This window comes from Pinus tabuliformis, chromosome 6 (genome assembly GCF_031772625.1).
Source record: "Pinus tabuliformis cultivar Carrire ecotype Pingquan chromosome 6, CPIR1, whole genome shotgun sequence".
NCBI lineage: Eukaryota > Viridiplantae > Streptophyta > Pinopsida > Pinales > Pinaceae > Pinus > Pinus tabuliformis.
This window is the reverse complement of record NC_142292.1, coordinates 1976707475-1976779563: the sequence shown is the minus strand read 5'-3', so window position 1 is coordinate 1976779563 and position 72089 is coordinate 1976707475.

Here is a 72089-nt window from a genome sequence, read left to right as displayed (position 1 = left end):
TTTCGAAGGCTTCATCCTTGTGCTTCAAATAGTATATCCATGTCTTTCTTGAAAATTCATCAATGAAGGTGATGTAGTAGAGATGACCACCAATAGAATGCATAGGCAGTAGACCACATATATTAGAATGAATGGATGGAGGATGCCATTTTTCTTGTTCTTACTAGAGTGTAATGGTCCCCTTGTTTTCTTTCCACTTGCAAAAGTTCGACATACTTTGTCATGATGGGCTTGAACAACGAGAATACCAGAGACCAATTTCTTCAATTTTGAGAGGGAATCATAATGTAGATGAGGTAATATTTGGTGCCAAGACTCTCTCAAATGATTGGTATTATGAACCAATGCTAGAAGTGGCCTTCCAGTGAGTCGATAGATTCCTTCAGATCTTGATCCTAATGTGAATTCATCTCTCATAGTGAACGAACGGACCAAGCCATAACTTTTCCTTTGATGAAAGTAACCTTCACCCCTTTGTCTTCCAAATAAGATATAGATACCATATTATTCATTAGTCCTAGTTTATACATAACATCATGCAACAAAAATGATTCCCATGAATTCAAATGAAATTTTACGGACCCAAAATCTTTTACGGGATGAGTAGAGTGTAGTCCACGAATAATCTTCATCTTAGTCTCCCTCTCTACTAGATTAGAGAGAAGTTCCTTATATCTAGAGAATTGATGAGTGGCCCCACTATCGACCAACCAACTATCCCATGAATCCATAGGAGAAGAACTAGTAAGTGCAGAAATAAGAATGTATTCAGATTGATTTACAACATTACTTTCACACCTGGGAAACCTTGAATTCTTTTCAGGGCAACGATATTCTTCACAATCACTAGATGTATCTCTTCTTCCACTTTCATATCTTTTGTTGTGGTCATTTATTCGATAATATTTTATCCTTTGATCATTGGACCTATTGTTTTTGCTTCTAGTGTTGTAACGTGGCCCTTTTTTCTTCTCGAGACAATCTCGTGCATAATGACCCTTGTGACAATTAGAGACTTCCATATGAGACAATTTTCTATGGTCGCTTCCTTCAGGCTATTGTGCATGCGAATGTGGCTTCCCAGTCGATCTTTGGAGCATTGCGAGTGAGCGAATGCAGTCAAATCTATCCTGTGATGAGCGTGCGACTGGAAAATAGAAATCCTAGACAAGTGCGACCCTCAGACTTGTAATTTTAGACCTTGTGCGAAACTTCTTTCATCAGACCTGTGCGAACTAAACAATAGAAGAAGAGAAGATAATTCTTGATGATGGTGTCCAAATGAGCTTGGGGTCTCTTGTATTTATAGGATTCTATGAGGGTCCACTTGATGTTGAGGCTAACTTGTCCAATTGTGAATATGTGTGAGGCCGAACTGTCCCAATGCATATGACAGGGTTCATAAATTGAAAAACCAACTTTTTCCTGTCCAAATGGGGTGATCCTTAGGTCAATTTTTCTCCTTTCGAAAAGAATAATCTAGTGCAATCATCATCTATGACATATGAGCTTTCCAATGTGGAATTTGACCCTACTTTCATAAATTAACAAAATTTTATGAGGAGAAAGCGACGCGGTGCTCTCTTGAGAGGGAGCTTCAGATCCCACCAGAAGAGGAGATTTTGTCTCCAAAGGAGGAACCTCATGAAGTTGTGGAACAACCAAAAATTGAGGAGTAGAGAGTGGAGACATCCACTCAAGTAGAACCATCCAGAGAAAGTATAAAAAGAACCAGGGAAGCTGAAAGACTTGTGTAGGATATGAGGGAGAATGTGGGTGCTCCTTCAAATCAACGCAGACAAAGGTCTCCTGATCGGTACACTGGCTAAATGGCTCTAATGACTGAGAATGTAGAGGCTGAGCCATCCTATTTCGAGGAAGCAATATAGAAACTTGTATGGGTTGATGCAAAGGTGGGGGAATACGAATCCATGCTAAAGACCAATGTTTGAGAAGTTGTCCCAAGACCAACAGATAAATCAGTTATGGCTTCAAGATGGATCTTCAAGGTAAAACATGCAACATACGAAAGCATAGAGAAGTATAAGGCCATATTTGTAGCCAAGGGGTACTCTCAGGTTGAAGGGATTGACTATGAAGATATATTTGCTCCTGTAGCAAGGTACTCATCCATTAGATCACTTCTTGCTCTTGCTGCACAGATGGGGTGGAAGATCCACCAAATTGATGTAAAAACAACATTTATTAATGGAGTTATTTAGGAGGAGCTGTACATCAAGAAAACAGAAGGTTTTGAGACATTCTATCGAGAGTCTCATTTGTGAAGACTCAAGCGATCATTGCACGGTCTCAAACAAGCACCCCATTCTTGGTACACCATGAACTATCTCATCGGTTTGGGCTTCACCAAAAGTGAAGCGGATGCAAACCTCTATGATATATTCGTAGAAGGTAAATTTCTTATTATTGTCTTATATGTTGATGATTTTATTTTAACTAGTGATGAGCAGATGATCAGACCTTGCAAGGAGGACCTTACAAGGGAGTTTAAAATGAAGTACATGGGTCTCATGCATTACTTCCTTAGGTTGGAAGTATGGCAAGGTGATGGGGAACTGTTTGTCTCTCAAGGAAAGTATGCAAATGAGATACTACAGAGGTTCCACATGGAGAGTTACAAATCCATGGAGACACCTCTAGCAATCAACTAGATGAAGAAGGATGCCACTTCAAGTGAAGAAGTGGATGCTACCATTTATCGGCAAGTAGTGGGTTCACTGATGTATCTTGTGAAAACACAACCATATATGTGCTATGCAGTCAACCAACCGATCCAAGCTATGGTTAGGCCAACCAAATTATTTTGGAAGGCAACTAATCATGTTTTACGGTACCCTAGAGGCACTACCCAGTTTGGACTATGGTACAGATGGACAAAGGGAGTGAAGTTGTGTGGCCGCATAGATGTAGATTGGGCAGGGAGTCCATCAGAATGAAATAGTACATTAGATGGAGTTTTCAGTGTTGGGTTCGTAGCTGTTTTCTGGTACAACAAGAGACAAATATATGTGGCGCTCAACTTAGCAGAAGCATAATACATGGCTGCAAGTGAATCAACATGTGAGGTAATTTGGATGAGAGATACTTATTGGATTGTTTGGTAAGATTTGTGAATTATTTTCCACAGAACAATAGAGTAGGTTGTTGTCTTGTGATTTTGATTAAAATTTCATGAGTAGTTGCAAATATACACCATAATTTATACAATTCCATACTTCCCAGATAATTCATTGAAAACATTTGAGGTAAATTCACCTCCTCTATCTAATCCTAGCCATTTGATTCTTTAATCAATTTCATTTTCAACTAAGGCAAAGGCTTTGAATGATTTGAAAGTATCTAATGTTTATGACTTTTTCTTAGGAAATGAAACCCAAACCACTCTAGTATAATAATCAATAAACAACATCAAGTACCTTTCACCTTGTAGGGTTGCTGTTCTTGTTGGTCCGCATAGTTTTGTGTTAATAATATATAGTGGCCTTGATGTTGAGTAATCATTTGAATTGAATTTTACTCTTGTTTGTTTCCCATGTTGGAAATATTCACAGATGATTCTTTTTGGTTTCAATATTTTGAGCATATCTCTCACTACTTGTGTTATGTTGATTTTTACCAACTTTTCAAAGCTCAAGTGTCCCAACCTTTTATGCCATAACCAACCCTTATTTGTTTGTCCAATATAGCATTTTTCTCCTTAAATTTCGTCAATAATATATACATTGCCTAGAGTCCCAATCACTCTTCCCACTCATCTTCCCGAATTAGTCTTCCTTATCGTTGAGAAACCAAGGGCAGCTAGATTACACTGACTTCTCTTATTTTGATAATTTCTTGTGATGTTATTTTTCTTAACTTGATGTAATTGTAATTAACTTATTATTTATCTTGATTATTATTGTGTTATTATAATAAAATAAATACCAAACTATGAAGATCAATGAGACCAGAGGACACAAAAAATATGTTGCTAGTTAGGGCCAAAACCTCTCCTCTTGAGAGGAAACCAACAAGAATTCTTCTCTTCTAATAGAATCTTCAAATGGAAAATTCCAAGACCTAAGACCGTTAACAAAGACCCCTCCAAGACCAAGTCAACCTTATTATTTGATGAGATTTCCCTTCACAAAGTCAACACAAGTCACACTTACTTCAATACTTCAAATTTCGACCTTTACTTTAGAATTTCAATTTCTATTATAGGTCTCTAATATTTGGCCTTCCTGCAACAATTGATTTTCACATGTGTGAGTGGTTTAGGGTAGAAATAGGGGCCTTCTCTCCTTTGCTTAGATTGGTCTCCTTTCCTTAGGTTTTTGACCTGTAAACTTAATCTTGTTGACACCAAAATTTGTCCTCCTAGGTTGACTGCAATGATGCCCTAGTTCTTCACATGTGTGGGAGATGGAGATCCAAAAAAAATCTTCTAAAATTCGGCTTCTCTTCTTTGACCTTCGCTTGCTCCTTTTGACTTCTTTACCCTTGAGATAGAACTTATTTCTTTTGCTTCATCAAAAGGATTTGATGTGTCTTCAAATGAGGTCGAGCACCTCTTATATATAGGCTTCCCTTGGAGTTCAAACTATCATCATCGGTCTGACGTGTCCTCTCTTGTAGGCTAACTTGTTGATGGCTAGGTCGACTTGATCTTGGAGGGTCTATATGACATAAATTGACTTACATAAATTCCTTTGACTTGATACATGATTCCTAATACGATATTTTACATATTACAATGAATCTTTGACTTCTTGACCTTATGACAATACTTAGAAGCACCCAATGGGTGCTTGACCTATAAATAAAATGATCTTAATCATGAAACCCATGCTACAAAATAATAATAATAAATTTTCCTTTTCTCTTTACATCAAATATATAAAATCATGATTACATAAGAAATTATGAAGACCAAACCTAGTTACATATTTGAACACTCCTTCCTAACTAGGGAGGTATTCATAGACACAATAAGTGGGCATTCTCATGCTGAAGAAATATCATAAGAGTCATGTTGGTAAGCCATCTCATAAGATATGTTTTCAACCCATACCTGTTCATCTCATCATATCGACCAACATTGTCACGTAGCAAGGCCTTGACTAACAACTTTATCCGTCCACAAGATTAGGGCACTATGATGGGGAGACAATGATTTATAGAAACCTTCACCATTGTCTCTAAAGGAACATATCCCATCTAGATGTTCACATGATATGTCATTCTAGGACCATTCCTATCTTGGATTTACACATCCTCAAGGAATTTCCTCTTCAAATACTCTTGCTTATTGGATGACCTACCTCATCCTCAAAGAGTATCAAAATTCAGATTCTTACCCAATCCTCCATTCTTTCTTCATAATGAACACAATAATGATATGTCTATCTCTCCCTCTCAACTAGGGAGCATCTAATCATTCCTATAAAAGGAATATACCCAATATCCCTCTTACCGATGAACTTGCCCGAACTGCCTCTTAAATAGGGACTTGTATACCCCAAAAACTATCTACTATTTGGTGGAGATCATGGTACTATCAACTACTTGTAGGCATCCTCCTTTTTGCATCATTATGTCATGGATGAACTTTAACTTCTTCATCATGGAGCCATATTCTTCCAAAACTTCTTCATAGGGAATCAACCATCTTCTCCATCACTCCCCTTCAACTATACATAGCGTTGAACCAATAGTCATGTCATCCTTCTTGTCTTCGGGAAGTGACTTTCATGTAATCATCTAGTTATCCTTTATATGAATACCTATTCCAAGTCATAATTATTTCACGATATTCCATTCGATCTTAGTTATAGATGAACTTATACAACTCTCTTCTGATAGCCATGTTTCAACCCAAGCAGATTCTTTCTTTCAAAAAAAAAAAAGAACATAAAATCAACATTAACTCTTTATGTTTTGCAGGACATTTGATTCTTGAAACATCAACATCCTTTCTCATATTGTATTAATCCATCTCCAAGACATTCATTTCCAAGATTATCCTTCTCAAGATACATATTAGGGTCTTCATATCTTCTCCATGGAGATGACATAGCTAATCCTTCTCATTATCAGATGTTGATCACTTATCTTATCTTACATGATTCGTAAAATCTTCTTTTATCTTCTTCACATATTGCTTTCTCAATATCTTCTATACATAGTTCCTTCATGATGAGAACCATGGTTGCCAACCACCTCATTTTTGTTATGAGGTCATATAATGTTGATTTCATATTGTCAATATGTAGAAGAGTTCAAGGCACATTGTATTCATAACTTGATGCATCATTCATAAGGAAGAGTCCCTTCTTCTTCAATCATGCTCATGATATAAAGCATTCAACCATTCTATCTACAACTATTTTATGGCATGACTTTTTCTATCTATTACCAAATATATACATACCTCTTCCTTCATGTGGTCATCCAACTTCCTTTCCTTGCTTGAATGATGGAGGAGCATTAGAACAAGTTCGTGGTGAAAATGAAGAGGGCTTGACAATGTGGTGGATTTGCCACATATTGAATTAAAAAAGTCAATTTTGTCTCATTTAATGATATTTTGAATAATGTAAATACAAAATTTCAATAAGTTGTAGGGCCTAGGAAATGAAGATTCATTCTTGTTGTGAATTTTCGACTTCCATCAACTAGAGAGAAGGGGAAGAGAATCAGTTGCAAAGGATACACATACAAAAATATTGATTGAGAGGAAAGGCGCTTCTTCTCCTGCCTTGAACATGTACCTATGAAATAAATAAAAGAAAGTGTAGCATATTCAGTCTATTTCTCTCTGTTATTTCTCCATGTTAAAATTGTATCCACATTGGGTTCCATCCTAGAATTAATGTTACCCAAGGCCGGTAGCGTTATGTGTTTTTAGACAATCAATTTCTGTGTTATGGCTGTTAGGCGTGCTTATTAAAGTGACCCCAATTCGTATGTTGTAGCGTATTTATTTTGTAGGAAGTGACACGATTATGTTGTTCCGAGTGTGCACAATAATTCGATAAGGGGATGTTGGATGCAAACAAAGCAGGAGGAGATCATTTTTTGTAGAGGACAACATGAAGAACTTGACAAATTTGGGCACTAGACAAAGCCTTTATTTTGGACACGATCACAATTTTGTTGAGGGCATATGTATAACCATTGGAAAGGGAGGCGACGGAGGCCCCTTCCTCAACTTGGAGGAAATGTTTAGAGGTGGAGATTCAAGTTTGTAGGGAGCGCGAGTTGTTTCACCTGCTGAGAGACAAAACCATAGTTTCTAAGGGCGCTACGAGCCTCTAGCAATGTATTTCTGCACTACGTTGTACCCAGATTGCCTCCTGGTCTGCTTGTTGCCATCAATTTTTGGTATCAAAGTAGGTTTGAAGTAGAGTTACGTGTATGACAGAACCACATTTGATATTGGTGGTTTTTCCTACGATAAAGGTAGATGGAAATGCGAGCAAGAAGAGCGCGAGGTTGTGGACGAAGGCTCGTAGCTAATGCAAAACTCCAAGAGGAGATACAAAGGCTGCAAGCTCATTTAGAGACCATGGAGACCAACAGGAAATGAGACCTTGAGGGATCGATATGACAGTGGATAGGAGGAAGAAGCTATAGTAGAAAGAGCAGCACTTGTGGATGAGGCTCCGAAATTTAAATTTTTGAGGTCGGTGCTAAGCTCAAGTTCGAGACGAAAACCTGAGTTGTCTACCTATGATGGCATTATGTAGTTGAGACTTTGATGGATTAGATTAGCGAACTAGACAAGTATTTTGAGTACGAGGATATTGAAGAAGATAAGTGGGTAATTTTTTTTTGTAACTAGGTTGAAAGGCCACGCTGCATTGTGGTGGGATAATATACAATATGAAAGAAGGAAAAGGGGGAAACCATTGATTAAAATTTGGGACATGATGATAAAAAATATGAAGGGGAAGTTTATGCCAAAATACTATCAACTATCCCTTTATAGATAGGTGCATAACCTCAAGCAAAGGATGCCGACAATTAGAGAGTATACGAAGGAGTTTTACATGGTGAATTTGAGGGCAAGTTATGTAGAAGACACCATGAAAAAGACAACAAGGTATATCAATGGCTTGACACTGGAAATACAAGATGAAATAAGCATGCTTTCTCCCAGGATGATGGAAGAAACATACCAATGTTCCTTAAAGGAAAAATAGAATATAATGAGGAAGAAAAATTCAAGAAGAGGTCATGGTTTTGCTAGAGGAAGAGGGCAGATAGTTGGAAGAGGGAAGACTTCAACTCAAAATAATGATGCAAATAATTCAAAACAATAAGGAAATCAAGAGAAACAAGGTGACTCCAGAGGAGGAAGACCTTATTAGAGAGGTAGAGGTAGAGATATTATCTATCGATGCTATACATGTGGACAGTTGGGGCATATTTCTTTTGAGTGCCTTGAGAACGAGAAAGGAGGACAAAGACATGCATATGTAACTCAACCAAAATTAACAGAAGCACAAAAACCCGTGGAAGAAAATGCACTAGAGATGGGAGAAGATTTAATGTTGAATCAAGTCTTGTCGAAACTGACCAAGGAGACTACTAAAATAGCACAGAGGAAATACTTCTTTAGGAATTTTTGCAAGGCTGGAGGAAAATGCTGCAATATGGTGATTGACAATGGGAGCACTAACAATATAGTTTCCATAGAAATGGTGGAAAAACTTGGATTGAAAAGACTGAAGCATAAAACACCATATAAGGTATCATGGTTGCATAAAGGTCACCAATTGTTGATAAGTGAGCATAGCGAAGTAGAGTTTCAAATAGGATGATATAAGGATAAGGTATTTTGTGACATCATGCCAATGGATGTCTGCCACCTTCTTTTGGGACGACACTGGAAATTTGATAGGAAAGTGGTGCATTATGGAGAGAACAATACCTATAAGTTTGAAAAGGATGGCATCAAGCATACCTTCGTGCCATTGAAGGAATAAAGTACATTTGGTATAAGTAACTCAAAAGCATTTTTGTTGGGAGGAAACAAAATTTTGCAACAAATGGAGGAAGAAGAGGTCATCTATAGTGGTTTGCAAGCCAAAGGTAATACTTTTGCACACTAAAATTACAGATATACCTGTTGAGATTCAAGATATGTTTCATGCGTTTGATGATATCGTGGTAGATGACTTGTGAAGTGAAGTACCACCTAAGATAAGTATCAACCATCACATAGACTTGATACCAGGTGAAATCCTTCTGAACAAAGCTACATACCGAATGACACACATGGAGAATGAAGAGATAAGGAAGTAGGTTCAAGGAATGCTAGACAAAGCGTTAATAAGGGAAAGCTTAAGTCCATGCACAGTCTCTGCAGTATTTAGTCCAAAGAAATATGGAGAATGGAGGATGTGTACAGATTCCAGAGAAATCAACAAAATTACAATTAGGTTCAAATTTCCCTTGCCATAGATGGATGAATTGATGGACTGTTTGAATGGGTCAACCTACTTTTCAAAGGTTGATTTGAAGAGTGGTTACCATTAGATCTAGATCAGTGAAGGAGACGAGTGGAAGATAACTTTCAAGACCAATAGTGGACTATATGAATGGCTGGTCATGCCATTTGGACAGACAAATGCACCAAGAACCTTCATGCAGTTGATGAAAGAGGTCTTTAAGGAGTTTGTCAATAAGTTTTTCATTGTTTATTTAAATGATATTTTAATTTTCAGTTGAACAAAGGAAGAGCACCTTAGGCATGTAAGGTATGCTCTAGAAAGGTTGTAGCAAGAGAAACTATTGATTAACCTGAATAAATGTACTTTCATGAGGTTTGAGTTGGTATACTTAGGTTTTGTCATTTCCAAAGATGGGTTGCAAATGGATTAAGAGAAAATAGAGGCAATTGTGAGTTTGCATTCACCCAAGAAAATTTTTGAAATTATGAGTTTCCATGGTTTAGCTAGCTTCTATCGAAAGTTCATCAATAATTTCATTGGTATTTGTGCACATATCATTGAGATAATCAAGAGGATAAACAACCATTTTGTTGGAAAACAACAATAGAGAAAATTTTCCATCTCTTGAAGAAAAATATCACTCAGAAACTAGTGTTGAAGCTACCTGACTTCAATCAACTTTTCCAATTCAGATGTGATGCTAGTGGTACAACCATTGGAACAATATTGAGTCAATAAGGTAGGCATGTTTCATATTTAAGTGATAAGTTGAATGAATCAAAGTATAAATACTCCTCTTATCATAAGGAATTCTATGCGATGGTTCAAGAATTGGAGGCACTATTTGATGCCCAGGGAGTTTGTTTTGTTCTCTGACAATTCTGCATTACTGTATATAATGCAGAAACATAAGTTGAACCATAAGCATGCCAAATTGGTTAAATTCCTACAAAGTTTCACCTTTTTTCTGAAACATGTGAGTGGACAAGAGAATATGGTAGCCGATTCTTTGAGCAAGAGGATATTAATAATGTAGGAGTGCTATGTGAAAATTTTGGGCTTTGATTATCTGAAGGACTTGTACGAGGATGATGTTGATTTCTAAGAAGCCTTTGAAGCATGCAAGAACCATGTGAGCAAAGATAGCAGCCCATGGAGGGATTTTATGTTGCAGGATGGTTTGCTATTAAAAATTAATCAATTATGTATACCCCTTTGTTTAATGAGGGAGAATCTGATGCATGAAAAGCATAATGGAGGATTGGCAGGGTATTTTGGTGTGAACAAGACACTTGGACAACTGAAATACTTCTACTTCTGGCCAAAGATGAGGCCGAAGATGAGGGATGGTGTAAAAAAATATGTGGGCAGGTGCAAAGTATGTCAAAATGTGAAAGGGAGGAGCCAAAATGTTGGGTTGTATAATCCTCTAACCATTCCAAGTAGACCATGGGACTTGGTGAGTATGGAATTTATTTTGGGTTTGCCGAGGACACAACAAGGTAAGGATTCTATTTTGGGTTATGGATAGATTTATGAAGATGGATCACCTTATCCCATGTTGCAAGACCAATGATGCTACACATGTGGCTCATTTGTCTTTCAATGAGATTGTCTAATTGCATGGCTTGGCAAAGAGTATAATTTCTGACGGGGACACTAGGTTCACAATTTTTTTTTGGAGGAATTTTGCAAGAAGCTTGGAACAAAATTGAACTTCAGCTAAGCCTATCATTCACAATCTAATGGGAAAAGTGAAGTTATGAACAAGAGTCTCGGAAACATATTGAGGAGCCTCGTAGGAGAGCGTCCCAAGCAGTGGGATCCTATGTTTGCTTAAGTTGAGTTTGCATACAATGATTCCCTAAATAGGAGCACTGGGAAGAGTCCGTTTAAGATATTGTATGAAATGAATCCTAGGGAGTTTGTGAGGTGAGAGATTTGGGAAAAATTAAGTAGAGGAGTGCTAATGGGGAGGATTTTGCAACAACAATAAGTGACTTACATGAGGAGGTCAAATAGAAACTACAGGGCAACAACTACAAGTACAAACAAAGGGAAGATTCGATAAGAAGAGAGCTAAATTTTGAAGTAAGGGACATGGTCTTAACACATTTGAGAAACGAAAGGTTTCCAAGAGGGGAGTATAACAAGCTCAAAATGAAGAAAATAGGACCTTGCTGAATGCTCATAAAGTTTTATGCAAATTCTTATGAAATGGTGTTGCCTATGGGCCTAGGTATCTCACCTATCTCCAATGTGCCTGATTTGTATCCCTATCAAGCTGATGATGAAGGTGCCACCATGGAAAGTGAGAGAAACAGGGAAGTCAGTGAACAATGTTGGTTAAAGCATATGGCTACAGTAGAGGATTAAGAGGTTGAAAGGATTTTGGACACCAGAGTTGTAAAGAAAACCAGGGGAAAGGAGTATCTAGAGTTTTTGGTGAAGTGGAAGGATCATCCAATGGAGGATTCTACATGGACGAGTGTTGCAACCCCAAAATAGGCAGATTGTTCTGTAGAGGACCTTATGAGTAGGATCTCTTGAGTTTTTCTTTCATGGGGAGTCTGATGTAGGAGAATTAGACCAAACTCATGGTGAAAATTAAGGGGGCTTGAAAATGTGGTGGATTGGCCACATGTTGAGTTGGAAAAGTTGATTTTGTCTCCTTTAATGAAATTTTGAATAATGTTAATACAAAATTTCAATAATTTGTAGAGTCTAGGTAATGAAGAGTCATTTCTATTGTAACTTTTCAAATTCCCTCAAGTTGAGAGGAGGGGAATGAATTAGTTGCCTAGGATGTTCATAAAAAGCGCATCGATTGAGAGGAAAGAGGCTTCTTCTCCTACCTCAAATCTATACCCGTGAAATAAATAAAAGAAAGTGTAGCATATTCAGTCTATTTCTCCATGTTATTTCTCTATGTTCAAATTGTATCCACATTGGGTTTCCTCCTAGAGTTAATGTTACCCAAGGCCTGTAGCATTTTTTGTTTGTAGACAATCAATTTTTGTGTTGTGACTTTTAGGTAATCTTATTAAGGTGACCCCAATCCCTATGTTGCAACGTATCTGTTTTGCAGGAAGTGACATGGTTATGTTGGTATGAGTGTGCTAAATAATTTGATGAGGGGATGTTGGATGGGAAAAAAGTAGGAGGAGATCATTTTTAGTAGAGGATAGCATGAAGAACCTGAGAAATTTAAGCATTGGAGAGAGCCTTTGTTCTAGACGCGGTCATAGTTTTGTTGAGGGCTTGTGTGTAACCATCAATAAGGGAGATGAGAGAGACCCCTTCCTATGTGTAGAGGACATGTTCAGAGGTGGAGAGTGAATTAAATAGGGAGCACAAGTAATTATTCCTTCCCAGAGATGAAAAAAAAGTTTCTAAGCGCGCTACAAAAATATTTCATAGTGTGCTATGAAAATATTTCATAGCACCTCCAACAATGTATTTTTGCACTGTGTTGTACCTAGATTTACTCTCAGCCTACTTGATTCCGTCATTTAAGATGAAAATACTTCAACCAAATTGACACGATGCACATCTTTTGCCACTATACCTTATCCTTTTAACCTGTAGATTCCACAGTAGGTGGTCTGTAGACTATCTATGAGACACTTGCTTCTCCTAAGTAGAGTTGAACCTTTTAACAAAGATTCCAATGGAGGATATTAATGATCCTCATTCTGCAAATGATTTTTCCCTAATGATGAGCTGTGAATTTTTTTTATCTTCCTCTATGATAGATGGATTTCTCCAACCATATAAACTACTTACTTTGGTTGCCTTTCTATGCTTCCAATGAAGATTACATGAGTTTCTTCCTTTCTAACATGTCCTATGAATGCTTCAACCATGTAGACTTATACTTCGACTATTGTTCCATGCCTCTATGATGATGTCATCTCAGTCTTTGTTATAATTCATCTTATCATACTCGTGATGCTTTCTATCATGACTACTATCTTCTACAAACCGAGAAAAATAAGTATATGATGTTATCTCAATCATAGTAAAGGTATTTCACTTCTTCCTTATTTGACTTGTTCTTTTCAGGTTCTTCTCCTTCTTTGGTGACATGGGCTTCATTTCTTTCTTTTATATTCTTATTGTTCTTCTTGAGTTTAGGAAAATTCCCTTTGAAATTCTCATATTCATTACATTCATAACATTGAATCTTAGACATGTCAATTTTCTTTTGAAATCTTTTTTGCGACTTCCCTTTCTTCCGTACCATAGCTGCATATGCTTGAGTTTGTTCACTTGATCTAATTTCATTCTTTGCCTTCAATATGGTTTCATCATTTTTTCAAAATGACCATACATCGTTGAATGGGGTAGTTTCCTTCTTTCCATAGATATTTGATACAAATTTGTCCCTTTCATCAGGCAGTGCATTGAGCATAATGGTGGTCATCTATCGATCAAACATCACTTCTCCTAGCTCTTGTAGTTGATATCTGATTTGAGATACCCTCATAAGGTATGGGGCTACCCATTCTTACTTTGATACCCTCATCTTATATAGTTCAATTATTAACGATATAATTTATGTTGAAAATGGCAACAAGAAATGATAAAAATAGAAGTGCTAAAAATAGAACTGCTATGAATAGTAGTTTGAGTATCAGTGTTGGATTGGGCAACTGGGATTGAAAAATGGAAGTGCTAAAAATAAAATTCTGTTTTTAGCAGTTCAGTATGTATTCCTATTTTAGTCAGTCCATGGACTAGAAATAGGAAGTAAAATTCGAATTTGAACTTAACAACTTTTTGAAAATAAATAAATTAATTCTCCAGGAATTAATTAGTTGTGAAAAATCAAACATGAAGTCTATGTCAGGACATGCAATAGTTTATCTATTAATTGAGGAATTTATACATCAGTTAAAGAGATAAGGATGAGTTCTAATTTGAGTGGTAATTATTTGGCTTAGTTAACTAAGTCAAATCCAGTTATAATTGATTTAAACAGTTGGTTTAAATTAAGTATGTTCAGTTAGTTAATGCATGCTTGCATATAACTGCTGCACTTCATATAACTGAAGATTCTCTCATGAATAACTCATGCATGTCAGTTTAGACAGAGACCCAGTTGAGATCAGAGAAGGGACACTGTATTATCAGTTGGATGAATATTTTTCTGTTAAAGGAATCTCATCCATAATGAGGATTTATCTCCTTTAGGACTGCGTAGTTGGATCAAAAGTTAGTGAGTGTGTGAAGAAGCCAATTCACACAAGTGGCTGCACTGAACCCCAATCAAAATTGCGCAAAGAAATAGGAGGCTTGGAGGGCAGACCAGAGGTTGGATAGAGGAATTTAACTGTCTGTGAGCAACAGAGGTATTCCAGAGAAAGCATGATAGATTTTGAGATGTTTCTTTTTGTAATATTGGCTATATTTCCACTTGTATGATAATACAGAGTTGGGGTTTTAGGCTGAGGCTTTCCCCTGGTTATATCTTCTGTGTTATGTGTGATTGATTTCTCCATATTAGTTATATGTGTTCTTATTGATGTTGCTCATGTTTGATTAAGCTTCTGCTAAATTGGCTGTAGAAGTCGATCAAGTATTTTTATTTAGTATATTGCATTATCAAGTGATCTACAGTAGGAATTTCTACATGGTATCGGAGCACAGGTGATCAAGGAAGAACAATATACAAGAAGGGAGAATTTTAAGTTTGTCATTCCTGAATATAGAAATCAGGTTCTTATCACATCTCTATTTCACTTATGGCATTCAATGGTTTGAGACTCGAATATTCCGTTGATGGTAGTTCGAATTATATAGCCTAGAAGGATTGCATGTAAGTAGTACTAGAGGATAACGGTCTAAAGGACTTCATTGATCAAGAAGTCCCCAAGCCGACTGGTGCTGTTGAATTGGCTGAATGGAAGAAATGTTTGGCTAGAGAAAGGAGAATCCTTCTGGAGGGAGTTCGAGATCACATAGTCTCGAGTCTCCATGGGAAGGAGACTCCATTTTCATTGTGGAAGACATTGAAAGATCTATATCAGAATAGCAGTGATCAGAGGAATTTGGCACTGAAGGACAAGCTTTGGAAGATCAAGTGTGAAAAGGGCGACACGATCTCTATGTATCTGAACAAGCTCACCTCATGTAGGGATGAGCTTGGAAGTGTAGGAATCATGACAGCTGATGATGACATGGTGAGTCTTGCACTCCTCGGTCTTCATAAGAGATGGCATAGCTACCAAGAATCGGTTAATGGAAGAGAGAAACTGCTAGATTGGGAATGACTTTGGTCTGATTTGATGGAGGAGGAGATAAGAAGAAGCACCAGAGATGGTTCTTCATCCATGCTGGATGAAGAAAACTATGCCTTAGCGACTATGGCGAAGAAGGGGAAGGAGAAGGATTCTCTTTCCAATTCGAGTTCTTCCCATGGTGGGAAGAAGTTTGACAAATCGAAAGTGCGATGCTTTTGTTGTCATGAGGTGGGCCATTTTGCTACAAATTTTCCACTGAGGAAATCCAAGAAGGGATCCGAGGAAGGATCTGAAGGTGAAGCTTTGGACTCACAGTTCGAGTTGGATTTCACACTGTTCGCATGCATGGTTTCATCCATGGTGGGAAGTGGTTGGTTTCTTGACAGTGGAGCTTCTTTCCACATGACCGACGACAAGAGTTTGTTCAGTACTTTGGAGGAGAAATATCTCTAGATACTCATAGCGATAAGTATTGATGAAAAGTATAGTGTCTCAAGTGTAGGCATGTTTATTTTTTAGAGGGAGCATGGGGCTCTAATTACCTTGACGGATGTCAAGTATGTACCAGGACCGAAGAGAAAATTGGTGTCGATCGCAATGCTGGAAGACAAAGGCTATGATGTAGTCTTCAGTAAGGGAAAGGTTTTCCTTAGACACATCATCACTAGACAGGTGAAGCAGATTGGTTCACGGGTCAAGAACCTGTATGCTCTTGAGGTTCAAGGTGCATGCAAAGCCTTGAGGAGCAAGGAAATTGATGGAGACTTGGTGGTTGAGAGGGAGAGTATATTACCTCTCAACATGCAGCGCTAGAAGAAGTCTCAGATGATTATGGAGGAGCCACGATTAGTGAAGTAGCTTCAGGAGGTTGTGGAGCAGCCACAACTAGAGAAGCTAAGAGGAGATCGAGTAGAGACATCTACTCATGTAGATACCTTCAGTAGCGGGAAACTTCGAGCCAGGTGGGAAGATGGATCACATGAAGCCATACCTCCAGGTAGGAGGTGGGGCGATGTGGAGTGATCGTCCCATGGAGGCTAGGGGCAGGATCCTTGAGGTACCCAAACTCTTTGATTTGACTTTTATACACGAGCCCCGATGAGGAGTAGTAGGACTGACTGATTGGGTAGAGACAGATGTTGATGGAGTGACAAAGAGAGCTACAGTGCAGGAGTCCCAGGACTGTGTAGAGCTAGCAAGATGCAGCAATGCGAGAGGCATAGGAGTGTTGCACCAGTGCAGGATGGCAAATAGAGGTGTGAAACGATGTGAGATGCATGGAGTTTTGCAGTAGCTCAAAGGTCAGAGAGGGAGCACTTGTCAGTAGCAGGTAGAGCTTCAGCATCAGAGTATGTTTCTAGCCCAACAGAGAGGTCAGTTGGGAGTTTTTTTGTTCCAAGAGTTGCTGGAGCAACCACACTTGGTAGGAGTGTTGCATACAGAACATTCCAAAGGTACTAGATCGGGTTCTAGTTGAAGCCTTTTTTGTTGAGAGGGAGTGTTGAAAATGGCAACAAGAAATGCTAAAAATAGCATTGCTATAAATAGTAGTTTGAGTACCAGTGCTAGATTGGGCAATAGGGAATGAAAAATGGAAGTGCTAAAAATAGCATTCTATTTTTAGCAGTTTAGTATGGATTCCTATTTTAATCAGTCCCTAGACTAGAGATAGGAAGTAAAATTTGAATTTGAACTTAACAACTGTTTGAAAATAAATTAATTAATTCTCCATGAGTTAATTATTTGTGAAAAATCAAACATGAAGTCTATGTGAGGACATGTAATAGTTTATCTATTAATTGAGGAATTTATCCATCAGTTAAAGAGATACAGATGAATTCTACTTTGAGTAGTAATTAGTTGGCTCAGTTAACTAAGTCAAGTCTAGTTATAATTGATTTAAACTCTTTGTTTAAATTAAGTAAGTCCAGTTAGTTAATGCATGCTTGCATATAACTGCTGCACTTTAGATAACTGAAGATTCTCTCTTGAATAACTCATGCATGTCAGTTCAGACAGAGACACAATTGAGATCAGAAAAGGGACAATGTACTATTAGTTGGATGAATATTTTTCCTATAAAGGAAGCTCATCCATGATGAGGATTTACTCCTTCAGGATTGTGTAGTTGGATCAGAGGTTAGTGAGTGTGTGAAGAGGCAAATTCACACAAGTGGCTGCATTGGACCCCAATCAAAATTGTGCAAAGAAATAAGAGGCTTGGAGGGCAGACCAGAGGTTGGATAGAGGCCTTTGACTATCTATGAGCAACAGAGGTATCGCAGAGAGAGCATGATAGCTTTTAAGCCGATTCTTTTTGTAATACTGGCTATATTTCCACTTGTATGATAATATAGAGTTGGGGTTTTAGGCTGAGGCTTTCCCTTGGTTATATCTTTTGCTTTATGTGTGATTGATTTCTCCATATTAGTTATATGTGTTCGGATTGATGTTGCTCATGTTCGATTAAGATTCCACTAAATTTGTTGTAGAAGTAGATCAAGTATTTTGGTTTAGTATATTGCATTATCATATGATCTACAATGGGAATTTCTACAATTTCTCTTGCAATATTTACAGTAAACAATTCCACTAATTTTTCATATATCTCTTTTGATATCTTCAATGTTTTTACATAGGGAATGAGGGAACCATTGATTGAATCAATAAGGATCCTTTGAGCCCTTATTTTTCCTTGCATATATTTCGATAGAGCTTGATATTTCTCTTGATAAGGTTTGGTGATCAAGCCCGTGACATATTTTATAACTTCATTTTCTATGAGGGTAAAATCTATTCTCTTCTTCTATTCGAGGTAATTCAATGATCCAAAAAGTTTGTTGTTCTCCTTGCAGAAAGAATTCATTGTAGATTGAGACATAAAGTATAGAATACTTGTTAATTGAAAATGATTCTTTGATGATGATTGCTTTTTTGATGATCTTCTAAAGAGAATGCTTCTTCTTCAAGATGGGGAGAGATGATCTTCTTCAAGGATGTTTGAATGTGATCTTTATTCAATGTGAGGAAGATCACTATGATTCCTTTGATGATAAAAATATATTTTTTTTTCCATGGATTTAGAATGTGGAGACTCCTTAAGATGCCTCAAATGTGTTAATTCCTCCTTTCCTTGAGAAGTAGGGTCTTTGAGGTCTTCTTCTCCTTCCAAGCATTCTTTCCTTCAAGATGATGTGTATTCTAATCCTTCTTGGTGCACTTCGCTCTCCTTGACTTGATGCTCCTCTTATTCTTGGCCCTTATGTATTCTTATTCAATGATATGATATTCAAGCTGCCTCTTGTTCTTTTTGTTGTCACCTTAGCTCTAATACCATGCAGAGAAATCAAGGGCAATTAGATTAGGGTGATTTATTTTGCTTTGATAACTGCTTGTGATGTTTTTTTTATTAACTTGATGTACTTGAAATTAACTTATTCTTTCTCTTGATTATTATTGTGTTCTTATCATCAAACAATTACCAAACTATGAATATCAATGAAACAATAGGACACAAAATATAGGCTGCTATCTAGGGCCAAAACCTCTCCTCTTGAGAATAAAACCCAGAAGAAGTCTTTTCTTTTATAGAATCTTCAAATGATGAATTCCAAGACCTAATACCTTGACAAAGACCCATCCAAGACCAAGTAAACCTTATTCTTTGATGATATTTCCCTTCACAAAGTCAACTGCTTGTGATGTTTTTTTGATTAACTTGATGTACTTGTAATTAACTTATTCTTTCTCTTGATTATTATTGTGTTCTTATCATCAAACAACTACCAAACTATGAATATCAATGAGACAAGAGGACACAAAATATAGGCTACTATCTAGGGCCAAAACCTCTCCTCTTGAGAAGAAAACCCACAACAAGTCTTCTCTTCTTATGGAATCTTCAAATGACGAATTACAAGACCTAATACCTTGAAAAATACCCATCCAAGACCAAGTAAACCTTATTCTTTGATGATAATTCCTTTCACAAAGTCAACACAATTGAAACTCACTTCAATACTTCAGATTTCTGCCCTACTTCAGAATTTCGGCTTCTATTACAGGTATGCAATAATGAGCCAACCTGTAACAACCAATTTTCACACGTGTGAGTGGTTTAGGGTAGAAATAGGGACCTTATCTTCTTCTCTTGTCTTGGTCTCCTTTCCTTAGGTTTTCAGCATGCAAACTTGATATTGTTGACACCAAACTTAGTCCTTCTAGGCTAACTGCAACGAAGCCTTAGTTCTTTGCACGTGTGGGAGATGGAGACCCAAAAACAACCTTCAAAAGTTCAACTTCTCTTGTTTGAATTTCACTTTCTCCTTTTGAATACTTTACACTTGATATTAAACTTATTTATTTTTCTTCATTGAATGCCTTAGATGTGTCTTCAAATTAGGTCAATTACCTCTTATATATAGGATTTCGTTGGAGTTCGAACTGTCATCATGAGTCCGAGTTGTTGATGGCTAGTTTGACTTGATCTTGGAGGGTATTTATGACAAAAATTGACTTACATAAATTCCTTTGACTTGATACATGATGTCCAATAGGGTATTTTACATATTACAATGAATATTTGACCTCTTGACCTTATGACAAGACCTAGAGGCACTAAATGGGTGCTTGACCTATAAATAAAATGACCTAGAGACACTAAATGGGTGCTTGAACTATAAATAAAATACCTCTTCCAGTGATTCTTGTAGGTCCATTGTCTCTGAAAGACATATTTCCTCCTTTTTCTTCTTTTAGAGTAGTAAATTTCTTTTGATTTGCAGTCATGTGTCTAGAGAACCTACTATCAACGAACTATTGAATTTGATTTTTTTGAGCATACATAACTATTACACAATTTTGTGTTGGTGGTTCTTCCTATTTTCTCTTCCAAAACCCTTTTATTGTAGGAAAATCTTGTGCCACATGTCCAAAATGGCTGTATCTATAACACTCTATACTATACTTAGACAATGGTGAAAATAAATTATTATTTATGTTATCATTAGTATCTCTGATTTTGATGTATAAGAGCTTATTTTTAGAGGTTTGATGAGAACCTATTTCATAATATTTTTTACATATGATTTACAATATCTTGTTTGACGACCAAAATTTTTGCATGAAAAATAATGATGCAAAAAAATAGTTTGATACCTGGCTGATAATGGTTGCCTTAATGGAATAACTCTTCTGAAGTTGATTTGATTTGAATACTATCCAAATCTTTGTTGGTCCTTGTACCTTATCATATTGTTGTCTACATTTTGAATGGAACCCTTGAGAGCATCAACATAGATTTTTGGTGTATCAGTGTTTCCACACTCCTCCCATCTCCTATCCCTGCTATTGTTGAGTTTGGAGCTTTCACGTTTTTCTCTAACTTCCTTACTTTATGACTTGGTGTTTGCATCTTTTTTGTATGAGGTCACACCCATATAACTAAGACTGGTCTTGTTGTATGGTGATATTTGAATGTCGGGGATAACATCCAAGGTTTGATAGTTTTTCATGTTTTTGTTGAGTTTATCTAGCTCTTTCCTTAACGAGACAATTTATACTTCAAGATTTTCATAGTTTCTTACTTTTATTTTATCTCAATGTTCAACACTTCTTCTACTCTTTTCACTTCATTTCTTTCAGTCTTGATGAGGAGTATTTTCTTGGATAGTATCTTGTTCTTCTTACATAGGTTATCAATTTATTCTAATGCACTTATAAGTTCTGCTTCGAAATCCACTATGCCCTCAACGCTTTCTCCTTCCTTTCCATTTTTCTCCTCTGATTTTTCTATGTTGGATTCTTCATTTATGGATAAAAATTGGAATCATATTAGCCTTGAGGGTTAGCTCAATTAGTCAAGTTCCTATCATTAAAAGCATCTTGCTAATGGGAGGTAACAAGGTCAATTTTCCTCGATTCTCTTGGGGTTAAACTTTGCATAATAAGTTGGCGAGAAGTGATCCCTTTGGGTAGATCTACCCAAATATTTCCATGGATGTAGCAGCCATCGATCCTTGGTGTACTTGAATCACACTAAAAAAAATATGACTGGAATCATATTCTTCTTCTTCATCAAAATCTCTACCCTCTTTGGAATATATATATATTTTCAAAGATTTTCCTTTGAAGTCCCTTTTCTAGGTTCTTCATTATCACTATCTTCCTTATAATGACACTTAGTAGCAAAATGGCCTATCTTACTGTTGAAAAGTGTAAGTAGGTTTAGTATTCATAATGACATGTAATTATGACTTTTGTAAATGATGTAATGAAGAAAATAAAATTATTTTTGTAAGCCTTGCTTCATGGGTTTCATGTGAAAGTGATTTTATTTTAGAATGGCTCCCATTGAGAGCCTTAGGATTGGTCATTAAAAGTCAAAGAGTCTATTTCATGTATGAATAACCCTTCTTGGGGATATAACAATGTATTTGAATCTATAATATGTCTAGAAAGCCATCCAACTACAAGCACTAGTCTTTCTCTTGAAGTTAGCCTCAAAATGGAAAGGAAACTCATGTCGGCTCACCCTATGGAGACACATCTATCCGAAATTCCAAGTTATATTATTTATATGAACTAAAAACTATATACAGGCATGTAAACACTTCACATTTCCTCAATTTAGAACTCAGATCCCTCTGAATTTTTCGGTGACAAGATACAGTCAATAGTTCGGTTATATTTTCAGTTGAACAAGAGGTGGACAAGTTCGATGGGTAAGGAAAGATCAACATATTTTGTTTAGGGATGATCACAGTAAGGCACAAATGTTTCAGAGATTCAGATCATAGTCACAGTCATGTAAATTTGGATATTATTGTAGTAAGAAATTTAGAAGTCTCTGTATGATTTCATAAGAATAATAATTGTGAATATTCTATGGTTCGACCTCTATTACAATCATCAAATAAAAGGGACGCAGTTAAGGAACAATGAAGTATACCTCTTTCTCAGTGCAGTAGGATCTCATTGATAACATAATAGTTCATTGTAACTACAATTTGTATTATCTTTGTGGTGAAGATATTGATGAATATCTTAGTGTTAATGCAGTGGTGAAGATCTCCGTGTCAAGGTAGTGGTGAAGATCTTGGTTTCAAGAATAAAAAATCTTAGTGGAAAGGTAGATCTCGGTATCCAAACAATGATGAAGATCTTGGTCGAATAGGAACCAATAAGAGGACTGTCAAGAGAACGCATGTCTTGGAGTGGCTACTAGGTCAAGGGTCTTGGTATTGGTATTCATTAATTGGAATCTTTATAAGAAGAATTTGTGCGGGTTTTCCTCTCAAAGAGTGAGAGGTTTTGGCCCTGGCTGATAGCCTACATTCTGTGTCTCTTGTCTATTTATGTTCATGCATTAGTTACTGTTTGATGAATAAGAATACTAATAATCTAACATGAAGAAGATCCTAATCTAAACAAGTAAAAAACATTCACAAACAATCACTAATAGAAGAAAAATCATCTAATGCTAATGCCCTAGATTTCTCAACATGGTATCAGAGCTAAGGTGAAAAAGTCAAAGGAAGGGCATCTGATCAAAGAGAAACTCGGGGATCAAGTTTTAAGAAAGGCATCTAAACAAGTCAAAGGTTATCCAAGAAAAATATCAAGATCTACATCGAAGAATCAATCTACAACAACAAAATTTTTGAATCCTCTAGTCAAATCAAAAAACAACAAAAGACCCTCATCAAGTTATCTATACTTTGAAGACAAAGATCACATTATCTTGAAGAAAGCATTTATGATATGCACTACCAAAGAAGGTGAAGTATTTTGAAGAGAAACAAGGCTAGAAGTCATTGCCATCATCTTCAAAAGCTACAAAACAAGTTACCTTTCATTCAAGCTAGGATCCTCTTATTATCCTTGAAGAAGATCATCCAAGGAAGTAGACAAAATCACCATCAACAAAGAAAACTAGATATCAAAGCATTGACATCATAAAAGGAGCAATCTCCTTTACTGAAGAAAGGCTTTTTCATTTGGAAGAAGATCATCCAAAAGCGAGACCTAATACATCTTAACTTGTCAAGTAAGTACCTTTCATTATTTAATCAAATTTGGTAAATGGCTTGGTATTTGCAAGGAGATCTATAATTTGGTTGGGTCATCAAAATTCCTTGCATGGAAAAAGGAGGATAGACACAGTCCTTGAAGAAAGTGAATTCATTGAATACATCAATAAAAATATCTCTTATGGATGTATGGAAATGGATTCTTATGAAAGGTCCTCTCATATAGCAGTATTGGAGACATCAAATAGATGTATATGATAAGATTGTAAGACTATTCTCTGAAGATGTGATAAAGAAGGTCGCATGACTTAGACCCGATCTACAAAAAATTGAAGGTATCAAAGAATGATACATTCATAAGATCTCAACTACGAGATACAAGAGAGATGATAAGAAGATAATCATCATTGTTCTAAATGCACTAATTGATGAACATGGTAACAAATGTCCATATGGATAAGAAATTTACCTCGTTCGACAACTAGTGGTTTCTATGCAATATAGAAGAAGGCAAGTCGAGGGAAAAAGTGTTGAAGGTTAAAGGACTCAAACAACTGCATAAGGAAAGGGAAGTTTGGAAAATTTGTTCCTCAGAAAAAGAAAGAAGAGCACAATTGAGATTCAATGCTATGGATGTAAAATTATGGACATTACAAGAAATATTGTCCTAAAGAGACAATATCAAAAGAGGAAGAGAAGAAGCCAATATCACCAAAGAAGTGGAGCCGAAGAGAAGAATTCCAAGAAAAGAGGAAGTAATATATCTCTACTATGTTGAGATAGTCTCCCTCTCAAAAGGCCTCGTCATAGATCCTTATTTTTTTTAATAGGATATGGCTATAATAAATAATAAGATGCATCATGGCATATTTTAAGCATTAGAAACAAGAGCTCGTGACATCACCATAGGGAATCATGAAGGACAAAAGAAACAAAATCCATGGCAATCAAATATTAAGGATATAGCTCTTGAGAACCTCATTGCAGACTTAAGGAAAGAAAGAAGTCATCCAGGACAAGGCTCATCATAAATCAAGTAAAAAATGAAACATATACCAGATAGGGATATACACGATCGTCAAGATTCTCTGATGCAATCCTCATTGGAGGGTTCACCGATCTAGAGAGGAAGCAAGTGTTTCATCAGGAACTCCAACTTGTGGAGTACATGGGATGATGGTATGATGACATAAGAGATGTAGCAGCTAAAGGGGTTGAAGATATTTTCAATCAAGGAAGATTATGAAAGAAGCCTAGATGACCTAAAGGTAAATGAGGTATGTATGCTTGTATTTAATATTATAATGCTATATCGTATGGTTGCAGGTAACATGGATCACTAATTCTATCTTGAGAAGCATAATCAAGGGAAAATGATCTCCTCCTCTGAAAGGATGCAGGAAGGCATATGTTACACTAGATGAAATCAACATAATATGTCCTCATATGAAGTATGAGGTGGTTGAATACAATTAAGGAACTCTGATTAGAAGCTCTTGGGAATGAAATGTGTGAAGAATGGAAGGAAGAAATCGTGAGATACGCAACCATGATAAAGGAAATCAACATCCAAAACACTAATAAGATTTGACTAGGAAATCTCCGGAAAGATATGAAGACTCTGATGGAAGTCTGAAAAATATGGAGACCCTTGACAATGGATATCTTTGGGAGATGTGTCAACATGTATGCATGATGTTGATACCTATAGGAAGACTTGATTATGAAAGACAATCACAAAGGTAATTTTGATTTAAGTGTTTATATCCTTTTTTTGAAAAAATAGCTGGATAGGCTTATGCAGGACTGCCAAAGGGAATAACTATGGATGACTTCCAAAAGGACCATATAGAAGGAAGTAATATCCTTCCAAAAATATGGCATGAGGAAAGAGGCATGGAATGAAGCAAGGCCAGATGAATATTGGTGGATAAATTTTTGATGAAATGAATGATGACATAACTGCTTCATGGATGAAAGTGATGGATGGTATGTGACCTATGAAAGAATCCACCAAAGATGAAGACTCCTAGACAAAATTTCACAACATCGAAGGAAGGAGCTCTTCAAGTAGTTGGTCGAGGAGCTGCTATAGGTCCTTGATTAAGAGGGAGCCTGGAAGCGATTTTCTTACTTGGGAGAAACTTGGAAATTCCTAAGCCAAGAGCGCGCTTAGGTACATTCCTTATGTAGGAATGAGTACATTCCATTATTGGAATTGATATGTACTCCATAATTGAGAGGGAGAGATAGACACATCATTCTGGTCTTCACCTGGGAAGACAAGATGGAGGATTTGGTAATCATTTGGTATCTAATACTCTTTGAGGATGAGCTAGGGCATCCAATATCAAAGTAGTTGTGGAACGATATTCTTTGAGGATTGGCTATCCATGATAAGAATAGTCCAAAGAAGGTCATGCTTTGTGAACACTTGGGTGGAGTATGTACCTTGAGAGACAATGATTTTTGGTGTCTATGAGTCATTGGTTTCGCCAACATTGTGCTCTTATCATGTGGATAGAGCTATTAGTCAAGGCCTTTCTGTGTGACAATGTTGGTTGATATGATGCTAGACAGATGGGTTACCAATCTGATTCTTCTTATGAGAAATTATTCAGATTGAGAATGACAAAGTACCATTATGAATACCTCCCTAGTTAAGAGGGAGTGTTGAAAAGTATAACTAGGTTCGGTATTCATAATGACATGTAATTGTGACTTTTTATAAAAGATGTAATGAAGAAAATAAAATTTATTTTGTAAGCCTTGCTTCATGGGTTTCATGAGCAAGTGATTTTATTTTAGATGGATCCCATTGAGGGCCTTAGGATTTGTCATTAAAATTCAAACAGTCTATGACACGTATGAAGAACCCTTATTGGGGATATACCAATGTATTTGAGTCTATAATATGTCTAGAAATCCCTCCAATGACAAGCACTAGTTCTGCTCTTGAACTCAGCCTCAAAAAGAAAAGAAAACTCATGTCGTCTCACCTTATGGAGACACATCTATTAGAAATTACATGTTGGATTATTCATATGAACCAACAAATATATAAAGGTGTGTAGACACTTTGCATTTCCTTAGTTCATAACTCATATCCCTCTGAAGTTTTCGGTGACATACAATCAACAATTCGATTAAATTTTCAGTTGAACAAGAGGTGGACAAGTTCGATGGGTAAGGAAGGATCAACATGTTTTATGTAGGGATGATCACAGTAAGTAAGGCATGGATATTTCAGAGATTCATATCACAATGATAGTCAAGTAAATTCAGATACCATTGCAGTAATAAATTTAGAAGCCTCTTTGTGGTTTCGTAAGAACAACAATTGTGAAGATTCTATGGTTCGACTTCTATTACAATCATCAAAGAAAATGGACTCGGTGAAGGAAAACTGAAGTATACCTTTGTGTCGGTGTAGTAAGATATCATTGATAACATAACAGTTCATTGTGACTACAATTTGTATTATCTCTGTGGTGAAGATCTTAGTGTCAAAGCAGTGGTGAATATCTCGGTGTCAAGGAAATGGTGAATATCTCGATGCCAAGAATAAAAGATCTCAGTGGAAAGGCATATCTCAGTATCCAGAAAATGATGAAGATGTCGGTGGAAGAGGAATAAAGAAGAGGACTACCAAGAGAACATGTGTCTTGGTCTTGGAGTGGCTACTAGGTCAAGGGTCTTGGCCTTGGTATTCGTCAATTGGAATCTCTATAAGAAAAATTTGTGCAGATTTTCCTCTCAAAGAGTGAGAGGTTTTGGCCCTGGAAGATAGCCTACATTTTGTGTCTCTTTTCTATTTATGTTCATGCATTAGTTACTGTTTGATGAAGAATAATACTAATAATCTAACATGAAGAAGATCTTGATCTAAACAAGTAAAAAGCATTCACAAACAATCACTAATAGAAGAGAAATCATCTAATTACAATGCCCTAGATTTATCAACACTTACCAAAATTAAAATAGATTAGAGGTAACTTACCATTGAATGTGGATTCTCTTTAGTTTTATGACTAATTGAGCCACTTATGTATTGGATTCATCACTAGAACAATCACCATACTTTCAATTTCTTGACTTCTAAGATGCTTTAAATGTTGCTTCCTTATGTGATGAGTTTCCTATCCTCATTTCATATGCAGTATGAATTCCATGAAGCTTGTCCATTTTCAGATTCTCCAAATGTCTTAATTCTTCTATGGTAGAGAATTTGGCATTAAAACAAAGAGGAAAACCTCATAATTTTTTGAACAACTGTCGTTTCTTTAAATCCTTCACCAATTCTTTGAGAGAATTAACCACTTTATCTACTTGAAGAAAATAAGCAACAACATCTTCTTCATCATTCATTTTCAGGATTTCAATTTTTCTCCAAAAACTCTAAAGCAACTTTTCCTTCTTTACTTTTTCATATCCTTCATAGTTACTTACAAGCTTGTCCTACATCTCTTTAATTGGTTCACACTACATAACTTTAACAAACTCTATATTTGACAAGCCACTTAAAATGGAGTTCATATCTTTTGCATTGGAGACATAAACCTTTCTCCTATATTGATTAGTCGGAGGAGGGGATGTGATCTTATATCCATCTATAAAAGATTGCCAAACTTCAACACCAAGAGACATAAAATTTATTCTTATTCTTATCTTCCAAAATGCAAACTCTATTCCATCAAAGAAAGGAATTTTGATTGATGTCTATCAGCTGGTCATGGCCCCCTGTGATCCAGATTTATGAAGAAACAAAATTAAATACATATATAAATAGAAACACAGAGATACAATGAAAACAAAATTAAATTCATTAATAACAAAGTATTGAAAACAGTTTACATGCGGAATGGAAATAAACTAGCTCGTATGATGGTAGCTTATCTCTGAGAAGAGATGTGGAAGTTACATGCCTTTTGAACTATGTTACAATGAGAATTAAAGGGCTATTTATTATTTAGAAACAATGGGAAACCATAAACATCCAAAAACCTAACCCTAGGAGATGTGCCAAAAGTCTTTGGGCATCATTGGGGTAAAATGGTACATCAACTTCCCGGGGTTGTAACTTTGGCATACAATCTCTGTTTTACGTGTACGATACCTTGTTAGAATGATCTATCCTAGAATTAAAATTTTGATTGAGAATACATGTTTCAATTTATAAGTTTTCCCTTTCTCCAAAAAAAACATCGTGTAGGGCCTCAAAACGACTTCAAAAGTTTAGGACTCAAAAAACTGCCAAAAATAGTAAATTGTGCTACAATTACAGAAATTGAAAGAAACAAAGGTGGGGGTCCAAGTGGAATAGGCAGGTGGCCACCAATATCCACCTCTATCACCCTATACAATATTCTTCTGACAATTAGAATATTCTTGGAGAAGCTTGTTATGATACTAATTGTTGGAAATACTCGGGGGTGAATCAATATTTCATTACGTTTGTGAAAATTTCACTTAGTTGATCTTGAAATTTATTTGACATCACATAATTTGTTGGAATCATGATTTTTGTTAGACCGAAACTCGTAGGCATTTGTCTCTGCCAAAATTGCGAGAGCTAGGATCCACAAGAGGTAACTTGGTTAGTCTATTTCAAAAACACACGGGGAGTAGTGGATCCAATGTCCTACAATCTCCACCCAATGCGAGCTGGGTGAGTTTTGAACTAGATATATATTTATCTGATACCACTTCTTGGAATCACGATTATCGTTAGACCATTACCTGTAGGCATTAATATCCCCTACAATTCTCAGCGTAAGTATCCACGAGAGGTTGTTAGTTCATGTCACAAAACACACAAGGATCATTTAACCCAATAACAACATAATCAAGCATCCACAATGTATAAACATAAAGATTAAAGTGAACATCAAAATTTGAAGAAGAAACACTTGAAAAAATCTTTAATTTATTACATTATCTTGTGAGGACACTAATCCTCTGTAATCACCAACTTTCAAAAGTTGTAGGCTTCAACTTGTCAAGAAGATGATAACACCAATCCTTAGTGAGCACCAACTTACAATGATTGTATGCCCCAAGCTATGTTGAGAAATCTAGGGCATCGAAAGTTAGGAGATTTCTCTTCTTGATAATTGCTTGTGATATACTTTTACTTCTTGAATTATGATTTCGTTATGTTATTATTGTATTCTTTTCATCAAGAAAATTACCAAATAAACAATAGAAGACAAGTGATATAGTATGTAGTATTTTCAGCCAGGGCCAAAACATCTCACTCTTTGAGAGGAATACCCAATCAGAAATTATTCTTATAGATCTTCAGTTGATGAATACCAATACTATGACAACCACCCTTGAAACTAGAGTCCTCCCAATACCAAGTCAGTAGCTTCCTTGATGTTCTTCCTTTCTCGAATTCCTTTTATAATCTTGAACTGCTCTTGTCAGCTTCCTAGAGAATCTCAGTCTCTTCTTGTTCACACTGCTCTTCTCGGCTATCCTAGATAATCTTGGTCTTTTAGGTTAACCCTATTCCAGAAACCCTAGAATAATCTTCACTCCTTGATTAGTCTCTTCGATAGAGAGAGACCTATAGTAATCTTACTTGAATTCCTCTTGCAAGATCACTTACCCAAACAAGGTCACCTCAATGCAGCATCAAGTTTTTGACCTTCTATATGCCTTCAAATATACTGCCTTCACACGTGGGAGAGTATACAAGCCCTAAATCAGACTTCCCAAAAGTATCCCTTTCTTCACTAACCTTATTTTATTGATGGAAATGTAACTAGGTTTGGTCTTCATAAATGTAATTTTGATATTTGTATTTATTCAAGAAAAGAAATATTATTTTTATAACGTATGTCAATGAGTTTCTTTCTCATTGAAATAGGTCTAGCACATGTTAAAGTGCTATAGGTGAGTCAAATGGTCAAAAGAAAATGTAGAATACCTTAATTTCATGTTACTCCATGTATATTTTTGTGTAAGAGTCAAAGAATAATCCTCCAGGCAAAGTCAAGTCTCCTCCAAAGTAAATACATCTCCAAAGAAGCCATCCAAAGAAAAGATATCAAGTTGGTCTACAAACAGTAAGTCGTCCTGCTAGTTAGCCTAAAAGGAGGGACAATCCTTTATATATAGAGGTTGCCCACTCCATCATAACTAAAATCAGTCCTCTCTAAAATCAGCGAAGTAAAGGGACTAGAAAAGGGTGGAAAAGAGTGAAGGAAAAGCGTCTCCAAGTGTAGCGAGGAAGAAGGGTAAACAACCGAGTTTAAGAGGTCTATTCTAGGGTAGCTGTAGTCACACATTCGAGGAAACAGAGGGTTGTCATTGCAGTTATGACAATAGAAACTCACAGTAACCTATCTCTCTTTGTTTGGGAATAAATCTAGGCCTACAAGGCCTCCTACTCAAGTGTAGAAGAATTTTACTCAAACGAAGGAGAGAAAGGTATACAAAATAAAGTAAACCTCCCACACGTGCGAGAATCTAGGGTTGTTGTACAATCACTTCTATCTACACCTACATTTCAAGAAGGATTTCATTTGAAGCAAAGTGTCTACATAAGTGAAGGATATCTATAAGTATAGAAGATAATCATCTCATCTAGATCAAGTGCAACAAGGTGTACCAACAGTTGAAAGAAGAATGAAGTGTCGGAACGAGGATGACAAAGAGCCAAAAGAAGGAAGTGCTAGGGAAGAAAGTGTAGAAAGTCGAAAGGAATTGACTTGTGCTTGGAGGAAATTCTAGTCAAGGGTCTAGGGTTTGGAGTTGATCAATAAAAAGCTTCAATAAGAGAAAATTACTAAAGAGTTTTCCTCACAAGAGAAGAGAGGTTTTGGCCCTGGCAGAGAGCCAACATCTTGTGTTCTTGTTCTTATGTTTTTGGTAGCAATTTGATGAAGTACACAAACATGCATTAATAATAATAAGAAGAAGATTAAGCTAACAAGAAAAGCAAAAAGACTCCACAATTTTTTATCAGGTTAAGAAGAATCACACCACACCTAATTTCTGTTTATTCTTCAACATGGTATCAGAGCTAAGGTGACACATCAAGGAAATGACATCTCAAGAACACTCATGAATGAAGAACATCTACAAAAATTGAAGCATCTAGCCAAGAAGTCTCTATCATGTCAAGGACAATAAGGTCTACCATCTATCTTTCATCAAGAAAGACTACAAATCAAGAAGAAGAGCCTTACACAAAGGCACCTACAAGAAGAGAAGATCAAGGAAGGACCTACATAAAGCTACAAGTAATCAAGCAAATCTCATCATCAAGCAAGCCCACTTGGAGAAAACAACTTGAAGAACATCAAGGTCTAAGGAAGGCAAGCCATAAAGTCTTCAAGGAGAAAGCAAGTCAACTACATCTCAAAATATATCAAGTAAGTATATGTCACCTTCTGAATATACATCAATGTCTTTTTTCAAGGAAAACAACAAATTGGTAGGGACCAATAACTTTATTGCATGGAAGAAGACGATTGATTTACTTCTCAAGGAGAATGAAATTCTAGAACACATCAAAGGGAATATCGCTATCCCTGCTAAGGAACAAACTCAAGCCTTAGCCAAGTATAATAAGTATGAGACAAGATCTCAAAGGATTCTAATAGAATCCATCAAAGACTCTCTCATGCCTTATGTCTCCAAACTTGAATCATCAGAAGAAATCTATGATAAACTAGTAGAGCTATTCTCGGTAAGCACAACGGGAGAGGTGATATCTTTATGAAATGAATTGTACAATATGAATATATCAAAGGAAGTAATAAATCCCTACTTCATGAATATATTTGAGGTGAGGGATCAACTTCAAGAGCTAGGGGAAGTCATGTCTGACAGATAAATAACAACTGTAGTACTCAATGCTCTACCTGAGGATTGAGGAAACTTCACATCAAGCATATATGCAAGGAAGGAAGCCACCCCACTAAGTGAAATGTGGTATATATTCAAGATAGAGGAAACAAGACTCAAAGCAAAAGAGGATGTGGGATCAAAGGAGCAAGCATTTTCTACCATGGCCAAGAGAAAGGGAAAATTTGGCAAATTTGGTCCACTAAGAACAAACAAAAAAGATATGTCCTAAATCCAATGCTACGGATGACAAGAATATGGACACTACAAAAGGAATTGTCCTAAACTAAAGAAGGCCAACAACAACAAAAGAAAAAGGGATGAAGCTCATGTGACTCAAGAAATGAAAGAAGAAGACAAGAAGCAAAAGAAGGAAGATCCTCCAGATCTCTACTATGACTAAGTCTACTTCTTTACTTAAATTCTTCTTTCAAAGTTCTAAGTAGTATAGGAGAATGTAGGAATAGAATAAAATTCCATGGCTAGAAACATCTTCTAGAATCTAGAAGCATGATGTACATAGAGTTTAAAATACTCATGTAGAAGGAGCATTTATAATAGAACAAAACACATGTTTAGAAATATTTTCTAGAATATAGGAGCATGGTAGATATAGCTCAAGATATTCATGTAGAAGGATCATACCTAGAATAGGACCTCATCCACAATAAAAGAAATTTGATCATGATTAAGAATCTTAGAATACCACCATCATCAAAAGGAAAGAAAAATATGCAGGGTAAGGGTCTTCAGGATCCTATGATGGAATCTTCAAAAGAAGGTTCATGAACAAAATAATATTCATAAACAAAAGAATATGTCTCATTGGGAATCCCATTCATGGGATTCAAGAAAAAAGATGATATGCAGGCAAGCTAAGATGAAGCAAGAAGGGCCACATCAAGGACAACCAATTGAAGCTAAGATGATCACAAGAGAATCAAGATGAGGTATGTATGCATCAAAGTTTAGTAATATTATTATGTATATTATTGAGTCATGGGAATAGTTCTATGACATGATTAAGTATGAAGGAATATCTTTCACCAATGACATTCTTGAAGGAATTTACTACAATGCAATGAAGGTCAACAAAAAGAAATACTCACATAAGGAGTATAAGTTTGTTGACTAAGAAGCAAGTGAAAAAGGAATGCTGACTACTCCAAGAAGCAAGCAATGAAGAAGTTCTCCCACAAGGAGCATAAGGTGGTTGACTAATCTATCCAAGAAGAAGCAAGTGAAGAAAGAGATCAAGCATGTGAAGAACACCATGATCACAAAGAATCACTATCTGACAAAGATACATTGAAGACATATCCCAAAAAAGGCAGGACACCTATGACTAAGAAAGGAAAATATCAAAGGACCCTTGACACCTATGAAGGCCTTGGAGATATGAAACGTGTAGTTAACTGATTCTACTCTACGAAGATGTCATGATGAAGAACCATCCAGCAAAAGCTCCATTTAATATTGAAGCAATATCAGGATGAAGTCATGAAGGACTACTAGATCAAAGCATGGGAACAAGAAAGTACAAAGGAGCATTCATGTGAAGAGTAGTTCGAAGCTTATACAAGATGAAAAGGAGTAACTAGATAACAAGAGAACTTGATATATGACAAGAAGGCCACTTTCCATGAAGGAAGCAATGGCATTACAAACCAGGAAGGAAAGTAATCGATGGATGGTGCCCTATCAAGAAGAAGTTCGAACAAAGACTTCATGACATCAAAGGAAGAAAGGAGATCATGCAGTTGGAGGACTCACGAAGAAGAAGTTGCTGATGAATGGAAAATTCCCTAGCTAAGAGGGAGTTATAACAAGTTCCCAATTACAAAGGAACTTGGACAAGTACCTTGGCAGAGGACACTTTGGCATGTCTTCCTCAATTAAGAGGAAGTGATAGACATAACATTCTTGTATTCACTTGGGAAGAGAGAATGGGAGGATTGGGTAATCATCTAGATTTTGTTACTCCTTGAGGATGTGTAGGGAATCCAAGACAAGAGTAGGCAAGAGGAATGATATTCTTTGAGGGCTCGGAACCCAAGATAAGAATAGTCCTAGAAGGTCATACTTAGTGAACACCCGGGTGGGTATGTACCTTGAGAGACAATGACTAAGGTGTCTATAAGTAATTGGTATCACCAACATTGTGTTGTGATCTATTGAGAGATAGAGCTTTCAGTCAAGGCCTTGCCGTGGAAACAATGTTTCTTACCATGATGCTATAATATATGGATTTCCAATCTGGTTTCTCTTATGTGAATTATTCAAGATTGAAACATAGCCAAATCCCTTGTAATATTGTATGAATACCTCCCTAGTTAAGAGGGAGCATTGAAGGAAATGTAACTAGGTTCAGTCTTCATAAATTTACTTTTGATATCTATATCTATTCAAAAAAAGAAATATTATTTTTATAATATATGTCAATGAGTTTCTTGCTCATTGAAATAGGTCTAGCACATGTTAAAGTGTTATAGGTGAGTCAAATGGTCAAAATAAAATGTTAAAGACCTTAAGGGCATGTTAATCCATGTATATGTTTGTATAAGAGTCAAAGAATAACCCTCCAAGAAAATTCAAGTCTCCTCCAAAGCAAAGATGCCTCTAAAGAATCCATCCGAAGCAAAGATAGCAAGTCGGCCTACAAACAGTAAGTCAGGTTGCTAGTCGGCCTAAAATGAGGGAAAATCCTCTATATATAGAGGTTTTCCACTCCATCACAATGAAGAGAAATCCTCTCTTAAATAAAAAAAGTAGAGGGACTAGAAAAGGGTGGAAAAGAGAGAAGGAAAAGGGTCTTCAAGTGCAATGAGGAAGAAGGGTACACAACTATGTTTAAGAGGTATGTTCTAGGGCAGCTGTAGTCACACGTGCATGGAAACTAATGGTTGTCACTGCAGTCATGACAATAGCAACTCATAGTCATCTATATCTATCTTTTTGCATCTAAATATAGGCCTACAAGGCCTCCTACTCAAGCATAGAAGAAGGGTACTCAAGTGAAGGAGAGAAGGGTATACAACATCAAGCAAACCTCCCACATGTGAGAGAATCTAGGGTTGTTGTACAATCACTTCAGTCTACACCTACATCTCAAGAAGGATTTAATTTTAAGGAAAGTATCTACATAAGTGAATGATAGTATAGAAGAGAAGCATCTCATCTAGAGCAAGTGCAACAAGGTGTACCAATAGTTGAAAAAAGAATGAAGTGCCCAAAGGAGGACGACGAAGTGCTGGAAGAAGAAAGTGTCGGGGAACAAAGTGAAGAAAGGAGAAAGGAATTGACTTGTGCTTGGAGGACATTCTAGTCAAGGGTCTAGGGTTTGGCATTGATCAATAAAAATCTTCAATAAGAGAAACTTACTAAAGGGTTTTCCTCTCAAGAGAAGAGAGGTTTTGGCCCTGGCAGAGAGCCAACATCTTGTGTTCTTATTCTTATGTTTTTGGTAGCAATTTGATGAATTATACACACATGAACTAATAATAATAAGAAGAAGAAGATTAATCTAACAAGAAAATTAAAAAGACTTCACAAATTGTTATCAAGTCAATAAGAATCACACCACACCTAATTTCCCTTGATTCTTCAACACTTTTGTCCTTCACTTCTCCTTTCTAGTCCTTCTTCGCAGTTATGATTGTAGGCTCTTCTTCACTGAATTGATTGCCTCCAAATGAGGCCGAGTGCTACTATATATACACGTTTCCTTGTGTATTTAGTCCAACATGATTACTTGAGGGAGGGATGACATGATATTCTATGTTTCTTCATTCGTTGTAGGTCGACTTGAAGAGGGTTAGTGACAAGGTCTTGGAGGATGAATTTACATAGGCAAGTGTGACTCTTTACAAAGTGTAACATGAATTCATGAAACATAAAACTTCTGAATAGACAGGAATATATAGAAATATTTTATTAATAAGATGAATTTACAGATGATGGTTATTACAATTGCGGGTGCCTGGCTTATATACCGCCATGGACACCCTTTGGGGAAAGGGCATGATCTTATGGTCATGCCCTTTTGTCTAATTTAACTAAAAATTAAATAATAAACCTAACCTAACTAATTTTTACATAACATTGCCTTCCTCTCGAAAGAATGCTTTGTCCTCAAAGCATACATAACGACGAATGTTGTTGACAAAATGCTTCATTCTCCCAAGAAGCTTCTTCTTCGGGTAAGCCCTTCCACTTGATCAGATATTACTTGATAGTACGATATCGAAGCTTTCTTTCTCTAGTAGACAAAATACCTTCTGGTTCTAAAATGACTCTTCCCTCATCATCTATGGATGGAAGTGTTGTTTGCGTTGTTTGATTGTTACCTAGAGCCCTTTTAAGGCAAGATACGTGGAAGACATTGTGAACACGACTTGTCTCTGGAAGGCTTAAACCATACACAACTTGGCTAATCTTTTTGTTGATTTGATAAGGTCCATAAAACTTTGGTGCCAATTTGTTTTTTCCTTTTTGTTTTAAGGATAATTGTTTGTATGGTTGGAGCTTAAAAAATACCCATTCTCCAACTTCAAACTCTCTTTCAGTTCTGTTACGGTCTGATTGCTGCTTCATACGATTCCTTGCATTATTCAAGTTTTATTTTAATATTTGGACGATTTTTTGGGTTTCTTTTAGTTGATCTTTAACAACGGGTATATTTGTCTGGACAATAGCTAGATCCTTCCATTTCGGGGGTTCATACCCATATAGAGCTTGAAATGGCGTCATTTTTGCTGATGTATGATAAGTGGAATTATACCACCACTCAACAAGATGTAACCATTAAGCCCATTTATTTTGTTTTTCTGTAGCGTAGCAACGTAGGTAGGCCTACAAACATTTATTGACAACCTATGTTTGGCCATCTGTTTGGGGGTGATAAGTGGAACCCATATTTAGGTAGGTTCCTATATGGCTGAAAAATTCCTTCCAGAAATTACCCTTGAACTTGGCATCTCTATCACTCACAATGACCTTCGGAAAACCGTGTAACTTATATATATTTTTGCAAAATATTTGAGCGATTTCTTTTGCTGAGTATGACTTCTTTATTTCCATAAAATGAGCATATTTGGTGAGTCTGTTGAATACTACAAAAATCTTGTCCTTGCCTTCAGATACTGGTAATCCTTCAATAAAGTCCATCGAGATTTCTTCCCATTTCTGATTTGGAATGTTTAAGGGGTGAAGTAATCCCGGCGTTGTAATATTTTCGCTTTTATTCCTTTGACATGTGTCACACTCTGCTACATACTTTTGAATATCACGATTCATTCCCTTCCAAAAGAAGGATTGACGTGAATTGTAGTAAGTCTTAAAGAACCCTACGTGTCCAGTTGACGGTGAGTCATGTAATTCCTTGAGTATTTTAAACTTAAACTTTTGTATTTAGATAGATTCTTCCCTTATAGCATAGGATATCATTCTTCCACTCAAATTTTGAGTTATTGGGAAGGTTATTGATTATTTCTGTTATTTCTGGATCCTTGGCATACTCACTTCAAATTTCGTTAAGCCACTCAGGAACAACAACTGAAATTGCAGGAAGTGTTGGTTCTTCATCTTTCTTGGATAAGGCATATGCTACTACATTGTCTTTACCTCTTTTATGTAGTATTTCCAAGTCAAAAGCGACAATTTTTTCAATCCATTTTTGTTGTTCTTCGGAAAGTGTTTTTTGTTGAAGGAAATGCTGGAGACTGTTATGGTCTGTTCGAATAGAAAACTTACTTCCAAAAAGATATTGCCTCCACTTAGCTAGTGCGTGCATGATAGCGAGCATTTCTTTGTTGTATGTGGATTTGAGGCGTTCTCTTTTGCTGAGCTTCCTACTTTCAAAAGCTATTGGATGTCCTTGTTGCTTTAATACTGCACCTATACTGAATCCAGAAGCATCACACTCAATGATAAATGGTTTAGAAAAATCTGGTGTTGCTAAAACGGGAGCATTAGACATAATTTATTTTAATTTTTCAAAACACCTTCCTGCTTCCTCATCCCATAGAAACGAATTCTTCTTTAAAAGATTTGTTAGAGGTGCAGTTATATGTGCATAGTTTTTAATAAACCTTCGGTAATATCCAGTCAAACCTAAGAATCCTCTTAGCTTGGATATATTAACAGGTTTGGTCCATTATTTTATAGCTTTGATTTTGTTAGGGTCCACCTTTACACCTTCATGGGATATAATGTGTCCAAGGTATTCTACTTCTTCCTTTCTGAAGGTGCATTTGGATTTTTTTGCGTAAAATTGGTGTTCTTTAAGTAGTGTAAGAACCTTGTCCAAATGTTGCAAGTGCTCCTTCCAAGTTTTACTTTAAATTAGAATATCGTCAAAGAATACTAATACAAACTTTCTAAGATGTGGGCGAAATAATTCATTCATAGTTGCTTGAAACGTCACTAGTGCATTGGTTAATCCAAACGGTATTACTTTAAATTCATAGTGACCTTTGTGTGTTCGGAATGCCGTTTTTGGTATGTCCTCTACTCTGATTCTAATTTTATAGTTTCCTGATATTAAGTCGAATTTTGAGAAATACCTCGCACCATGTAGCTCATCCAACATTTCGTCGATAAAGGGGATTGGAAACTTGTTTTTAATTGTTATTTTGTTTAATCCCCTATAGTCAATACATAGCCTGAATGACCCATATTTCTTCTTACCAACACCACTAGAGCAGTGTAAGGACTTTTACTTTTCGAGATGATTCCACACTTTAAGAGGTCGTGGATTAATCTCTCGATTTCTGCTTTTTGGTGATGTGGATATCGGTATGGCTTGATGTTGACCGGCTCTGATCCTGCCTTGACTTCTATTGTATGCTCAATTTCCCTATTAGGCGGCATCTTCAGAGGTAGGTCTTGAAATAATTTTTCATGTTTCTTAATTAGATCTTTTATCTCTGGTGACTCTTCACTGGTCATATTTGCAGATAAAATTTCTAACTGATGACATTGTACTACATAAGTGGGTGCTCCCTTTCGAATCATCTTCATCATCTGAGATGATGATACAATTTGATTTTCTGGTGCTTAGAACCATGTAATTTGTACTTCTGACCTCCCCATTTGAATTTTATAAATTGTACTTGGTGGTTGGAGGCATAAGTACCTAAAGTTCGTAACCACTGAATACCTAAGACTACATCTACTCCTCCTAATGGTACTGTGAAAAACGGAGACTCTAAACTGAAGTCTTGAATCTGCAATTTAACCTTATGGAATTTCCCCACCTTTTCAATCTTCTTACCATCTGCTACCATCACCTTCATGTTTGGTAAGGGAAATGAAAAAATATTGAGTCTCTTTGTAACCATTGCATCCAAAAAATTGTGTTTGCTACCAGAATCAGTGAGAACCACCACGTTGTTCTTATTTATGTGTCCTTTTAAATTTAAAGTCTGAGGTCGTGATATACCTGTCATAGCTGATAATGACACTTGCGGAATACTTTCATCATCTAATTCTAGTGAGAATTCTAGGGCATCTTCTATTTCTTCAATGTCAGAATCTTCACTGTTTGAATCATTGGTTGCTTCACAATTATATAGGTTCTTTGGTTCTTTTCCCTTAGCACACCTATGTTTGGGGTCCCACTTTTCACCACAGCACTTGCATTTACCCTCTTTTATCCTTTGTGTTTCCACATTAGATTTTTCATCTTCAAGATGATGTCGTGGAACATATCTTGTATTTTTTGTGTCCGCATACTGAGGTGTTCTTCGTCTTGAATATGTTTTTTCGGATTTTGACCAAAATATTTGTTCGAATTTCTTTTCGGCTATTTTTGCTTTTCGTCTTGCTACTTCTATTGATGAAATGTCATGCATCTCAAGTTCTACTTGTAAATGGGTTTTGAGTCCTGAGATGTATGACTGAATTAGACGAGATTCTGATAACCCATGTACTCGTGTTACTAAGGTCTCCCATTCTTGAATGTATTCATCCACACTTCCTTTTTGTCGTAACTTGATGAGTTTTGAAAAAAACTCTTCTTCCTTTACACCTTGGAATCTTTTAAAGAATGCATCTTTAAATTTCCTCCAGCTAATGACGTGTGTTGTCTTTTTCCACCACATATACCAGTTATATGCTTCTCCCTCCATTTTCATGGATGCATGCCTGAGCTTTTCATCGTCGTCATTAATGCCATATATCTCAAAGTATTCTTCTACCTTATTTATCCATGCGACATTGTTTTTTTCGTTCCCATCGAATTTAGGCATCTCGACTTTTGCCCTTCGCTGGTATGTTGCTAATGGTTGAGTGAAAAAAGGGTGTTGATTGGTAATGTTATCCCAGAGTTGCTTGTTTGTAAAAGCTGTGTTACTCACTTCTTGGTGGGGTGTTGCTGATTTCCTTGGAGATTCAACTTTTTCATGAGAGTCAGCGAACTTTGTTGAATCTGATGAGATGTGTTCTTGATTCTCTTCATTTTCTTTTAGTAGTTGTTCGGGTGTACAATTCATCTTTTTACACAGAAGTTTCAACATTGTTACAACATCTCTGATATGTACTTCTGTTTGGACATGTTGATTTTCCATCTTTGTTTCTATTCGATTTGTTGTATCGTGAAGACTTTTGACTTCGTCAGCTTGCTCCCCAAGCTTGATCTGGAATTCATTTAATCTTTTACTGACTTCGTCATGGTTTTTATTTATCTTATGCTCCGAATCCAACAATTTTTTTTGAAAATCCGCCATTGTCATTGTCGACATCGATCGGGTTTGCGGGGGTGTGTATTTATCTGCCAACGTAATTTTTTTTTAAATAATTAAATTAAATTAACTAATTTAATTATATGACATTTTTTTTTAAAACTATATAATATATGTATATATACATAAATATATTATATATTGTATATATACTATATAACTTATTTAATATAATATAGTTATATATGTTATAACTATATATAACAATAAAAATTAATATCATGTTTAAAACTTATGTGAAATGGCGGATAGATACGACCAAATTCCACGGCCACGATGGTTGGCAGCAGGCGTGGCAGATAACACAGCGGACAGCGGATGGTGGGGACGATTGAACAACGTGTGATAGCAGTGGTAGGGAGATGCGGGTGGTTGGAGGTCAGCGGACGGAAATAGCAGCTGGACAAGGCAGATGGACAGAGGACGAGAACAACAGGGGACACGGTGTTGCGGGGTGGATGGACAGTGGCCAGGGACAATAGAGGGATGAGTCGGGTGTCAGGGATGGACGAAATTGGACAACAGAGCTGGGCGGAGTGATGGGAATGATCGAGACCGGGTAGAACAACGGAGTGGCACGGTAGGACGACGGGAAAAAAAACCAAACGGTGGAAGTGAATGACAATTTAGACCTATGTAATCGCAGAGCAACCAAGGGATCGTACACTCTGATACCAGATGAAACATAAAACTTCTGAATAGACAGGAATATATAGAAATATTTTATTAATAAGATGAATTTACAGATGATGGTTATTACAATTGTGGGTGCCTGGCTTATATACCGCCATGGACACCCTTTGGGGAAAGGGCATCATCTTATGATCTTGCCATTTCGTCTAATTTAACTAAAAATTAAATAATGAACATAATCTAACTAATTTTTACATAAAAATTCATTACATGAAAATGAATCTTTTATTATTTTATGACTATATGACAAAATTCCTAAAGGCTCTCAATGGGAGCCTTGGCTCAAAAATAAAATCTCTTACTCATGAAACCCATGATGTAAGCATTACAATAATTTTATTTTTCTTCTTTTCATCTCTTTACATAAAAATACAATTACATGTCATTATGAAGACCAAACCTAGTTACACTTTTCAACACTCCCTCTTAACTAGGGAGGTATTCATAATAGTACTTGGTAATTTTCAATCTGAATAATTTCTCATACAAAGAATTAGATTGGTAACCCATTTGTTTAGCATCATACCAACCAAAATTTTCACATAGCAAGGCCTTGACTAAAAACTTTATCTCTCCACAAGATCTGAGCTCAATGCTAACGAGACCAATGATTTATAGACACTTTCATCATTGTCTCTCTCGAAACATACCCCACCTGAGTTCTCAGGGTGTGTTCCATCATGACTATTCTTATCTTGGATTGCCAGTCCTCAAAGAATATCATTCCTCCATGATTACTATTATCTTGGATGCCTTATATTATCCTCAAAGAGTATCAGATGCCAAATGATTACCTAATCCTCTCATTCAACCTTCCAAGGTGAATACTAGAATGATGTGTCTATCTCTCCCTATTAATTAGGGAGGAAATATCTATTCAAATAAAGGAATTTACTCATTCATGCATAAGGAATGTACCTAAGCTCCCTATTAGCTTAGGAATTTCCAACTTATTCCCAATAAGAAACTTTCTAGGCTCCCTCTAAAAATTGGGACCTACAACAACTCCTCGGATGGAGATGATGGGACAACTAGCTGCTTGAAGAAATCCTTCCTTCAATGTCATGAATTTCTTTGTCACAAAGTCTTCATCTTTTGGGACTTCTTCATAGGGAACATACCATTCATCACTTTTATCCATGAATCAGTCATTTCATCATTCCTTTAAATAAAAAATGATTCATCAATTTACGTCTGGCCTTGCTTCATGTTATGTCGCCTTCCTCATGTTTTATTCTTTGGAAGGATATTACATCCTTATACATGGTTCTCTTGGAAGACATCCACAATTATTCCCTTTAGCATCCTTGCATAAGCCCATCCATAAATAAGAAATGAACACTTAAACCATAATTACCTTGTGATGGTATTTTATCATGACATGTCCTTGTAGACATCAGCATCCTCCATGTATGTTGACACATATCTTAAAGATATGTATTTTCAAGGGTCTCCATATTTTTCCATAATTCCATCAGAGTCTTGATATATTTCTGGGAGATATCATAGTCAAATATTCTTGGCCTTTCGGATGTTGATTTCCTTTACCATAGTTGCATAGTTTCATGATCTCTTCCTTCCTTTCTTCACACTTTTGATTCTCGGGAGCTTCAGAGTTCCTCAGTTGTAATCATCCACCTCATACTTCATATCAGGACATATTATGTTGATTTCATCTAATAAATACGTGACTTATGCATTCTTGCATTCCTTTGAAGGAGGAGATACAAAGGAGATTCTTTCTTTGATCATGCCTTAGTGATTCCTGTTGTTTGCAACCATATGACAATTCCATAATACAAATGTGAGAATGCATGTCTAGTCAATTTAACGTTTTAAATTGCTCTACATAAGTTATCAATCCGGGTATCATAAACTAATGAAGTGTGGTATATCATATGTGCTTAGTTAACTTTTTTCTTACTTCGTTGTTTTATAGATTTTATTTTGTTTTGGGGTTTTGTTTTTGTTGATCTCCTAAAGTGTCTAATGCAAATGGAAATCATATTCTAAGGTCTTAAGAATACTTTTAAAGGTCAAGTATGGATGTAGATTTCAAGACAAGATTTATGTCCCTAATGGTAACTTTCAAAACTTAGCACTTCAAAATATCTCAAAGCATGCTATTGATCAAAACAAAAGTGTAAATATGCAGCTACTTAAATCAAACAAAAGATGAAACACTGATCATGAAATCACTGTCTCTGCTGCTTGTCTAAATACATAAATAAAAGTTAAGCTATTGCACTCAAACAAATCAAAAACTGCAAACTAATAAAAGTAAAATCAAATCACATCATTCATAGTTTGACTCCTCGCCAGGTAGTCTAAGCTATGGCTTTCGGAGATAATCGTCAATGATATAAGAAAGTTGATATCTAATTGCAGAAAAATAAAACTAAAATCAAATCACATCATTTATAGTTCGATTCCTCGCGAGTTAGTCTAAGCTATGGCTTTTGGAGATAATCGTCAATGATATGAGCAAGTTGATATCTAATTGCAAAAAAGTAAAACTAAAATCAAATCACATCATTCATAGTTCGATTCCTCTCCAGTTAGTCTAAGCTATGGCTTTCAGAGATAATCATCAATGATATGAGCAAGTTGATATCTAATTGTAGAAAAGTAAAACTAAAATCAAATCACATCATTAATAGTTCGATTCCTCGCCATTTAGTCTAAGCTATGGCTTTCGGAGATAATCTTCAATGATATGAGCAAGTTGATATCTAATTGCAGAAAAGTAAAACTAAAATCAAATCACATCATTCATAGTTTGATTCCTCGCCAGTTAGTCTAAGCTATGGCTTTCGGAGATAATCGTCAATGATATGAGTAATTTGATATCTAAACTAATTGAAAAAGCAAATGAATAAAATTGAAATCAAAGCATAACTGAAATTGAAAAGCTAAGAAAAACAAAGTCAACAGAGAGGCAAATCTCATGTCACTATTTGATTCAAAAACATGTAAAGAAAAACTAATCTACAATCAAATGGTTGAACACACTTACATGAATTAAAATTACATGAATGGAAAATCTAATCTATCAAACTTGAAAGTAATCAAATGACATAATGAAATCAAAGCAAAATTACAAAATGAAATCTACTCTACCTTACATTCTAATATGCTCCATGACATCTACTTCACATCTCCTTCCATGTTGAGAACATCAAAGCTTTATTCAAATTATTCAAAATTACAAAGTACAACAAAGCTCTCTAAAGCTTTCAAAGCCATCTCATAAGCTAACAAGCTTGAGAACTAACCAGCTAACAAATGAAGGAGAGAGATATCCTATTTATACAAAAAGATGAGAAGCCATCTCATTAATGAGAGTCCATGAATCTCTCCCTCTACCTCTAGAGTCATAATCAAAATAGGAACTGATAAGACACATGTCTTCTTAGAGTTACAATACAATTAGAAGATGCGACACATATCCTCATGATCCCATGATTGTTTCCACTCAAATTCGAATTTGGCCTTAGAGTGCCACATAAGGGTCTTCTAGAAGCCTCCTTTTAACCTACACATGTCAACAACCTCAACCCACTTGTTAGGTATAAGCATATGCACATTATTTTCTAATTTTTAACCACAAATTCACTTAAAAAGGCTTAGAATTAATAAAGTTTGGAAAAACATAAATGTGGCCCAATGATAATGAAAGTGGGATGAATGTGGTGACATAGCAGTGAAATGGAGGTGATATAATGGTCATAATAGTGAAAGTGTAATGGAAATGAATGACATTTTCAAGACCCAACATACCCCCCAACTGAAGTTATTGCATGTCCTCATGCAATATATATTACATTAACTCTTTTGATCCTTGAGCTTTGGCTTAACTTTGCATGATATCATTTGATAACTTCATATTTTTACAAAGTGTTTTACTTGAATTGCAACATGGTTGGTTCTTGTGTTACAACCAATTTCTTTGTTGTTGCATTCTATTTTGATCTTTGAACTTTGCATAATGATATTTTGATTATTGTTGCAAAGTATATCTTTATTGGATTGCATGATGGTTGGTTCTTGTGTGACAACCATGATTTTGTTTGTATCCAATTTATCCTTTAAGCACTTTTCCAAAGCCATTGTATGCTCAAAATAGCAATTTAATAATTGATATATGTTGGAAGTATGTGGGCTCCTGAATATGATATGGACATGGCAAAAGATGAATGTATTCCCCCCCCCCAATTGATGGTATTGGAAATTTTATGAAATGAGGAAGAGAAATGTTTTTCCAACAACTATCATTCTAGCTTTTTATGGAATTCTATAGTCAAAAGTTAGAAAATGACGTACCTTCACTTACCCTTTGGAATGGATGAGTTGTATGTGTGGTGGCTAAAAAATTCTGATCATATTCTTCTTCAAGTGGATGAACAAGAAGAGTCATGGATAAAGAGATAAGATGACTTTTTATTGCTTCTACTAAAATTTGCTGAATCTGCTCCAAAATGCTGAAGATAATAGTCTTCATGTCTTCAAAACTCATTGGCACAATTCCTACTATGTGAAAAGATGTTATGATATCAAACATAGTAGGAAATTGTTGGCTTAGTGGCCATTAATGGATGCCACTAGTCAACATGAGAACTCTCACCATTGATGACAATGAGAGTCAAGATGCCCAAACACATCTTGTTAGGTACGAATGAATTTGTCGATGTCGAGTCACCTAGAAGATCTGACGAACAAGGGACATTAATGTATTCCATTGTTTGTCAGCATAAGGACTTGCCATTAAGGCATTCAAGCATCAAGGTGTTTTTACAAAGAACTTAGACTCAAAGGACTATGGACTCAATAATTTGCATTGAAGCAGGGCTTATTTGCGGAATGAAAATGACAGGAAATGGAAGATGAAAATGGAAGATGGCAATAGAGAGCAGAAATAACAATGGGCAATAAGCATGTGAATGAGCTTCTTGCTTTTATTTGTGGTTTATGAATGGACAAAAAAAGATCGAAAGTGTATGTGAATGTAAATGGAAAATATGGAGTGAAATGAGGTGAATGGTTTATTATGAAGTATGGATATAATGGAGACAATAGTATCTGAAAGTTTTTCAAGTGTTTGGATCTGATTTTGCATCAGCATATTTCCTCTTTGTTGCTGACCATCCTCTTATGAAACAAATTGGTCTCTTAGAGAGACACCATTCTCTTATAGTCATTTGTCCTTCCTCCTGGAACCTGCAAAAAAACTAATACTTCTTCTGCAATGGAATGTAATATTATCAAAGGAGAGAGATGACCAATCTCTCTAGTTATGATATTTACACACAAAACTAAGAATTTGTAATAATGAAACAAGTTCTCAAAGGAAAAATCAAAAGATTTTATACCTGCTTTGGAATTGGTGCCCCAAGTTGAATGTGCTTCTTTTCAGAAATTTATTTCATTATTTTCCATTTCAAACTCTAATGATGGATTTCTCATTGTGTAGATCTTGTTGAGATCTTTCCAACGATACTTGAATCATCAAAATCTGATTTTGTATGAGAAAGTTAAGCTGATTTGAACAATGAGGTTTTTCAGCTGCGGAATTGGAGAACAGTTGCGTAATTGGACTTTAGTTGCGGAATGTCAATGGTTTCTGTAGCTAAAAATATTGAATAAAAATTTAGCCATTCATCTTTCATCATCAGTCCAAAATTAATCAATACCTTCAGAAAAGTGAGCAAATAACTTATTCATTCAATTGATTCAATTTTTTTTTTTTTTTTTCTTGACATGCGGTGACTTAGTGTGGCGACTTAGTGATAACACACAACTTGACTTCCCTTTGATCGGAGTCTTTTCCATCGAATTGGATCAAATGAATAGGACAACATCCATGTACTGACATTTTCCCAGCTACCCATGTGGTTTGTTTCATCTCTTGACACCTATAACCTATAGAAGTAATAAAATGGCTGTGGAATTGTCAGTTAGCTGCGGAATCAGGATGCATTCCATAGCTAAAAGACAGTCAACCATTAGTTTTGTGATTTAAGTTATTGAAAAAGAGATTTTATGCAACCAAGTACTAAAGAGAAAGAGCCTAAGATCACAGCCGGTGCACAAGACCAATTATTCATGAGCTTCTCTGTTATTTTTCAAAAAAACTTCTTCGTTGCTTTGCTTGAAAAATAAAATTTTTATAAATGGTATATGAAACAAAATAGTTTTAATAATGAAAATATTTCAGAGTAATGGAATTGTATGATATTTTCAACAACTTTAATGACTCCTACAACAAACGTTTAACACATATCCCTGACTACCCATTTGATCTAGCTAAAGAAAGTCCAAGTCCAAGTGTGTTCAACTGATTTAGCTCTCCCAATGAGCCCCATAATTTTTGTTCTCGGCTACTCTTCAGAATTCCCTTTACTGTCTGAGAAATGGAGTGATTGCATGGATAGAAATCAGACATATATGGATATGAAAATGGAATGAAAAGGTATATGGAAGCAGATGACTGTGACTAAAGAAATTGTATGTACAGAGTATGTGAAGACATAGTGAATATATGCGTAGGCTGTGTGAAAACAAGGTGACTGAGTATGCAAAGAGGCTGCAAAGATATGAAAAGGGAAAAAACTCTGTGTAATGCAAAACTAATAAGGGTTTAAGAGTCGTATGCAATCAACTTATGATTCACAAGAATCCAATATTGCCATTCACGAGAATGTTTCTGCAATTCAAATTACGAATCATGCAAGGCGTGTGACTATGCAAATAATGAAATCCATCCAAGTAAAGCATCGAGCATTTTATGAAAAGAACATAGGGATAGCTGTTTAAACAAGTGTAGGGAAGTTCGATTGAAATTGATAAATCAGTTTGGAAGAGGCGTATTCAACTAGCTCACGTAATGGAGTTAATTCACTAAACAGAGCCGTCTTCAATTGGGATTAGAGATGTTAATGAGTTATAGATGAGTGGAAATAAAAGGTGGGAGACGTGGTGGAGTAAATTCCAGCACATAATCAAATTAGAATTCCTCTTTCCGAATTAAATCACAACCTGTTCATTTAATTGAAATTCCGTTTTTTTTTTTTGTTTTGTTTTGTTTTGTTTTTTGTTTTTTGTTTTTATGTTTTTTGTTTTTTGTTTTTTTGTTTTGTTTTGTTTTGTTTTTGTGTTTTGTTTTGTTTTTTTTTTTCACGCGGCAGGCAAAAATGCACTCCAAAGAACGGAGGATATCTCCCAAACTGCCACGAATTATTAAAAACTATTTCTGGGTTATTTAATTGACCCTACTGGCGAAAAAACCCATGTTTTATTTCTTCCAAATTAGCCAAAATTTCGCCAAATCGTGCATTCAAATTTTGACATTTTAATTTGTTTTATGTTTTTTTTAATTGCTGTGGTTGAATTTCATTTGCAAGTCTGCTGTTTATGCTTATTGATTCCTAATGGTCGTGGTTTTGAAATAATTTCTAGCAAATGAAATCTACTTTACAGGCAATATAGTACTTGTGTGCACGATCAGTTGACAAACCAGGCACCAAATTCCTTTATCTGATCAAACTGCTTTCCCACTCAATATACTTTGGGTTAGTATCAGAATCATGGTCTCTTATAGCCAATTTTGCACTAGTTGAATGAAAAAATTACTTAGAGTTTACAACACCTTTCCAAATTACAACACCAACAAGTGCAACATCGATATTTATTATTTTTCTTGCAGTTGCTGAAGCACCAAATGTAGCTATAGCTGCTCACGATAGCCAGGATGACCTTCAGACTTCCCATCTAAGCCACCAACTGGGAACCTACTGCCAAAAGGTCTTGTTTCCAGCTCATCTTTAAGATTGTGTGTTACTGCATTTACCTTCCCAAGCTCCTTTCACCATGGGAAAAATGGCACTTGTACCCAAATCAACATCTAATATCAGTACCAAAATTACCACAAAGAATGCAGGTTTCTATTGAGGCCATAGTGAAAGCTAGGATTGAGGATAGCCATAGATTGTTGTTGTTGTTGTTGTTTTTTTTTTGCCTGAAATTGTAAATTTTTATAAGAAATATTAATGATTTTCAATTTCAGGCAGCAAATACTTCAAGGAAAACATGCTAAGAATAGGACTTTGACTGAGGTCTTAAGTTGATTTTTTTATCAATCTGAGCTGGGTGACTAGGATAGGATCCATGTCAGGACAATTCTGGAGATGTCCATGTGGTTAGTTTCTTCATTGGATGCCTGTAACCTGCTAAATCTTGAAATCAGCTGCGAAATTCACAACTAGTTGCGGAATCAGGCTACATTCCGCAGCTAAGTTGCAAAACCTTATTAAAATAGGATATAGTGTTTTGAGGACCACTACAAACCATAATCAGTCAATCTTGGACAGTTGAACCTATCAAAGTAGTTGGGTTTCATCATTTTTTTTGAATCAATTGAAATGATGAAGTTTATTTGGTCTCCTTTTTTTTTTAACATAACAATTCTTTTTCTGATCCTTCAGATCACACAAAGTGCAGGAGGAGAGCATACTCAAGAATTATTATTATTATTATTATTATTTTTTTTTTTTTTTTTCAGATGTAAGAAATAAGGTCTCCTAATTACACTTCCCCGGCAACGGCACCAAAATGTCTAGTCAATTTAACGTCTTAAATTGCTCTACATAAATTATCAATCCGGGTATCGTAAACTGATGAAGTGTGGTGCACCATATGTGCTTAGTTAACCTTTTTCTTACTTCGTTGTTTATAGATTTTATTTTGTTTTAGGGTTTTGTTTTTGTTGATCTCCTAAAGTGTCTAATGCAAATGGAAATCATATTCTAAGGTCTTAAGAATAATTTTAAAGGTCAAGTATGGATGTAGATTTCAAGACAAGGTTTATGTCCCTAATGGTAACTTCCAAAACTTAGCACTTCAAAAGATCTCAAAACATGCTATTGATCAAAACAAAAGTGTAAATATGCAGTTACTTAAATCAAACAAAAGATGAAATACTGATCATGCAATCACTGTCTCTGCTGCTTGTCTAACTATGGAAATAAAAGTTAAGCTATTGCACTCAAACAAAAAAAAACTGCAAAATAATAAAAGTAAAATCAAATCACATCATTCATAGTTTGATTCCTCACTAGGTAGTCTAAGCTATGGCTTTCGGAGATAATCATCAATGATATGAGAAAGTTGATATCTAATTGCAGAAAAGTAAAACTAAAATCAAATCACATCATTCATAGTTCGATTCTTCGCCAGTTAGTCTAAGCTATGGCTTTCGGAGATAATCGTCAATGATATGAGCAAGTTGATATCTAATTGTAGAAAAGTAAAACTAAAATCAAATCACATCATTCATAGTTTGATTCCTCGCCAGTTAGTCTAAGCTATGGCTTTCGGAGATAATCGTCAATGATATGAGCAAGTTGATATCTAATTGCAAAAAAGTAAAACTAAAATCAAATCACATCATTCATAGTTCGATTCCTTGCCAGTTAGTCTAAGCTATGGCTTTCAGAGATAATCGTCAATGATATGAGCAAGTTGATATCTAATTGCAGAAAAGTAAAACTAAAATCAAATCACATCATTCATAGTTCGATTCCTTTCCAGTTAGTCTAAGCTATGGATTTCGGAGATAATCGTCAATGATATGAGCAAGTTGATATCTAATTGCAAAAAAGTAAAACTAAAATCAAATCACATCATTCATAGTTCGATTCCTCACCAATTAGTCTAAGCTATGGCTTTTGGAGATAATCGTCAATGATATGAGCAAGTTGATATCTAATTGCAGAAAAGTAAAACTAAAATCAAATCACATCATTCATAGTTTGATTCCTCGCCAGGTAGTCTAAGCTATGGCTTTCGGAGATAATCGTCAATGATATGAGGAATTTGATATCTAAACTAATTGACAAAGCAAATGAATAAAACTGAAATCAAAGCATAACTGAAATTGAAAAGCTAAAAAAAACAAAGTCAACAGAGAGGCAAATCTCATGTCATTATTTGATGCAAAAACATGTAAAGAAAAACTAATGTACAATCAACTGGTTGAACACACTTACATGAATTAAAATTGCATGAATGGAAAGTCTAATCTATCAAACTTGAAAACAATCAAATGACATAATGAAATCAAAGAAAAATTACAAAATGAAATCTACTCTACCTTACATTCTAATATGCTTCATGAAATCTACTTCACATCTCCTTCCATGTTGAGAACATCAAAGTTTTATTCAAATTCTTCAAAATTACAAAGTACAACAAAGCTTTCTAAAGCTTCCAAAGCCATCTCATAAGCTAACAAGCTTAAGAACTAACTAGCTAACAAATGAAGGAGAGAGATCTCCTATTTATACAAAAAGATGAGAAGCCATCTCATTAATGAGAGTCCATGAATCTCTCCCTCTACCTCTAGAGTCCTAATCAAAATATGAACTGATAAGACACATGTCTTCTTAGAGTTACAATACAATTAGGAGATGTTACACATATCCTCATGATCCCATGATTCTTTCCACTCAAATTCGAATTTGGCCTTAGAGTGCCACATAAGGGTCTTCTATAAGCCTCCTTTAAACCTACACATGTCAACAATCTCAACCCACTTGTTAGGTATAAGCATATGCACATTATTTTCTAATTTTTAACCACAAATTCACTTAAAAAGGCTTAGAATTAATAAAGTTTGGAAAAACATAAATGTGGCCCAATGATAATGAAAGTAGGATGAATGTGGTGACATAGTAGTGAAATGGAGGTGATATCTTGGTCATAATAGTGAAAGTGTAATGGAAATGAATGACATTTTCAAGACCCAACACATGCATACCTCATCTTTATTTTGGATCATCCAAAATTCCTGCAATAGTTTCCTTTTGAATGAAGGGATTTTCTTCACTGTGATGTTATCATACCATCATTCTATGAATTCTACAGGATTGGAATTCTTGAAGAAACACTTACTTTTCCTCTTGATTGGTGAATCTTACAGATAAGATTCCATCATAGAATCTTGAGGATCTTGCATAACCTATCTTGCAAATGTTCCCTTTTGACATATGTATGATAACCCTTTTTCCTAGACGACTTCTTCCTTTTTCATAAATATCACTTGAGCTTTCAATGAGGTTTTCTAGAGCTATTTCCTATATATTTTACTTCCATAGGTTTTGTTCGAGACATCCATCATGTTACATATGTTATGAAATCTTACTACTAATGCTTCTACCATGATTCCATTCTCTAATATTATGCATCCTATCTTATTTTTAAATATTCCTACCTATAATTTACACAACAGAAGAGTACCTTTTTAGTGAAGGATATTCTCTTAGTCATAGTAGAGATATTTCACTTCCTCCTTCTTAGGATTCTTTGCCTCGGGCTCTTCTACTTATTCGGTGATATGGGATTCTTCCTTATTACTCTTGTTATTGTCCCTTTTAATCTTAGGAAAGTCTCTTCGATAATGCCCATATTATTGACATCCACAACATTGTACTTTATCCATGTTCTTCTTCTTCTTCTTTTGAGGAACAATTTTTCCAAACTTTCATTTTCTTCTTGACATAGCAGCATATGCTTGATTATGCTCATTTCTTCCTACATCCGATTTTGCCTTTTGTTCGGTTTCGACCATAGATCTTGAAAATGAGTGGCTTATTTGTTCCCATAGATGCTTTATGTGAAGTTTCCCCATTCCTCTAGTAGTGCATTTAGTACTACATTTTTTTGTCAGACATTATTTCACCTAGATCTTGGAGTTGATCTCTTATTTAATTAATCCTCAAAAAATATGTGGCGATTCCTTATTCCATAGATATGTTCAATTTGTATATTTCTTTCCTTAGAGAGATTATTTCTCTAGCAATACTTGGGGAAAATAACTCTACAAATTTATCATATATAGCTTTTTCATTGCCTAATTTTGATACATATGGGATGAGAGAGTCTTTGATGGATTCTATAAGAATCCTCTGGGCTCTCTCTTCTCCCTTAATATCTAGAATGTGCTTGAGTATCATCTTTGGGAGGTTGAGTTATTGATCCTTTCATGTGGTCCATGACTTCATTCTCAATGAGATTTAGGTTTGTTATTTTCTTCCGTGAAAGGAAGTTTGCAACCCCAACTAATTTGTTGCTCTCCTTGCAAAAATACATTTTGGTACTATCAGATGAACTAATAAAATTACTTCAGTATTTTATGATTACTTCCTCCTTAGTCTTGATGTTGATAGAATATTAATCCTTGAAATATTGAGAGAGAGTTTGCTTCACGATCATTCTTGAATGTGATTTCAAGACTTCTTGCTAAAGTAGATTTCTTCAATATAGTGTTTCGGTATGATGAATATCTTGGTTTCTTGCTTGGTGTCCTTTGACTTGATTTTATCCTTCTTTGAAACTTGATTCTTGTGTGTATTCTTGATTAGATGCCCCTTCTTGACTTGATCACCTAAGTTCAGATACCATGTTGAGAAATCTAGTGCATCGGAATTTAGGATATTTCTCCTTGATAATTGCTTGTGATATACTTTTACTTATCTTCATTGTGATCTTCTCTTCATTATGTTATTATTGTGTTCTTTTCATCACGAAAATTACCAAATAAAAAATAGAAGACAAGTGACACAGTATGCAGGCTTGTTAGCCAGGGCCAAAACCTCTCACTCTTTGAGAGGAAAACCCAATAAAAAATTCTTCTTATAGATCTTCAATTGACAAATACCAATACTATGTCAAAGACCCTTGACACTAGAGTCATCCCAAGATCAAGTCACTAACCTCCTTGATGTTCTTCCTTCCTCAGCTTCCTTTTAGAATCTTGAACTACTCTTCTTGGCTTCCTAGAGAATCTCAATCTCTTCTTGGCTATCCTAGAGAATCTCAGTCTCTTAGGTTAACCCTATTCCAAAAACCCTAGAATAAGCTTTGCTCCTTGATTAGTCTCTCTAATAGAGAGAGACCTATAACACTCCTACTTGGCTTCCTATTGTAAGATCCCTTACCCAACAAGGTTACATGAATTGAAAATCAAGTTCTTCGACCTTTTATATGTGTTTGAATTTGCTACCTTCACATGTGGGAGAGTATACAAGCCCTAAGTCAAACTTCCTAGAAGTATCCATTCCTTAACTATCCTTCTTTTGTCCTTTGCTTCTCTTTTCTAGTCCTTCTTCGCACTTATGGTTGTAGGCTCTTCTTCACCGAATTGCCTGCCTCCATCTGAGGCCGAGTGCTACTATATATACACGTTGCTTCATGTCTTTAGGATGACATGATTACTTGTAGGTAAACTTGAAGAGGTCTAGTGACAAGGTCTTGGAGGATGAATTTACATAGACAAGTGTGACTCTTTACAAAGTGTAACATGACTTCATTACATGACAATGACTCTTATTATTTTATGACAAGATGAGAAAATTCCTAAAGTCTCTCAATGGGAGCCTTGACTCAAAAATAAAATATATTGCTCGTGAAACCGATGATGCAAGCATTACAATAATTTTATTTTTGTTCTTTTCATATATTTACATAAAAATACAATTAGATGTCATTATGTAGACCAAAACTAGTTACACTTTTCAACAACATAAACTCAACATTCAATGCGCCAAAACTTGGACACCAAATGAGGCCTGAACTTGGTACTCAACACACTAGGACTTTGACTTCACATCAAGCATGGGTTAGATCTTCAAATAGAATAACTCATCCTTGAAACAAGACCTTTAAACAATATAACTTGTCCCTTGAAACTTAGCCTTCAAACAAAAATATTCAACCCTGAAATTAGAATTGCAACTCAGCCTTAAGGAAAGCCTGAAACTCGACCTCTACAGGGATAAAATCCAAGCCTCAAGATAGGTTTGAAGCTAGGTCTTCTCCTCAATTGAACTTGGCCTACTCAGCCTCCAAAGACACATGTAATTGACCCTAAAAAATAACTCAAACCAACTAGAAAATATTCCCTAGATCAATGCCAAAAATCCTTCAAAAGATGTTCCAAACCCTTCCATAGAAAGCTAGCCTTCTTCAAGTGGGCTTCAATTCACTTATTCTCAGTTCATGAGATATGGAATTCAGACCTACTCCTTCCATCTCCTAAACACAAAACCAAATGCTTTAATCGAGTGGTTAGAAGTGCTCCTTCTCACATCTATTTATAGTGCATTTGGATGTTGGCTAAGCGTACACTTGTACAATGGTTGGGTTGATTGGTGCAATTGGAAAAATGTATAATGAATATTCAAAAATTCATTTCTCCTCAACCATGAGGAGTTAGAAGGAATTTCATATATATCTCATGCTCCCATTTAAATATGATTTCCAACGATATATCTTGTGCTCCCATTTGAACTAGGTAATTGGAGTAAAAATGCCTTCATAGATAGGGTATCCAAATGGGGATTACTTGTACTTTGGTTGGGACATCTTGAAAAAATATTTCATATCTCCTCATTTCCATTGAATTAGAGGGAGTTCCATATATCATTAGAAAGGTCTCAGAATATGCTATTTGAGTATGTACTTTTCTCTTTTATTTGGATAGATTTTGACATCAATAATTATCAACATATGTAACTTTTAGATAGATTTTTTGGTTTTTTTAGTGAATGAGAGTAGAACAAAAGAATTCCAAAACAAGAAATCAATTGCAATACTAATACTAATTCTAATGAGAATATGACTTATTAAAAACTCTCTCTCTCTCTCTCTCTCTCTCTCTCTCTCTCTATATATATATATATATATATATATATATATATATATATTGGTTTGTAGATTTCTGTGGAGTGGTTTCTGAGAGATTGAATTCAGATATTCCACAGTGTTCATCATTCTTATTTGTCGACGTTTCGAGCCTAGAACAAGACTCATCATCAGGACTGATATACAGAGAACAGAAAAGCCAGTGATAAATATGGATTTCTATGCAAATATTTTGTGGTGTCTCTGGTTGTGTAACCTGTGTTTTATGCAGGCAAATGCAGGGGTAAGATTAGAATCGCGACATTGCTTGAGGAAATATAGATTTGCTTCCTTTCTCTGTATTTTAACCCTTGTTTTTTTGATATCATGTATCTCTTTCCATGTGTCCCCTCCGTACAAGGTAACGATATTGGTTTTTAGATTTCTGTGGAGTGGTTTCTGAGAGATTGAATTCGGATATTCCACAATGTTCATCATTCTTATTTGTCGACGTTTCGAGCCTAGACCAAGACTCATCATCAGGACTGATATACAGAGAAGAGAAAAGCCAATGATAAATATGGATTTCTATGCAAATATTTTGTGGTTTCTCTGGTTGTGTAACCTATGTTTTATGCAGGTAAATGTAGGGGTAAGATTAGAATCGTGACATTGCTTGAGGAAATATAGATCTGCTTCCTTTCTCTGTATTTTAACCCTTGTTTTTTCGAGATCACGTATCTCTTTCCATGTGTCCCCTCCGTACAGGGTAACGATATTGGTTTGTAGATTTCTGTGGAGTGGTTTCTGAGAGATTGAATTCAGATATTCCATAGTGTTCATCATTCTTATTTGATGATGTTTCGAGCCTAGACCAAGACTCATCATCAGGACTGATATATAGAGAAGAGAAAAGCCAGTGATAAATATGGATTTCTATGCAAATATTGTGGTTTCTCTGGTTGTGTATATATATATATATATATATATATATATATATATATATATATATATATATATATATATAATTTATTTATTTTCCTTGGAAAATGTTACTTCAGAATATAAATAATTTTAATATATTGAAAGTTTAAAAATATTCTTTTGATTATAATCCATTAAAATTTCCATCTTAATTCTAATACTATGACAATTTGACCTAACTACTAAAGTGAAAAGTTAAAGTAAAATAACTGTACCCCTAATACATGGGGACATGTTTTAGTTAGATATGAATACAAATAATGAACAAAGAATCATTTTCAAAACTCTTAGGATCTTAAAAACTCTTCTATTTACCATATTTTGGAGGTCAACCTTCTTGACTTTTCGACAAAAGCATAGTAGAATTCTATTTTCCTTCCAGATAATTACTTCCTAATGATTTTACGCACAATATTCTTAAGCCATTGATATTAATGACCAATTACATCACTTCATAAAAATATCAAAAAGAAATTCCGCAGAAACAATAAAGATCATATAAAGACAACCATGCATAATAAATATAATATTTTCACCATGGGAAACCCAACCTTGGAAGAAAACCTAGAAAATTCTCTTTAGAAGTAATTTTTCTTCAACAAGGTTTACAAATCCAATTTGTTTAGAAATTTGTGTCAATAGTCAAGTCACACAATACTAGTCAAACCTAGTCAAACTCCAACAAGTCAATGTTGGTGAAACCAACCAAATCTGCCAAAAATCAATGTGGGTCAAACAATTAGCTTGCAGTCAAATTTGTCCTTTTGGTCAACACTATTGCCTATAGTCAACCCTATGGCTTTTGGTCAACATTTGCGGCCTGCGATCAACTCTAGTGGTCTGTAGTCAACTTCTATGACTATGGTCAACTCTTATGGCATGGTAAAATATTAGTCAAGTACTTCGGTCAACAGTAGTTAAGCTTGACCCTCCATCACATATGTGGTTGTTTAATGAAGAAAGATAGAACTCACAAAATCTGATTTCTCCTTATTCATACATGCTCTTGCTTGATGGAGAAAATGAGAGGTCACAAATTCCTATTTATATAAGTAAATGGAATGAAATTTTCTAGGTTACTTTGGCATGTAAGAATTCCTCCCAATGCTACACAAAAAATAAACACAATTTAGCAAGGGAGTTATTCTCCTTGGCTGCAAATACATTTTTCCTTATCTAAAATTTCTCCTCCACTAGAAAAGTTTAAGATCTTGTTATGTTGATGTAGTGTCACGTCTATAGAGCACTCCATCTCGGAGTAGGTGATGTGACTCCTCACATGCATGCCTATAAGGCTATAGATCACTCCATATTGGAGTAGGTAATGTGAGTATCGTGGGCCATTTACCCCTTGCCAAATTAGCATGGCCCAACCAAAGTATTTCATGGATTTTCAAGTAAATGTATCAATATCCTCCAGCTAAATCAAAATGACCCATCCAAAGTCCTTCATGGCTTCTCAGAAGAGGATCTGCCCCTGGACCATTCACCCCTAGCCAAATTAACATGGCCTAGAAAAATTCCTTTATGGATTCTAAGGTGAACTTCATCTATCCCATATAGTAAAATTATAATGATTCAACCAAGTCCTTCTGGCTTCTCAAGAGAATATTTGTCCAATCCTGCAATTACCCTGGGCCATTTACCTTTGGTCAAATTAGCATGACCCAAGAAAAGTCCTTCATGACTACTTAGGTAAATGTATCCATATCCCTTGATCAAATCATCATAACCCAACCAAGTCAATTTGGCTTCTCAGGAGATGGTCTGCCCAATCCTGGTAACACATCAACAGTCCCTCTCAACGAGGAAGACATTTTGCATCACACCAATTTTATCTATGAAATATACAAAATTCACTGTAGATAGAGGCTTGGTGAGAATATTTGCAATCTTCTCATCTATAGATATGCGTTATAGCTTCACTACTCCAATTTTCCATGTCTCAGATGAAGTGACTTGATTAAATAGTTTTGCAAGAAGCTTCTGAAGCCACACTATATGCCCTTGCAACACTAGCTACAATATACTCTACCTCTGTTGTACTAAGTGTGAAATAAGTCAACTTCCTACTAAACCAAGACATCATAGATAATCCCAAGTTGAAGTAGAACCCTGAGGTGCTCTTTTTGTCCTCTGCAATCCTAGACCAATCTGAATTTGTATATCCCTGCAACATCACCTCACCACCTGAGACATATCTCATATCATATCCAACTATACCACATTGGTACCCAACACATGTTTTTTCACAATCCTTAGCTCAACCATAAATTGACTAGGTTCCTTCACTAGAACCATCACCATAATTTCTTTATGGTTACCCTAACCAGGTTCTCCTGTCTTATACTGAAGCATATTCTCCTATGGTAATCCTGGATACTCCCTTTTCCACGAAACAAACCCTCCTACCATTGTTGCTCCCTCTGTCACTAAAGCATACTTGTCTTTCTAGGATGTTTCCTTATACAACTCCTAGAGACCTCCTGCCTTTGAGCATCTTGATTGAAAATATCAACCCATGACATCATCTTGGGAGGTTGATCCTTCCACTCTGCTTGACTATTTTCACCCTCAGAACTAGAAGATCTTACAATCATCTAACATGGTCCTAGATGTCTATACAATCCTATCTCTCTAACATCAATCCCTCCCACTGAGTCTATGGTTCAGCCAAAGAACTTGGCCATCTGGTGACTATAGTAAAAAAATTCCTTGTAGTCCACTCCCTATTTTTGGGAGAACCCTTTTTCCACAAAACTCCCTTTATGCATCCATCTGTTGAATGAATCATCGGCTTGAAAGTTTTCACTATGGACCCATTCTTCCATTCTTAGAGACTCCATTCATGAGGCCATGGAAGAAAAATTATAACCAAGCAAAGAATACAAGGACAAGAGGTTGAACAAAAACAAAAATAGTAATCATAATGAAGAGAGAAAAATATGATTGGAAATACTTATCTCTTGATTTAGGAAGAAACTGTTGAGGATTATCAACTTCCTTTTTGAAAAATCTATCTCTACCGAGGTGGATGCTCATCATTATCATCATCAACATTGACTACTGATGCATGCTACTTTTTATTCCTTTTATTCTCAAGACATTAGGAGGCACAATGTACAAAATTATGGCAAATGAAACACTTGACCTTTGACATGTCCTTCATTTTCTCCTTGGGCACTAATGCATTCCCCACTTGTCCTTAATCTATATAGTCCTCCCTCTCAGTCCCATTGGTGAGAAAATTTTGAAAATATGCCATATGTCTAGAAGCATCACTATCCACCAACAAAATATCACTATTTGAAATGGAATTTGAAAAAGTGGAAACAAGGAATTTCTCCTCAGCTCCTTTTAACTCTAGAATAACTTCCTTTTGAAGATTTTTAACACCACCCAACCTGTCTTCCATTTAGAGACTTGACACCATTTGGTAAGAGATATGAAAATCCATTCAAGTTGTTTAACACTTGTCTCTTAGGCTAACTTCAATGGCTGCTTGATAGACTATATCTATTTTCAAGTCCGATAGAATAGGTTTTGACTTTATATAAAAAAGAATAAAATTTTAAAGCTTTCATGGTATAGATTTAGATACATTACTTTCCAGGTTATGGATTTGATGCTTTATTAGATATAGTCTTTGATAAATAACATGTGCATGTGCTCATTTAGAATATTTTCATGAATATGTTTTATTTTAGATTTGCAATCATTTCCATAGGTTAATTTTCTTTTTGATTAAGATTTAATTTCCTAACCATAGATTCTACAAGTGTACTTCACAAGATATGAACATAGATTGATAATTAAATGCTAAGAAATTTAACCATCAATTAAATTACCCAACATCTCCATCCTTCATTCTCAGGTAATATGACTTTTTTCGCATGAACAATTTGTTCACTAGAGACTTAGATTGAAGCAAAGTCCCTAACTTGTACCACAATGCCTTTGCCATAACTTCCATTGACATTCAACAATACAAAATTCGAGAAACGAAATCGTATTGTGCTAATTTCCTTCCTATCTAACATCGCCTATTCTTTTGTCGACATTCCTATTGATCTCGTACCTTCATCTACAACAATCCACTGATCTCTATCCACCAATAGATCCTCCATATTTAGCTTCCACAACAAAAACTCTATCCATTGAATTTGTCAATCTCTATATTTCCATAGTTTGTCATCTTCTTTCACCACAAGAATCGATCTCGCAGATCTTCCACTTCTACAACAAGCCCAAACAAAAAACCCCTTAATTGCAAATGCGTCCCCTTGAAGTTGAAACCTGGTTTTGATACCAAATGTAGGTTTTAACACTGTACATAAATTAGCTGCAAACGAATTCTTAAAAACAGAAGAATATACAAATTTAGGTTATTTTGTCATTTTGACTCTATATCTCACAAAGCTTCTCTCTTTCTACATGTTACAAAAAGTAACCTTTTTGATAAATACAAAAAAATACAATCACTCACAACCACAATAACCCAAGATATGGTTTGGGAAACACTTCAAGGAAAAAACCTAGTTGGAAGGTGAGGCTACTATGTTGTTTCTTTCTCTGAATGGAAATAGTTACAAGTATAAATGAGTGAGACCTAAGGCCCATGGGCCTCTATAATGCAAAAAAACTTTCTATTCTTCCTCTCTCTCTCTCCCATCCACCCTACTCTTCTATGGAAAAAAATGCACTTGAATAGGAGGGAACCTCTTTTACTCCTAGTGGCTTGGTTAAAACATAGCCTGGTAGCCAACTAGAGGTTAAATTTGATTCCTTCAACTATTAACTAGAGTTAAAATATTGACTCTCCTAGAGTCTTATCCATAAACATCACATGGATATCTATTTTTCCATTAATAATGGGGGTTGACATGACTTACTATCGAATCACGGTCATTAAAAAAAGAATGTCAAGTTTTGGGTGGCATAACTTTTGCATATGAAAAGAATTAGCATTGTCATATCCTAAGAACATAGAGATCAATTCATATTTTTTCACACAAAAAATTAGTGGAAAAGATTTTTCTTTTTATAAAATCCACTACGTCTTTCAAAATTATAACATTGTCCCATATCCTATCATAAAAGCAACTCTAGCAATCAACAAAATTCTAGCCCTAGATTTGAAACATTGTACAACCACCTTCATATTTCCTTGAAACAAACTCAAAAAATATTTAAGGGGGAACCTTTTTATTAGCATTACTCAGTATTCTTCAACAACATCATCTCAACTTTGGAGTATAAGGCCACTACACCTATATCTAGTTTAACCCTATCAATCAAAAACCCAAAAACTCAAGCAACATAACATAATAAAAAATATTGTTATCTAGTACATTGTATTCTAACTAGCCATACAACTGTTAGAAAAATCTTCAGGGTTATGATTTGATCAAAGCTACATCCCTTCTATAATAGATCAATATAATTATGTTCTGAGCACTTGCCACTTATCTCTGTGAAATGGAGAGTTTTGATTCATAAATCATGTCCATCCCATAACTTATATCAAATGAAAAACATTACAGTAATATCCATCTATTGTACCCAATCACATTTACTACCATGCTAGTTATGTTAAAATTGGAAACTAGGGCCAAACTCCATGTGGGTCACCTTATTTATGGCAGCTAATATTTTTCCTATATTCCTCTCATCGAGAGGTGTATGATTAATCTAAATATTATCCGATTCCGATGAGTATTTATGGAGATATGAATTTATTTCTAATTACTTGACAAATTGCCGAGGTTGCCCAACAGCTAAGTGTGCGGCACACATGCCCAACGTTTCATATAAATAGAAGAGAGGTTGAGTCATTTGCAACTCATCTCACCACTCATCTTCTCTCTCTCCTACACATTAGATGAGCCTCTCTCTCTCTCTCTCTCACGTGTGGCTGAAGAAGGAAGACACAAATTTCTATTTAGGGCAGTGTTGACTTGGGTTGACCTAGCTGCAAGTGGGTAGATCGGATAGCGTTGATCAGTGTGGAGGCTTTCTTGACTGTGGATTGGGTTGGGAATGTTGGCATTATGATGCATGTGTTGTACTTGATGGCAAAACAACTCATAGAAGATCAACTCACTTATATATATCTAGATGAATCTACGGAAGAGATATCAGATGACAATTCTCAGTATGACAAGTCCAAAGGGGGAGATTGTTGGCATTATGAGACAAGTGTTGTCCTTGATGGCAAATCACACAAATGATAAATTATAGTGCAGCAAATTTATTTGATAAATTATAGTTTAACAAAGTTTCCTTCATGTAGAGAAAAGTTCACGCACTTTTATGCATAGAAAAGTTTATTCCATGTAGAGAAAAGTTCACGCACTTTTATGCAGAGAAAAGTTTATTCCATGTAGAGAAAAGTTCACGCACTTTTATGCAGAGAAAAGTTTATTCCATGTAGAGAAAAGTTCACGCACTTTTATGCAGAGAAAAGTTTATTTCATGTAGAGAAAAGTTCACGCACTTTTATGCAGAGAAGAGTTTATTTCATGTAGAGAAATGTTCACGCACTTTTATGCAGAGAAAAGTTTATTTCATGTAGAGAAAATTTTACGCACTTTCATGCAGAGAAAAGTTCCCTTCATGCAAGAGAAAAGTTCACACACTTTCATGGTTGATTCATGGTATTAGTCCGACAGTTTTTGATCCTATGGTTTTGGTCCGTGGTATTGCATCCAAAAGTGTTGATCTCACGCACTTTCATGGTTGGTTCATGGTATTATTCCGACAGTTTTTGATCCTATGGTTTTGGTCCATGGTATTGCATCCAAAAGTGTTGATCTCACACACTTTCATGGTTGGTTCATGGTATTAGTCCAACAGTTTTTTGATCCTATGGTTTTGGACCGTGGTATTGAGAAAGGACTAAGGCTATAAAAGAGGAAGGAGATCATTTGGCAAAGCATCTTCTGAATTATTGAATATCTGATAAAGTGCTAGATTTGGAATATGGTTATTGAGTTATGGTGCAGATCTGGATCTGAATGAAGAAGGAACCTAAGCGTAAGGAGAAGGATAAGTTCTATTGATGGGTCAAAATCTTAAGGCTGGAATAGTGGTATCTCTATATGATTTTGATCTGTGATATGTGGCACACGCTTGATCTATAAATCTAATAATCTGGGTTAACTAATATCTAAATATTTGAAAGAATGAATTTATAGATCTGAATTATTGATGCATGTTTTATTGTACACATGTTATGATCTGGGTATACTGCAAAGTTATAAGGAAATATTTGCAGATCTGTATGCGGGTTGGCTTTGGTGAAAGCATTGATTCAGTATTGGATAAATCAGAGATTGATGATGCAAGTGTAGTTGATGGGTTTTTGATGTTCTTGGATCCAGTCTGAAAATTAATGAAAAGTGGTCCTTGAAAGAAAAGAAGTAGGGGGTTGTAGCTCCCTTCCAGGAGAGACTGGAAAATGAGAGAGAGAGTTGTAGCTCTCTGCAGGTTGTAGCCTGCGTACTGGTAAAGGACTGCACCAGTAAAAAATCATTGTAAAAGGAGTTTCTTATTAAAAGAAGATAGAGACATATTGCAGCAGGTGGTTTTCACCCACATTGGGTTTCCACCTTATATCTGGTGTTCTTTTGTGTGACTATTTGCTTTTCTTGTTCCTGCTCATTATTTTATGATACTGACATACAAAGTAATGATCAATATTTGAAGAATTATTCAAAGTATAAATAAGGAAGATATATTGAAAAGAATTTGATAATACTGATTCACCCCCCGTCTCAGTTTTATTTCCAACAGGGAAGCCTCTCCTAGGCTAGCCATAGTTCTATTCAACACCTTTGACTAGAGTTGACTATCAAAGAGCTGCTGTAGGTTTGACCATACTTTGACCAAGTGTTGATTATTGTTTGACTGAGGTTTGTAGATTGCTTTGGGCTACTAAAGATAGCTGCTGAAGACTGAGTTCTTCAAGTTGACTAAAATTCAAGCCAGGGCTATTTTGACCAAGTTTGACTTTGCTGATTTAGGGTTCTCTGCTGCTGTTATAAAATTGCAGAATTTTGAATTGTTCTGTGCTGATCTATTGAAGATAAAATAAGATTTGATCAAAGGGTTTCCCCGCATTGGGGTTTTTCCCTAGTTAGCTGCCACATCTTGTGTCTCTTGTCTTGGCTTGTTTTTTGTCAATCATTTAATGTTCTATCTGCATTTTACTTTACGTTGTGATTGCTAAATAGTGGCTAATAAAAGTAAAAGAAGTAAATTGCTCTAACCATAGAACATTCCATAATTTAACATGGTATCAGAGCTGAGGTGAAGACAAAGCATAAGCAAGAGCAAGAGCAATCATTGAAGGCTATTGAATCTATCTTAAAGAAGTCATGGGGTCCTTAGCACACTTCCCTGCTGAAGACAAACTTCATGAGAAGTATGACCATCATGGATGGAAGATGTCTCTCGATCTAACATTAGAAGAATAGGAAGTGTTGGACCATGTGAGAGGCAGGCTTGTTGAGTCTCGATCAAATGCATATACTGCTACTAGGAACAAATGGACCAAGGGAGAAGTCAAAGCAAGGAAGATCATTTGGGACTCTATCGACAAGCGCCTGGTGGTTTATGTTTCCGAGTTGACCACCTCCAAGAAAATTTGCAATACACTGGTGAGTTTATTTAAAGTTAATGATGCAAATCAAGTTTTGTTCCTTAGAAATAAGCTAAAGGAAATTAAGAAGTGCAAAGATGAGAGTAAGAAAGCATATTTCTTAAGGATCACTAATATCAAGAATGATCTCCTATCTATTGGGGAAGTAGTTCCTGATAGGGAAATGCCACTCACAACTCTTGGAGGACTGCCACCTGAATGGTATATATTCAGGATTGCTCTTCTCAACAAAAATGTAATTCCTGGATTTGAGGAATTGATGGCGAGATGTATTCAAGAAGAGACAAGGATGGAAGAGCAAGAAATGCCCCCACTTAAAGGCCATCCCTTTTCATTTTCTTCTCATGATAAAATAAGAAACAATTCCGAGGTTAAATCCAAATGAAAGGTTGGACCAAAGGGTGGAAGAAAAGGACGACGTTACAATTTCAATAAAATGGGACACTATGTGAGGGAGTGCCCTGATAAAAGGGACTCACGCCGGGACGATGATCAAAATCACTCTCAAGGAAATCAAAGGAATGGTAGGTCAAATGGTAGAGGTAAGAGAAATGTCGGAAATCAAGGAAGAGGACAACCCTTCAAGAAAGCAAGAAAATCCTGGTATGAATCTAATGTTGTTAACAATAAGCAAGATGAATATTATCTACCAGCAACCTTCTCTACTACTTCTCCCCCGGACTCATTGGGAAATTGTCTTATTGATAGTGGTGCCTCAAGGCACTTCACTGGTTACAAAGAAGCTCTCTCTAATCTGATAGAGAAGGAGACCAACCTGGAAATTGTTCTTGGGGACAACTAAAAATATCCCGTGAAAGGCGTAGGGAATTTCACCCTTCAATTGAATCAAGAAAATACAATTCATTTACAAGATGTATTATATGTACCTGATCTCAAAAATAACCTGGTGTCCATTTCGACAATGGAAGACAAAGGCTACAAGGTGGCCTTCTTTGATGGCAAGGTACATGTATGGAAAAATAAATTTAAAGATGATTTCACTCTTGGGTTTCGAGTTGATTCATTATATTAGGGCCGTGTAAGTCCGCTGGGTGTCATGTCTTGTGACACATCTCTTCAGTCTCAACTATGGCATTAGAGGTTTACTCACCTTCATTATAAATCTCTACTTGATGCAAGACAGATAGTGATAGGGATGCCTAAGTTCCGAGTAGAACAAGGTGTATGTCCGGGATGTGCCAAAGGAAAGCTCAAAAGGGGACCATTCCCCTCAAGCCAAAGCAAGACCTCTGATATATTATAGTTGGTTCACTCAGACATATCCAGTATGATGCTTGTGAACTCTTTGGGAGGATATTTATATTACCTCACTTTTACAGATGATTATTCTCACAAGACTTCAATATAATTCTTGAAAAGGAAGGATGAAGTGTTCTCTTGGTCTCGTCACTTCAAAGCCTTGATCGAGAATCAAACTGAAAAGAAGATCAAGATATTAAGGACTGATAATGGGACTAAATATGAATCCGATGAGTTTCATGACTTTTGCAATGAGGTTGGCATTAAGAGGGAGACTACTACACCTTATACTCCTGGGCAGAATGGTGTGACGGAAAGGAAGTATCGTACAATTGTGGAAGTTTTCCGTGCTATGCTCCATGATCAAAGACTTCTAAAGTTTCTCTGTGCCGAAGTTGCAAATACCACCAAATATGTACAAAAACAGTGTCGTCATCATGCATTGGGTTCCAAGACTCTTGAAGAGATGTTCACTGGTAAGAAACCTGACGTATCTCATTTTAGAATTTTTGGAAGTCCTGTATATTTTCATGTGCCGAAGGAGAAAAGGAATAAATTGGGTGCATCTGGAAAGAAATGAATCTTCGTGGGCTATAGAGAAAATACTAAGGGCTATAGAATATACGTGGCTGGTCAAAGGGAAGTCGAGATTAGACACGATGTCACCTTTGACGAAGATATGGCTCTCAGCAAAGTTGACAATCTTCCTACCCTAAGGGGATCTAAAGAAGCTGACACCAGGGAATCAAAGGAAAAGGAAGATGAGATGCTGCCCGATGTAGAAGAACCTATGGATCTTATTGATCCCCCTCCGCAAGAGCGTTCCACTTCTAGGAAGATGTTTTCATGGCTTAGGGGGACACTTGATGATGCTGAAGGACACATTGCACCCAGGGGAACCTTTCGGGAAAGTAAGAAGCTGACTAGGTATCAGGGATACTTGACCATCATGAGCACGATCATCCAAAATGAGCCTTTGTCATTCACAGAAGCTGTCAAGAATCAAGTATGGAAGGATGCTATGACTGAGGAATATGAGTCCACCATGAAAAACGATGTTTGGGATGCGGTCCCGAGACCCCAGGACAAAGTAGTTGTCTTTTCGAAATGGCTTTACATGATAAAGCATGTAGTTGATGGAAGTACGGAAAAGTACAAGGATTATTTTGTTGCTCATGGATTCTCTTAGAAGGAAGGTATAGACTATGACGAGATATTTGCACATGTTGCCCAATATACCACCATCCACTCGATCATAGCCCTTGCTGCTTTGCAAGGATGGAACCTACATCAGATGGATGTCAAGACTGCGTTCTTGCATGGTTCGATCAAATAGGAAGTCTATGTGGAGCAACCCGAAGGAGTTGAGATTCATGATTGAGAATCTCATGTGTGTAGGTTGAAGAAGGCCCTCTATGGTCTCAAGCAAGCACCTTGAGCATGGTATGAAAGGATCAATAGCTACTTGATGAAGTTGGGATTGACTAGGAGTGAAGCTGACCCTAACCTTTACTTTAAGGTTGAAAATGACAATCCTCTCATATTAGTGCTGTATGTTGACGACCTATTTCTAATAGGTGTAGACTCTCTCATTCACAAATGTAAGAGAGAGTTGGCTTCTGAATTTGAGATGAAGGACCTAGGACAGATGCACTATTTCCTAGGACTAGAAGTCTGGAAAAAGCTAGGGGAGATTTTCGTATCTCAAGGAAAATATGTGGTGAAGATATTGGAGAGATTCGGTATGGTAGACTGCAAGCCCGTAACTACCCTGATGGAGCTTGACTTCAAGAAGTTAAGCAGTAGTGCTTCTAGACATGTTTTACAAAATGCTACTGAGTGTCGTCAACTCATTGGAGAATTGATGTTCTTGGTGAACTCCCGTCCGGATACATGCTTTTCCGTCAACACATTGAGTCAACATATGTTTGAGCCTCACCACACACATTGGATTTATGCCAAGAATTTATTGAGATATCTTTGTGACATGATCACTCATGGGTTGAGATACACTACCCGAGATGTGAGACTACTTGGATATATTGATTTTGATTGGGAAGGCAGTGTGGTGGACCAAAAGAGCACTTCCGAGTGCTGTTTCTCTTTGGGATCCACCTCGATATCCTGGCTGAGCAAGAAGCAAAAGCCGGTGGCTTTGAGCACCATTGAGGCATAGTACATTGCTGCTAGTATGGACTCCTTTGAGGCAGTCTGGTTGTGAAATCTCTTTAGTGAGCTGTTTGGATTTACATTGGATACCAGTGTGATCCTATGTGACAACCAGAGCAGGATTCATTTATCAGAGAATCCCGTATTTCATGATCGCTCCAAGTATATCGATATCAGGTACCACTATATTCGAGATATGGTGCAACGGGGAGCAATAAGGCTCCAACATATTGGTATAGATGAACAGGTTGCCAACATTTTGACCAAGCCCCTAGGAAAGGTCAAATGTAAGAGAGAGTTGGCTTCTGAATTTGAGATGAAGGACCTAGGACAGATGCACTATTTCCTAGGACTAGAAGTTTGGAAAAATACAGGGGAGATTTTCGTATCTCAAGGAAAATATGTGGTGAAGATATTAGAGAGATTCGGTATGGTAGACTGCAAGCCCGTAACTACCCTGATGGAGCTTGACTTCAAGAAGTTAAGCAGTAGTGCTTCCAGACATGTTTTACAAAATTCTACTGAGTGTCGTCAACTCGTTGGAGCATTGATGTTCTTGGTGAACTCCCGTCCGGATACATGATTTTCCGTCAACAAGTTGAGTCAACATATTGTTGAGCCTCACCACACACATTGGATTTATGCCAAGAATCTGTTGAGATATCTTTGCGGCACGATCACTCATGGGTTGAGATACACTACTCGAGATGTGAGACTACTTGGATGTACTGATTCTGATTGGGAAGGCAGTGTGGTGGACCAAAAGAGCACTTCCGGGTGCTGTTTCTCTTTGGGATCCACCTCGATATCCTCCAATATTTTAGATCTCCTGTGGGCCAGGATGATTAGTTCTCCGTGGAGACTATGGAATAGGATGATTAGTTCTCCTATGGGCCAGGATGATTAGTTCTCTATGGCGTCTATTGGATAGGATGTTTCGTTCTCCTGTGGATAGGATGATTATTTCTCCTATCGAGGCATCCTACCCATGCAGTTTGGGACTCATGGGAAGTACCTCTCATCTGACCAATGAGCAAGGAAATGGGGTTAAGGACCATAGTAGTACTATCGATGGATGCATCGTTGTATCTACCATACTCCTTATGCTAGGATGACCTCCATTGATCTGGCATTAATGATATTGATCTGGGACCAGTGAGAGTGGTATGACACACTCTGAGATTGACTTTGGGTCAGTGGAGGATGGTATGATACATCCTCGATCATTTCTTCTTCTTCATAGTTCAAGCAAAGCAGAGCAGAGCAGGGCCAAGCTATGCAGGGCAGTGCATTTGATGGTTGGGATAGTAGCGGCGGTCAGACAGATTGTAGATGGAGTTCTCCCTAGTTGAGAGGGAGTGTTAAAATTGGAAACTAGGGCCAAACTCCATGTGGGTCACCTTATTTGTGGCAGCTGATATTTTTCCTAGATTCCTTTCGTCGAGAGGTGTAGGATTGATCTAAAGATCATTCGATTCCGACGAGTATTTATGGAGATATGAATTTATTTCTAATTACTTAACAAATTGTCAAGGTCGGCCAACAGCTAAGTGTGTGGCACACATGCCCAACGTTTCATATAAATAGAAGAGAGGTTGAGTCACTTGAAACTCATCTCATCACTCATCTCTCTCTATCCTACACATTAGAGGAGCCTCTCTATCTCACACGTGTGGCTGAAGAAGGAAGACACAGATTTTTGGTTAGGGCAAAGTTGAGTTGGGTTGACTTAGCTGCAGGTGGGCAGATTGGATAGTGTTGACTAGAGTGGAGGCTTTCTTGACTGCGTATTGGGTTGGGCAGCCTCTCCTAGGCTAGCCGCAGTTCTGTTTAGCACCTTTGACCACCCCTTTGACCAGCGTTGACTGTCAAGGAGTTATTGCAGGTTTGACCAGACTTTGACCAAGTGTTGACTGTTGTTTGACTGAGGTTTGTGGACTGTTTTGGGCTGTTGAAGATGGTTTTTGAAGACCGAGTTCTTCAAGTTGACTAAAAGTCAACCCGGGGTTGTTTTGACCAAGTTTGGCTTTGCTGATTTAGGGTTCTCAGTTGCTGTTATAAAATTACAGAATTCTGAATTGTACTCTGTTGAACTATTCAAGATAAAAGAAGATTTGATCAAAGGGTTTCCCCGCATTGGGGTTTGTCCCTGGCTAGCCGCCACATCTTGTGTCTCTTGTCTTGGCTTGTTTTTTGTCGATCATTTAATGTTCTATCTGCATTTTACTTTATGTTGTGATTGCTAAATAATGGCTAATAAAAGTAAAATAAGTAAACTACTCTAAGCATAGAACATACCATAATTTAAC